The sequence below is a fragment of the Sycon ciliatum genome, chromosome 12 (assembly GCF_964019385.1).
Source record: "Sycon ciliatum chromosome 12, ocSycCili1.1, whole genome shotgun sequence".
In the NCBI taxonomy this organism is placed as follows: domain Eukaryota; kingdom Metazoa; phylum Porifera; class Calcarea; order Leucosolenida; family Sycettidae; genus Sycon; species Sycon ciliatum.
In genome coordinates, this window is record NC_088654.1 from 1176288 (window position 1) to 1244100 (window position 67813).

The window sequence follows — 67813 nt, forward strand, 5'->3', positions numbered from 1 at the left end:
CTTTGTCAAATATCGTACTGGTCTCGTCATCGTCCAGTAACAATCGACATTCTTTGTTCTGTTGGGACTGTAGCTTTTGCTCGTTTTCGTTGCGCATTGCCTTCCCCTCTTTGGTCTTTCCATAACCTTGAACCTTCCAAGTTGGAAGGCTGTCGGTTAGCGCTACGGAGATGTGTTGAAGCTAGGTGTCAGGAGGTCGAATGTCTCAGTACTCTGTCAGTTTTGTGCCTAGTTATTGCACTTTCTGACTGTATATAGTATCATGTTACAGTGATGGAGAGTTACTCTTAACTCGTATCCATATGTCCTTTTCTCTTCTACATTATTATTATTATTCAAACAGTAGTTTGGAGGCGGTGGAAAAACAGTTTCGTACACAATATTTGCATGCAACGACGCAAATCCACACAATTCAGTAGACACTTCCTTTCTATCAAACGTTTTCTTTCCCTTCTCTTCAGGATAGTACAGGGAATGTTGGAAATTTGGAAAAACACATAACTATATAGAAAAAATAGAGAAAAAGTCAACACTTCAACATAGGCGATAAAATGAGGATCCAGCTCTGCATAGAGTCTTGGTTGAGCGGAATCGGATCTTTGCGTCATAATACCGTACAAATCTGAGGGGAACCCGGGGAGTCGCGGGTACTCTTGGATCAAAAACAATGGTGCCCTGCCTCGAGACCGGCCTTGCACTGGTGTGGAGTGTACGCATGACATCAGAAGATCCGATTCCGCTCGACCAAGACCCTATGCAGAGCTGGATCGGCGTTGCACACTCTGGGGGGGGTTATGTACTCTTGACCCAATGAATAGAGTAAGCTGCGCACTCAGTACAAACACCATTAGTAAAACTTGTTTTCATGTTAATATAGTAGTATTTTGACAAGAAGGGAATGAAAACGTTCAATACTTTGAATTATGTCCTAATTGGCTGGTGGTGACTCTTGCGTAGATGCATGCGTAGATAACAACTTTTTTTGTATTATTTTTATTACTTATTTTTAATTTTTACAAGAGGTCGGAGGCGGATAATACTTTAAAAACGAAGGTACGTTTTGGGTCGTAAGTATCCACGCAACACCCATCCATCCTCATTATTAGTTTCCTTCGAGTTTTGTGTCGTGCTGAACTTGATAATTTTCCACCTTGGCACGAGTGTTGTTATCTCATTTTCTTTACGCTATATAAGTTTTAGTCTTTCCAACTTGAGCCATTCCCTGTATAATCCTTGATGAGAAGGGACCGAAAACGTTCGGATACTTTTGACAAGTGCTTTATTTTGACTTGATGTGTGTTGCGTGGATACTTGCGACCCAAAACTTACCTTCGTTTTTAAATTATTATTATTATTATTATTGAAGTGTGTGGGTACAGTTAGGGCTGCGTCCCACCCGCCTTTGTGGATTCACAGGAAGTGTGAGCTACGAGGTCTGAAGAAAATGTTGAACAGTCTCTGCTCGGATGACGACTACACCATAGCTCAGTGGTTAGAGCATCGCTAGCTACAAGCAAGGGTCTCTGGTTCGAGTCCTGGTGGTGACAGTCAATTTTTTCTTCAGACTTTTCCCGTTTGTCTCTTTCCCTCAAACTAGTGAAGATGTTATGACTTGGGGCTCCGCGTGCTAGAGTGTACGTGAAGTGTGCGGGTACAGTGAGGGCTGCGTCCCACCCGCCTGTGTGGATTCACAGGAAGTGTGAGCTACGAAGTACCAGCCTGCTATGTCGGATACCGCCAACCATGCATCGACCAGGCGCCAGGTGCAAACTGATGGTGGTGGTGGTGAGAAGGAGAGCTCTGTGCCAGAACTTTGCAGGTCAGAGAGCGTGGCGTGGGTTTACTGCCATATTGCCAGGTGTTTTTTACCACCATATTGATCAGCTTGGCAAATCATTTCATCTAATGTGGCCTGATATGAAAAAAGCCAAAATGTGTGATTCCATGAAAAGGACATCACGATACCAGAAACAATTTGCTGGTTAACTCATGTTTATCTCGCTAAACTCCTGCTTGGGTCAGAGAGTCAGAGGGTTAGAGAGTGGTCGAATAGCAGTCCAAATTGAAATCTTGATGAATGCGTAAATCTTTGAAAGACAATTTAAAACAAAAAAGAGTTTGTGGACACATTGTGCAGCATAAAAGTCAATCAGTCACCAAAACAAGATTTGAAGAGTTTTACTGGAGTCTCCGAAATAAGAATAATGCATGATGAACATCATTGTACGCGATCAGAAAACCAAAAGAGAATCAGCTTGAGGACCAATTCACGCCTCCATTGTTGTTTTCTCAGAAATTTCGAGTCCAAGCTTAGCAGTGTAGTTAAACCCTCATTCCATGTTAACATTTTTTTACTACGTTACCAGTTTATTGGGGTCTTTTTGCAATCCAGGAACGTTTTGGGTGGTATTCTTGCAAACTCTCCATTTTATATAACTTTTGTGCTGTGTTACCTTCCCATAGACCAATGCTTTGACCAATCTGCATTTGTTGACAGCTCTGAAGTTTGCCGGGATAATTTGCAAGTTGCAAAATACCAGCCAAAACGATCCTGGGGTCCAAAAGGACCCCAATATACTGGGAGCATAGGAAAAAAGGCCACATGGAATGAGGGATAATGCCTGTAGGAGAACATTTTCTTGCAGGGCCTCATACGTCAGTGGATGTCATTCATGTGTTCGGTGAACATGGAGATAATTACCAAAACTAACCTCTAACCCAAATTAATTATGGATCTCGGTTATGCCGTTTTCATTATGCAGAGCTCACGGACTTGTCAGTTTGAGCACTCCGGCAAGGTATGTTCGGGCCTGGTTTAAGTAGGGCTCTAAATAGGGCTTTGCAAAATATATTTTTCATTGCTATCAGGTTCGGCCTCATTTTAGCTGTTCTGCTCTGATAAATCCACAAAGGACGAAACAGGTCTGGAACAGGTCTGTCCGCAGATTGAGTATTTTGCTCCTGCTCTTGTAGCAGTTGAGCACTCTGGCAAGGTACGTTCTGGCCTGGATTAAATAGGGCCTTGACAATTTTATTTTTCATTGCCATCAGTTTTGGCCTCATTTCCTCTGTGCTACGCTGATGAGTCCACAACGGACGAAACAGGTCTTTCCGCAGATTGAGGATTTCGCTACTGCTCTTCTAGCAGTTGAGTACTCATGTGTGGGGTAGCGCTTTTGGCGCTTGTGATATGCAGAGCTCACTGACTTGTCAGTTTAAGCACTATGACAGGGTACGTTTGGCCTGGTTTACTTAAAATAGGGTTTTGGATTTTTTCATTGTCATCATGTTTGGCCTTATTTCCTCTGTGCTGCGCTCATGAGTCCACAAAAGACGAAAGAGGTCTGTCTGCAGACTGAGTACTTATCTAGGGTATTGTGTTGTTGAGGAATACATGAAATTTCAAGGAGATGTGATGCAGCAAAGTAAAAATATTTCAAAAATCATACCCCTGGGGACCCTTTGGACCCCACAACCCGGAATGACGGTTAACTTACAGTTGCTCAAGCTTTGGTAGGTTAGCAAATACATTTGTAGGAAGACTTGTAAGTTGATTCCTGTCCAGGCCTCTACAAAGGGAGAGGAGAAAAGGGTACTAAACATATTTGCGCATATTTGGGTTCAGTGATGGCCGCTGACATACCAGGCGGCAAACCTTTATAGGAGGAGTAGAACACAAGTCAAGGATCTGAAAACCATTGCATGAAAAAAAGAATGTGATGAAAAAAATTGGAACCCTACCCAAACACAGCAAAATTCAATGAAGCGAGAACTGTAATAGAATAAGCATGCCATACACTCTCAGTAGTATGACAGAAAAGAAACATGCTAAGAGAAATGACATAATGTACTTGTACCTAACAATATCACACTCCAGCACACCACAGGACGACGGGTCATTTGTTTGTGAGCCTGAGGCGGTGGCTGGTCTGGGTGAGGAAGAGGGTGGATAGTTGGTCGCGGGAGTTGCGGAAGCTGTCTCGGTTTGCCAAGACGGAAACACATGCTGCCTATGCAGCACTAACCTATGGTTTACGGTGTAGGTGGGTGTACCTTTTCCGCACTGTGCCCCTCCCGGATGAGTGCATCAAGAGCTTAGACAATATCATCGCTTTCGAGTTTTTCCCAGCACTGACGGGTCGTGCTGCCTTCACCGAGGAGGACTTACGCATGCTAAGACTGCCCACCCGGTTGGTTGGTCTGGAAATCCTGTCGTTCCAGAGGATGAGTCAGACGGAACGTGGCGCGTCAGTGAAAATGACAGAGGCTCAGGTTGCTGAGCTAGTCAGCCAGAGCAACACATCCTGGGAAAGACGCAAGACTGAATGCATAAGGGAGGCTGCTTTTAACGCAAAAAGATGCACCGGCAAGCAGCGAGCTGCATCAAGTGAAAATGACTTCAAACTGGTGGAGCAGGCTGCATCGCTTGATGGGGCTTGTCTACTTGGCCACCTGGCGTCCCGAGGGGTGTCCAGCTGGCTCAACTCGCTGCCACTGCGGGACCATGATTACCACCTCTCGAAAGGAGATTTCCGAGATGCTTTTGCGCTGCGGTACGACTGGGCACTGGCGGATGTCCCGTTAACCTGCTCCTGTGGCCGTCCATTTAGTGCAGCCCATGCCATGAGCTGCCTGACTGGAGGATTCCCGACAATACGGCATATCGAAGTGCGAGACATCCTGGCTGATTTGCTGACTGAAGTGTGTGTGGATGTTGCTGTGGATCCAGCGCTCGCGCCACTCTCTGGTGAGGTGTTTGTCGCCGCGTCTACGAATACAGCGGATGATGCCCGGGCAGACATTCGCGCGAGGGGGCTGTGGACCCGGGCCCAGAACGCCTACATGGACGTTCGAGTATTTCACCCTGATGCGCCTTCCTATGCTGCGTTTTGGCAGAGCACGAGCGCAGAAAGAAATCTGAGTTTGCTGAATGCATAATCAATGTGGATCGTGGTACATTCACTCCTCTCATTTCACCACGGCCGGTTGTTGTGCGGTTATCAAATGCGGTTATCAAATTGTTGTCTCCTCGCCGTTTGTTCAATTATTATTATTATTATTATTTGTAAGAAAGGTTTGCTCCCCACACCGGAGCTCGCCGGGCTCGCCGGGCTCACCTTTCTTACAAATCATCGCCGAAGTCGCAACCACTACTTCGTATTATTATTATTATTATTATTATTATTATTAAGAAGTAGTGGTTGCGACTTCGGCGATGATTTGTCAGAAAGATTTGCTCCCCACACCGGAGCTCGCGCTATTCCGCCGACTTTACTTGACACTTGACTGACTCACGATTGCCATCCAGAGCACACGAGAAGTCCATCGAACCTTCGACTCGGCAAACCTGTAAGAAAGCACCACTCCCTGCTCAATACACAGTGTTTCGGGGAATTCACCCCTCATCAGTTGAGCTTGAGTAGGCTGAGGAAGATTGTGCCTGAAGAGCACCACTTCCTCAGCCTACTCAAGCTCAACTGATGAGGGGTGAATTCCCCGAAACACTGTGTATTGAGCAGGGAGTGGTGCTTTCTTACAGGTTTGCCGAGTCGAAGGTTCGATGGACTTCTCGTGTGCTCTGGATGGCAATCGTGAGTCAGTCAAGTGTCAAGTAAAGTCGGCGGAATAGCGCGAGCTCCGGTGTGGGGAGCAAATCTTTCTGACAAATCATCGCCGAAGTCGCGACCACTACTTCGTACTGTTGTGCCCAGCGCGGGCTTGCGACTAGTTGGTTTGGAGGTGACAGCGTTGCGAATGACCGAGGGTCCTCAACGTCTGTCTCACCGTCCAGGAGCGACACTGACTCACGCTGCTATCTGGTGTTCACGAGGTGTTTGTCGCGCTGGAAGCGGAGCGTCTCTGTAAGTTTGTATCCCTGGTGATGTTTGTGCCTGGAGAGCACTATATAAGTGGTGCTCTTCAGGCACAATCTTCCTCAGCCTACTCAAGCTCAACTGATGAGGGGTGAATTCCCCGAAACACTGTGTATTGAGCAGGGAGTGGTGCTTTTTTACAGGTTTGCCGAGTCGAAGGTTCGATGGACTTCTCGTGTGCTCTGGATGGCAATCGTGAGTCAGTCAAGTGTCAAGTAAAGTCGGCGGAATAGCGCGAGCTCCGGTGTGGGGAGCAAATCTTTCTGATTATTATTATTATTATTATTAACTGAGGGAAAGAGACAAACAGGAAAAGTCTGAAGAAAAAATTGACTGTCACCACCAGGACTCGAACCAGGGACCCTCGCTTGTAGCCAGCGATGCTCTAACCACTGAGCTATGGTGTAGTTGTCATCCCAGCGGAGGCCGTTCAACGTTTTCTTCAGACTTCGTAACTCACACTTCCTGTGAATCCACACAGGCGGGTGGGACGCAGCCCTCACTGTAACCCACACACTTCACGTACAAACTAGCACGCGGGGAGCCCCAAGTCATAAAATATTAACTGGTTTGAGGGAAAGAGACAAACGGGAAAAGTCTGAAGAAAAAATTGACTGTCACCACCAGGACTCGAACCAGGGACCCTTGCTAGTATTATTATTATGGAGTTGGCTTTATTTCACTCACGTTGTCATGACATGAGGTAAGAACCCCATCACCGGGCCAAAAGAGACCAAGGGTAATGAGAGAAAAAAAATAGATAAATGGCCAACGCAATGAAGACCGAAGCAAAAAGGATTGTAAAAACCAAAGCAAAAATTAATATTGAAAGCCGGCGCAGAAACTGAGAGACAGACAGAAATAAGCAGAACGATGGAGGAGGCCAGGACCTATTCGAATACAAAAAGATCGAGGAGGACAGGACATATTCGAATACAAAAAGAGTAATCACAAAAATGGACTACCAGTACAGGAATAGACCTGTAGAAATAGAGGAAGAGATGAATGCCGGACAAACTCAAATGGCAAGAGAAAAATCAGGCTGTGAGGACCGTATTACTGCACATTCATGGATGTCAAAGCAAATGCGGTATTGGAGGTTTATACGGACTAGCTCTACCCGTAACATGAGGAGCCTAATGCCGAATGCCAAGAACCGACTTGACGATGTTCAGCGTGCCCAGGATAGCACATTGCTGAGCCCTTTCAATGTGCAGAGTGCCTGCCAATGCCAACACAAAGTGTGAGAGGGACACACCAGCCAGTCCACCAAGCGCCCCAACAACCAGGGGCACAACGCGCACATCATCCACATGCCAGATGCGCCGCAGCTCTTGGCAAAGGGGAGCGTACTTTGTTATTTTTTCGGCGATTTTTGTGGGCATATTCTGGTCCAATGGAACACTGACATCCATCAGCAGCACCTGTGTGCTGGACCGCAACACCAGGTCTGGACGGTTGTGGCGCACTTGCGTATCCGTTGGGATATTGAACTCCCACAGGAGCTTCATGTCAAGATTTTCCGTGACAGGCACAATATGGTGCTTCAGCGGGTTGCTTCCCGGCCGACCCAGACCATGCCGCTTGCATAATGCCCAATGCACCAACTTGACGAGCGTGTCATGCCGTTCGATATTCAGTGTTTTGGCTAGGGCTAGGCAACAGGCCACAATGTGATCAACTGTTTCTCCGCGAGTGCCGCAAACTCGACAAATGTCCACAACGTCTCCCCATGCAATGACCGTGACCTGATAGTGCCTGGTCGCAATGGCCTGATCCTGTACAGCCAGCAAGAGTCCCTCTGTCGCAGGCCTGATCGTTGGCGATTTCAGCCAGCAAAAACTCAAGCCCAGGTCCAAGCCAGCATCAGAAGCTCGTCTCCAGAACTGGTCATAGAGAGGCTTACCTTGGATAACGGCAAGGCACCGGAGAGCAACGGCCTTCTTGACAATGACTTTTGTGGCAGTCTCCAAGTCGGGTAGGTCAAGTTCACCCAGAAGTCTGGAGGCTTGACGTGTAACTGATTTTGACGGTGCCACATCATTGTCGTGATGGCGCTTAACAGCAGCCAACAGTGGCACGTTTGGGTGGGCTTGTAGGTACCGCGCCACCCGGACACGGGTTATATCCAGGAGATCCCGGAATGATAAAATTCCTCGACCACCCATGTCACGAGGCAGGTGGACCCTGGCGGCAGAGTCCTTTGGGTGGCGGGCGTGTGCTTTAAACAGTGCTTGGCGGGTCTGTCGGTCGAGTTCCTCTATCTCTGCCTTTGCCCACTCAACGATGCACAGAGAGTAGAGGATGACTGGAATGGCAAAGGTGTTGATGGCTTTGACCAAGTTCCTGGCGTTCAATTGAGACGAGCAGATCAATTGAAGACGGCGGCCGAACTCAGACTTTGCTGTCGTCTTCAATTCGGTGGCGTGAAAATGTGCTTGATTCCGGGATACCAAGGTACCTGTAGGACTCCTCCGCCTGCAGCTTAGCAATGGCGTGACCCTGGAGTGTCTGGAGAGCAGACTGCTCATCGCTCTGGGCTCTCTTCCGTTTCATAGTGAGCCAGCTAGACTTTGACGGGTCGAAACGCATACCAATGCAGTCGCCCATTGACTCCACAACATTGGTCATGGAGAGCAGATTATTGTCGTTTCGGGCGAAGAGCTTCATGTCGTCCATGTACCACAGGTGCGATACAGGGCACACCTGGGCCGGTGGGCCACAGCGGTAGCCAAGACCTGTCCTGGTCAACTCGCCACTGATCAGATTTAGAGACAGGCAAAATAGCAGAGGAGAAAGGGAATCGCCCTGGAAAGTGCCGAGGTGGATAGATTTTGGGCGACTGAATGCACGGGGTGTTTGACCAGGCAGTTCCATTTGCGTTCTCCAATGATCCATCATGCTTGAGATGCATGAGACAAGATTGTCTGCAAAGCGGTAGATCAACAGGCATCTCCGGATCCACTGGTGAGACAGGCTATCGAAGGCTTTGCGGAAGTCCACCCAGCACGTCGAAAGATTCCGACTACGGGATTCTGCATCCTCTAGAACCATCTTGTCGATCATTAGTTGGTCAAGGCATCCACCACGCCCTGGAGTACGGCCAACTTGCTCATCTGCAAAGATATCCTCTGAAGATAAATGGCGCCACATGGCAGCAGCGAGTAAGGATGTGAATATCTTTCTAATCGTTGGCAGGCATGCTATTGGGCGATAATTCTCAGGCCTAGAAAGGTCTCCTTTCTTAGGCAGTAGAGTGGTGATACCAAACAAGAACCAGGCCGGCGACTCTGTCTCTGCATCCAGGATTGATTGAAAGGAGACCACAAGACGCTCATGGATAGACGAAAACTTCTTCCACCAAAATGCATGGATCTTGTCCCGTTCTGGGGCTTTCCAGTTGTTTGATTTCTTCAAGATATCCCTGAGGTCCTCCAGTTGAAGAATGACATGGTCTTGTTGTTGAATCTCCTCACAGTCCCTCTCCAAATTATCAAGCCAAGCACCGCCACGCAGCTCCACGGGTTGTTCCAGTATAGATGACCAGAACTCAGTAACAGCCTCAGCCGATGGATGCGCAGCAGCCTGGTCAACAGGTGGCTGCCCAGGCATTTCCGTAGACTTGTTCATATTGCGGTAGAACTGACGCTCATTCGTGACGAAAACACGATTCTCCGACCTGCGTGTTGCCTCTAGCTTATAGCGCCGGATCCGTGCGGCTGTTGCTTCTAGCTGCATTTTCGTATGCTTCAGTAGCTGGCGGGCCTGATCCAAAGTCTGGACTTTATATTGCCGGTGGATCCTGTGCTGCTTGATGTTGGTGTCAAAGAGGGATCCATCACGCAGGAAGCTGGTCAGCCGGGAGACGTCAGCCCTCAGTTCACAAACACGTTTTTCAAGGCGTTGTCGCCAGGCAGGCAAGGAGCGTTCTCCTCTAGCTGTGTCAGGGGTACCATCTGTATTGATATCCAGCAGTGAGAGTACAAGCTTGGCCCCAGCATAGACCATGTCACTGATCTGGCCAAGCGAGATGGTGTCATTTCGCACCTCACGGTCACACTCCAGGAGTCTAGGGAGTATCTTGTTCACATGGGCAGTGGCAGAGGCCAGAGACTTCCTGGCCACGTGCCTAGGTACTGGTAGGCTCGGCCTGGACTCTGGAGTAGTTGCACCGTACTGTTCGTAGATTTCAACAAGTTTGGCGTAAAGTGGTGTACTATCTGGTTCGAGCGCAACCAGGGTGTCACTAGCGTTGGTGCCAGTTTGCATTGCTGCGCCAGTGCCATCACCCGAACCACCTGATGTAACTGAGGTGTCATGACTAGCTCCACGCAAACCATCAACAGAAGCGTCCAGCAACTCACTGTGGGTGGCCTCAGCAACGTCTGGGCTAGTCACCATGCCGTCACACGAACCAGGCACCAAGATTGACGCACCAGACTCACCCAAGGCATTCGCCTTATTATTATTACAGTCAGTATCGCCTATAGCGTTGGTGTTTGATTTTGAGCATTTTATCACTATAAGCGATATATCACTATGGCCGATACTGCATGCAATGTATGCGAGTGGGGTGTCAAACGACTCCGGGCGGCGTGCACATACGCACTGCATAGCTGGCTACAGCTCATGTCACACAACATGAGCATTTCCTCACGATGGAGGCATATTTGGCAACTTGTACAAGCAGAACTCACCAAACAACACTGGACAAGTTAGTTCTTCACGAAGAATTAACACCCTGGTCTCCTCTGACACCACTTGATTTTACATCAATCACTATAATCGATGCAAAAATAACGTAACAAAGGTCTTTTGAAAGAAGAATTTGATCACTATAGGCGATATATTACTATAGACGATTATTACTATACGCGATAACTGTGTATACTTAGTTATGGCAAATGAAAATGAATTTGTAAAATTGATCACTATATCCAGTATATTACTATAGCCGCCAACCTTATAGGCGATACGTACTGTATTATTATCATTATTAAGCTTCCGTGGAGATAAAAATGTAATCAACGCAATAAATAGAGTAAGCTGCGCACTCAGTGCAAACACCATAAGCAAAACTGGTTTTCATGTAAATAAAGAAGCTTGTTCCTAAACGTTTTCGTCGCCATCTCATCAGAGGATTACTGGCAAATCAACAATAGCTCTTAACTCAATATATATATATATATGCACAATGCAAGTAATAAATTAGACCCTAACTAGCGCGATAAAATGAGAGCTGAAAGAAACATTACACCATTCAACGATATCAGGTGACAAGAGATGCGATAAATTCACCACTAGAAAGTTACCATGCAACCACAAACGAGAACTACTGATCTATATTCACAAACAATTTCAACGTAAACAAATTCTTTTTCTGCCTACACAAAATCGGCTTGGTGGTAAAAATGTAGATAGACTCCAATACACGCAAATACCTTTGACTACGTGAACGAGACCAAACAGAAAAGCAATCATCAGCATAACTAGAACGACAATCAATATTCTGAACAAGATGGTTGGCAACAGAAGATTCATACACCCTAACAACGCTACTAGAACCAGTACATACTTTGGAATTACGTGACAATGAAACCGACCTGACATTCCTTGCCGCTTCTGCCAATCCAGACGAGGCCGATGTAGATGTCAGTACCAAAGGCACGTCCGTTACTGGCACTGCCTGCTGCGATGATGCTCCCTTTGACGTTCCAATGGCTTTTTGATGTTGATGAAGAGGAGGAGGGAGATGAGGAAGATGCTGACGACGACGATCACGACAACGACGGAGACGATAAAGACTCTGCTAACCTCGCCCTAGAGCGAGTCACTGGTCCCGCAGACACACCATCCGGTGGTTTCTTCGGTGGCCGGCCACGCTTTTTGCCACCGGAGGTGGACACACCGGATGACGGTACCAAGGAAGTCAAAGAAGCCGAAACCGCAGATACCAACGATGATGACGGGATAGAAGGAAGAGACGGTAAAGACGAAGGCAATGCCGAACAAGCCGATGCCGACGAAGAAGACAACGACACCCCAGTTGGTTCCAGAGTTTGTATCCCTGGTGATGTTTGTGCCCGGAGAGCACTATATAAGTGGTGCTCTTCAGGCACAATCTTCCTCAGCCTACTCAAGCTCAACTGATGAGGGGTGAATTCCCCGAAACACCGTGTATTGAGCAGGGAGTGGTGCTTTCTTGCAGGTTTGCCGAGTCGAAGGTTCGATGGACTTCTCGTGTGCTCTGGATGGCAGTCGTGAGTCAGTCAAGTGTCAAGTAAAGTCGGCGGAATAGCGCGAGCTCCGGTGTGGGGAGCAAACCCTTTCTTACAAATTATCGCCGAAGTCGCAACCACTACTTCGGATTATTATTATTATTACTTGGTCCTAGAATTGCGATCAACAGAACGAGCTGAACCGACATTTTCACAAAGGCTTTTATTGTATTCAAAAAAACGAGTGTATACGAAGGCAGTGAAGAACATGTAAGAAAGAAAAAATGTGATATGGAAGAAATGATGAACAAAAAATTGTACTTCGAACTAGTTTTCTAGTTTTAGTTTTTGGTTGGCCATGGTGTCATATCTTGTGTCACAGTATACTATTAGTCTTTACAAGTTCGTTAAGTGCTTTCGCAGTTTTTCCTGTTTTTACCTTAGTGCTAGGATTATCATTTTCATAGGTGTTGTTTCTTCTCACTCCATTTCTCTTTATTAGTATCTTTCTGGATTGTTTTTCATTAGTACAACGTAGCTTCCTGAGGAGTGTTGTGCGAAAACTAGTTCGAAGTACAATTTTTTGTTCATCATTTCTTCCATATCACATTTTTTTTTTCTTTCTTACATGTTCTTCACTGCCTTCGTATACACTCGTTTTTTGAATACAATAAAAGCCTTTGTGAAAATGTCGGTTCAGCTCGTTCTGTTGATCGCAATTCTAAAACTATTGTCGCCTCGACGCCTATTACTTGGTCCGCCCAGTTAAAATTGGCGCTTATCTTCACACTTGTCTCAGGAAAGAAATACGAATATTTGAAGCAAACCACGATCACAAAGCACTATATACATGATTATTTACATGTCAGTAAGCAACTCAGTCGAAAATTCAAGCAAGTTACACATCCTCCTCGCCACTATCGTCGCTGGAGGAAGAGCTCAAAATGTACGATCCGGACAGCTGCTGCACGAGTCGTTTCATAGCTTGTTCCACTTCTCCTCGTCTCGAATCACGCTCAAAGGCAGTGCGTGCCTGTCACCTTCCCATCAGAAGCAGAGTGAGACTGCCTGCATGTTGACTGTAAGTGTTATCCCCGTTCGTCGCAATAATGCGTCTTTGTTTGAGACAAAAAGGCAACGCCATATCAGTGTCCTTTTTTCAAATCGCCTCTTGCGCTTGTCGTACTTGCTGATCAGCACCCGTACCCACGCGAGCCGCTGGCGCTTGAAGATCTACATGCAGCGCAGTGATAGCTTCCGCTTGATGTAGCACCTGTGGCCTCTGCGTACTGCACCTACAACGCCGTGCACCAGGCTTTTCGGCTAGTTTCCTGAACGTCCTTTGCACGAGTGTTTCTCTCAGGACTTGGTGTTTTCTTTGATTAGCTCCTTTGGCCTGTCCTCTGTGAGTTTCAAAGTGTGTCCGCTGGATTGGTCTCACTTTCTGGAGATATCGACATGAGCTGCAGTTTCTTCGTCAGCGATTTGCTGGTGATAGCCCTTCACTAGGCGCTGTACTGTGCAAGCAATGAAATTCAAGCTCGCGAAGCGCTTTTTCAGCTTTTCTATACCTCCCCGGGGTTAACAATCCTTGCCATCAGACAGCTGGAAGTAGACAGAAACTGTATTGTCCATCGCTCTGAAATGCGAACATCCTGACCTATTTTACGGACTCGAGCGGAGGTTGCAGTGTTTTCTTGCGCTGACGGAAGTGTTCGTCGGCGGAAGCTCCGTCAAAAAGACTCAAACGAACCGATCGCAACTTCTGTGGTGGTTTGTGCTGCCATGTCGTCGGATGCAATGGTCAATGGTTATGTTCGGATGGTGAATCGGTGGTTCCATGCCGTGTGGCACAGGCAGAACACCAAAAAATCAAGTTAGACGATAAGCGCCTATTTAACTGGGCGGACCAAGTATTATTATTAGGAAATTTGAGGCCACATGCCACGTACTGCTCTTTTCTCTCCAAAACTCAACACTTGCAAGCCACGTGGCATGTGGCCTCAAATTTCCTAACACTTTGAAAATTCTCCGTGAAGTCCAAATTTGAAATTAATATTATTATTATTATTCTTCACTAGTTTGAGGGAAAGAGACAAACGGGAAAAGTCTGAAGAAAAAATTGACTGTCACCACCAGGACTCGAACCAGGGACCCTCGCTTGTAGCTAGCGATGCTCTAACCACTGAGCTATGGTGTAGTCGTCATTCCAGCAATTATTATTATTATTATTATTATTATTATTATTTGGAAAGAATTGGGAGAACTTTAAAGGATCAGTCGGGGAAGTGAACTGCCTGAAAAGAGAAAAAACGCCAGACCTACCAGGACTCGAACCTGGGACCCTGCTTGTCATGAGCAATCCTCCAACCACTGAGCTATGGGACCAAGCTGAACCCAGGAGGCGCTGACAAGTTTTTCACTCCAAAGGCAGCTCATAACACGTGCCACACATACTGATGGCACTTGGGTCTTTTTCCCTCCCCCAGGGGACCAACCACGGTCAGTTTCTGGAAACTACCAGAGGTGAAAGAAAGCGATTAAATTTGGAAAGGACTGGGAGAACTTCAAATTCAAAGGATCAGTCGGGGACGTGAACTGCCTGAAAAGAGAAAAAAACGCCAGACCCACCAGGACTCGAACCTGGGACCCTGCTTGTCATGAGCAATGCTCTAACCACTGAGCTATGGGACCAGGCTGAACCTAGAAGACGCTGACAAGTTTTTCACTCCAAAGGTAGCTCACAACAGTCCTGGTGGGTCTGGCGTTTTTTTCTTTTTTCAGGCAGTTCACTTCCCCGACTGATCCTTTGAATTTGAAGTTCTCCCAATCCTTTCCAAATTTAATCACTTTCTTTCACGTGCCACACATACTGATGGCACTTGGGTCTTTTTCCCTCCCCCAGGGGAACAACCACGGTCAGTTTCTGGAAACTACCAGAGGTGAAAGAAAGTGATTAAATTTGGAAAGGATTGGGAGAACTTCAAATTCAAAGGATCAGTCGAGGAAGTGAACTGCCTGAAAAGAGAAAAAAACCGCCAGACCCACCAGGACTCGAACCTGGGACCCTGCTTGTCATGAGCAATGCTCTAACCACTGAGCTATGGGACCAGGCTGAACCCAGAAGGCGCTGACAAGTTTTTCACTCCAAAGGCAGCTCACAACACGTGCCACAAATACTGATGGCACTTGGGTCTTTTTCCCTCCCCCAGGGAACCAACCACGGTCAGTTTCTGGAAACTACCAGAGGTGAAAGAAAGTGATTAAATTTGGAAAGGATTGGGAGAACTTCAAATTCAAAGGATCAGTCGGGGAAGTGAACTGCCTGAAAAGAGAAAAAACCGCCAGACCCACCAGGACTCGAACCTGGGACCCTGCTTGTCATGAGCAATGCTCTAACCACTGAGCTATGGGACCAGGCTGAACCCAGAAGGCGCTGACAAGTTTTTCACTCCAAAGGCAGCTCACAACACGTGCCACACATACTGATGGCACTTGGGTCTTTTTCCCTCCCCCAGGGAATCAACCACGGTCAGTTTCTGGAAACTACCAGAGGTGAAAGAAAGTGATTAAATTTGGAAAGGATTGGGAGAACTTCAAATTCAAAGGATCAGTCGGGGAAGTGAACTGCCTGAAAAGAGAAAAAAACAAATTGGGTGGGTCATAAATATCAAAGATAAGTAAAGAAAGGGAAGCTTTGCGAAAACGAATTGTACAAGCCCAAAGCCAAACTCCTACAGTACTCCTCATGCATGACATTGTGATGGACTAGTTGACTTTTTGCTCGTTTTCGTTGCGCTTGCCTTCCCCTCTTTAACAGGTCTATCACTCCCCCAGATTTGAATGAAACAGAGTTCGTGAAACTTATGCTCATGGTCACGTCTGGTGTAGAGTTTTCATCCGACAATATAATGTACAAACAGAATGATGGAGTCGCCATGGGATCGCCTTTGGGACCAGTCTTGGCGAACATATTTGTTGGCTTCTGCGAGTCGTCTATTGACCCTTCACTTTGGCCATCAATGTACTGTCGTTTTGTTGACGATGTGTATTGTCACGACGACGACAAGGAAACCTGTGATAGGTTTATGGAAACTCTCAACTCCTTACATCCAGCATTAAAATTCACATCAGATGGTGAAAACAATGGTACCCTTTCTTTCCTGGATGTTAGTATTTCTCGTAACATGGATACGCACAACATGGACACGACCATTTATGGAAAGCCCACTTTCACAGGCTTGTATATCCCATGGTCAAGTTTTACTCCAACTAAGTCCAAAACACGCCTCGTCAAGGCCCTTGTCTACCGTGCACATAGGATATGTTCCCTCATCTGCTGGACGAGGAACTAGAACGACTCTTAACCATAATGACAAAGAATGGCTATCCAAAGACACTTTTAATGAAACTCATCAACCAGAAACCGACCTTGGAAAAGACGATCACTTTTGGACCAGAAAGATGCCCTGTGGTACTACGTTTGCCATGGGTTGGTGCCGGTTCTTCGCGCGTCGAGAAGGAGGTGCAGAATATTGTTTGTTTCTCTTATCCGTGTGTCAAATTGTATGTCATCTTTGGGACGACCCGTGCGTTCAGCGTGAAGAAGGACGTTCTACCTACCCTAAGCAAAAATAATTTAATCTATTTCTTTCAGTGCCGAAATTGTGAAAATCGGTACGTAGGTAGAACCTTTCTGCACCTGGGTGCACGGACTCGTCAACATGTACCGTTGAATCTTGTCCCTGTAGCTGCACGTGGTTCTCGACCTCGGCGTAGCCGTCCACCGAAGTGTCCAGTGCAGTCTGTGTCTGAGGTGGACTTGTCCAAGTCTGCTGTGGATACGCTTGTCGACGCCTCCTCCTTTTCGTCGGGCGCAGGGCTGGAGCCAACCCAAACAACAGTCAACAAGAAGAAGTTACAGATACGGAAACCACCGAAACTGACATCTGGACAATCGAGCCCCTGACGAGTCACCAGAAGTCAATTGAGAAGACGAATTGATGACGAATCAAAAGAACCAATACTGAAAGTGACAACAACGGTTAATGTGAAGAAACGAGGTAGACCACGGAAGCAGGACAAACTGGACGTGGAGCAGCACACTGATCTCGACCGAGGCAATTCGAATTGCAGGGACGCAGGGCGTAATGGGAGAGATTCGCAAGCGGCAATATCGGAGGTGACAACGGCCAAGTCGTCGGGTCAGGGAAACGGTACCTCGGCAATCAAGTGTCACCTGTCGGTCAGTGCTAGTTGTCGTGAGTGGTATTCCGATGATGTATTCTCTGTTTTGTCGCGTGGTAGGTCTTTGTTACATCTTGCCGTGTTGGAAGCTTTGTACATACGTGAGTAAGACCCTGAGCTTTGTGTTCAGAAGGAGAATGTGTTGTCTTTGCAGTTGTTTGGCACTGTTCGTCGTGAAGGTGCGAAATAGATCTCTTGATATTTCTCTCTTTTTCTTGTCACCACTTTTTTGTCACTTATTGGATTTGCATGCTGTTTTCTTGATTCTTCACATCTATTTTTTCGTGTCACTTCTACACATAATTGGAGTGATATATTTCTGAACTTCTTTTCCTTATAGTTGTAGTCTTTTAGCTTATTTCCATCATTCCCTGTAGTATTTTGACAAGAAGGGAACGAAAACGTTCAATAATTTGACACATGTCCTAATTGGCTGGTGGTGACTCTTGCGTAGAAGCATGCGTAGATAATACATTTTTTGTAATATTTTCTGCCTCCGTCCTACTTTCAAATTATTATTATTTCTATTATTATTATTTGAAACTCGGATGTTGAGCCATAAATAAATGTAGAAGAGAAAAGGACATATGGATACGAGTTAAGAGTAACTCTCCATCACTGTAACATGATACTATATACAGTCAGAAAGTGCAATAACTAGGCACAAAACTGACAGAGTACTGAGACATTCGACGTCCTGACACCTAGCTTCAACACATCTCCGTAGCGCTAACCGACAGCCTTCCAATTTGGAAGGTTCAAGGTTATGGAAAGACCAAAGAGGGGAAGGCAAGCGCAACGAAAACGAGCAAAAGCTACAGTCCCAACGGAACAAAGAATGTCGATTGTTACTGGACGATGACGAGAGGAGTACTGTAGGCGTTTGACTTTCATCTTGTACAATTCGTTTTCGCAAAGCTTCCCTTTCTTTACTTATCTTTGATATTTATGACCCACCCAAGTTGGGTGGTGTGCTGCTTTGCTGCTTCGAATTGTAGTTAGACCACTTTGTCAAATATCGTACTGGTCTCGTCATCGTCCAGTAACAATCGACATTCTTTGTTCCGTTGGGACTGTAGCTTTTGCTCGTTTTCGTTGCACTTGCCTTCCCCTCTTTGGTCTTTCCATAACCTTGAACCTTCCAAGTTCGAAGGCTGTCGGTTAGCGCTACGGAGATGTGTTGAAGCTAGGTGTCAGGACGTCGAATGTCTCAGTACTCTGTCAGTTTTGTGCCTAGTTATTGCACTTTCTGACTGTATATAGTATCATGTTACAGTGATGGAGAGTTACTCTTAACTCGTATCCATATGTCCTTTTCTCTTCTACATTATTATTATTATTCAAACAGTAGTTTGGAGGCGGTGGAAAAACCGTTTCGTAATCAATATTCGCATGCAACGACGCAAATCCACACAATTCAGTAGACACTTCCTTTCTATCAACGTTTTCTTTCCCTTCTCTTCAGGATAGTACAGGGAATGTTGGAAATTTGGAAAAACACATAACTATATAGAAAAAAATAGAGAAAAAGTCAACACTTCAACATAGGCGATAAAATGACGATCCAGCTCTGCATAGGGTCTTGGTCGAGCGGAATCGGATCTTTGCGTGATAATACCGTACAAATCTGAGGGGAACCCGGGGAGTCGCGGGTACTCTTGGATCAAAAACAATGGTGCCCTGCGTCGAGACCGGCCTTGCACTGGTGTGGAGTGTACGCATGACATCAGAAGATCCGATTCCGCTCGACCAAGACCCTATGCAGAGCTGGATCGGCGTTGCACACTCTGGGGGGGGGGGGGGGGGTTATGTACTCTTGACCCAATGAATAGAGTAAGCTGCGCACTCAGTACAAACACCATTAGCAAAACTTGTTTTCATGTAAATATAGTAGTTTTTTGACAAGAAGGGAATGAAAACGTTCAATACTTTGAATTATGTCCTAATTGGCTGGTGGTGACTCTTGCGTAGATGCATGCGTAGATAACAACTTTTTTTGTATTATTATTTTTATTACTTATTTTTAATTTTTACAAGAGGTCGGAGGCGGATAATACTTTAAAAACGAAGGTACGTTTTGGGTCGTAAGTATCCACGCAACACCCATCCATCCTCATTATTATTTTCCTTCGAGTTTTGTGTCGTGCTGAACTTGATAATTTTCCACCTTGGCACGAGTGTTGTTATCTCATTTTCTTTACGCTATACAAGTTTTAGTCTTTCCAACTTGAGCCATTCCCTGTATAATCCTTGATGAGAAGGGACCGAAAACGTTCGGTTACTTTTGACAAGTGCTTTATTTTGACTGGATGTGTGTTGCGTGGATACTTGCGACCCAAAACTTACCTTCGTTTTTGAATTATTATTATTATTATTATTGAAGTGTGTTGGTACAGTTAGGGCTGCGTCCCACCCGCCTGTGTGGATTCACAGGAAGTGTGAGCTACGAGGTCTGAAGAAAATGTTGAACAGTCTCTGCTCGGATGACGACTACACCATAGCTCAGTGGTTAGAGCATCGCTAGCTACAAGCAAGGGTCTCTGGTTCGAGTCCTGGTGGTAACAGTCAATTTTTTCTTCAGACTTTTCCCGTTTGTCTCTTTCCCTCAAACTAGTGAAGATGTTATGACTTGGGGCTCCGCGTGCTAGAGTGTACGTGAAGTGTGCGGGTACAGTGAGGGCTGTGTCCTACCCGCCTGTGTGGATTCACAGGAAGTGTGAGCTACGAAGTACCAGCCTGCGATGTCGGATACCGCCAACCATGCATCGACCAGGCGCCAGGTGCAAACTGATGGTGGTGGTGGTGGTGAGAAGGAGAGCTCTGTGCCAGAACTTTGCAGCTTAGAGAGTGTGGCGTGGGTTTACCGCCATATTGCCAGGTGTTTTTTACCACCATATTTATCAGCTTGGCAAATCATTTCATCTAAATGTGGCCTGATATGAAAAAAGCCAAAATGTGTGATTCCATGAAAAGGACATCACGATACCAGAAACAATTTGCTGGTTAACTCATGTTTATCTCGCTAAACTCCTGCTTGGGTCAGACAGTCAGAGAGTCAGAGAGTGGTCGAATAGCAGTCCAAATTGAAATCTTGATGAATGCGTAATCTTTGAAAGACAATTTAAAACAAAAAAAGAGTTTGTGGACACATTGTGCAGCATAAAAGTCAATCAGTCACCAAGACAAGATTTGAAGAGTTTTACTGGAGTCTCCGAAATAAGAATAATGCACGAAGAAAAAACCAAAATAGAATCAGCTTGAAGACCAATTCACGCCTCCATTGTTGTTTTCTCAGAAATTTCGAGTCCAAGTGTAGTTAAACCCTCATTCCATGTTAACCCTTTACCGTTTTAGGTATTTGTACAGCATAAACCGACCGTCATTGTTCATGCCGTAACTTTTTTATTTTTCACTTTTATTATGTACAAAATGGGGTGATTCTGAAAGTAAAAACCCTCAGGAATGCGATGCAACAACTTTCAAGTCCAGAAAACGAACACAGATTTCACTATTTAGCACTAATAATTATTTGGATTTATTCCCGATCGGGCAAACTGTTGCAATTTGCAATAAATCAGATCCTTGCACTGGAGTGGCTCCCTCAGGTAAGTGGATACCAGGTTCGTTCTCTGGGTGGAATGCAGGAGTGTTACCAGTCACAGCGGTGTCAGCATTGTCCCAAGTATTGCAAATATCGACTAGTGCAGGTTGCACCGCTGGCTGTACATAGTACCTGTGCACCACGACCTCTACCGTGACGACGGCCTATTCCACGGCCGAATCCTCTCTCTCTGCCACGTCCCCTTCCACCATTAGTGGCACTCATCTCAGCGACACTGTCGTCGTCTGTGACATCCATGTCACTCTCACTGGCGCTGCTTTCACTCGCCATGTCATCGTCGCGGTCGTCGTCAGAATAAATATTTTCAACAGGATTGTCTGGCTCCACAAACTCATCTTCGCTGGATGAGGCAGCGACAGAGTCGTCAGGAAGGGTCTCCAGAAGCGAAAGAGCTTGCTCTGCGTCCATGGCTTGCACAGCAGGGCAGACAGTCGTGAGGCCAGCTCAAGCAAAAGTCGAAATAATCTGCAGGCAATACCAAAAGTCGCAGGGTACGCACTTTTCCCAAAGCGCATTTTTCAAGTCGCGATTTTCGCGATTTTTTATATTGCATCACACAAAAAATTTGTCGGCACCCTCTGCGCGTACATCTTGGCTACCAGTAGGGAAAATCCCAGCTCTCTGCGGTGAACCAGTCCAGCGCTGTGCGCATAGAAGTCATCGACCGCGAGCGGTCGAAATTTGTACGTACAAACGGTAAAGGGTTAACATTTTTTACTACGTTACCAGTTTATTGGGGTCTTTTTGCAATCCAGGAACGTTTTGGGTGGTATTCTTGCAAACTCTCCATTTTATATAACTATTGTGCTGTGTTACCTTCCCATAGACCAATGCTTTGACCAAACTGCATTTGTTGACAGCTCTGAAGTTTGCCGGGATAATTTGCAAGTTGCAAAATACCAGCCAAAACGATCCTGGGGTCCAAAAGGACCCCAATATACTGGGAGCATAGGAAAAAAGGCCACATGGAATGAGGGATAATGCCTGTAGGAGAACATTTTCTTGTAGGGCCTCATACGTCAGTGGATGTCATTCATGTGTTCGGTGAACATGGAGATAATTACCAAAACTAACCTCCAACCCAAATTAATTATGGATCTCGGTTATGCCGTTTTCATTATGCAGAGCTCACGGACTTGTCAGTTTGAGCACTCCGGCAAGGTATGTTCGGGCCTGGTTTAAGTAGGGCTCTAAATAGGGCTTTGCAAAATATATTTTTCATTGCTATCAGGTTCGGCCTCATTTTAGCTGTTCTGCTCTGATAAATCCACAAAGGACGAAACAGGTCTGGAACAGGTCTGTCCGCAGATTGAGTATTTTGCTCCTGCTCTTGTAGCAGTTGAGCACTCTGGCAAGGTACGTTCTGGCCTGGATTAAATAGGGCCTTGACAATTTTATTTTTCATTGCCATCAGTTTTGGCCTCATTTCCTTTGTGCTACGCTGATGAGTCCACAACGGACGAAACAGGTCTTTCCGCAGATTGAGGATTTCGCTACTGCTCTTCTAGCAGTTGAGTACTCTTGTGTGGGGTAGCGCTTTTGGCGTTTGTGTTATGCAGAGCTCACTGACTTGTCAGTTTAAGCACTATGACAGGGTACGTTTGGCCTGGTTTAATTAAAATAGGGTTTTGGATTTTTTCATTGTCATCATGTTTGGCCTTATTTCCTCTGTGCTGCGCTCATGAGTCCACAAAAGATGAAACAGGTCTGTCTGCAGGTTGAGTACTTATCCAGCAGGCGCGTACGCAGGGGGGGTTTCCCGTTGCCCGGAAACCCCCCAAATGTTCAAAACGAGCAACGTTTTTGGGCATTTTTTGGTAGGGCGCATGATCGATCTGGCAAGAATAGCAAAACTTCAAAAGATCATAACTCATTCAAATCTCGCTCAAATCCAACGATCCAAATATCCAGGTCGAATAGAAAACTCTCAGCTGTCGGTTGAAACAATTTGCGAAGCGCTGCGAGCAATGTATCGTGAGATAAATCATTCGTAAGTCGAGCCGCGATCTCGGCAATTTCAAAAGCGCACAGCGCGACTTGAGTATTGAGAATTTCGTCGCGCTAATTTGCTCAAATTTGCAGGGGCTTCACTTGTGATATTTTCAAGAGTACACAGCAAAAAAATCGAAACTCTGCGATCGAGAAAAACGAAAACGTTGGAGCAGGACGCGTTTGGGCCTGTTTGGGGCATTTTTCGCACCGTCGCTGCACTCTACCGCTATAGCCTATAGCGCTGGATATGTACATGACTGTACTGTGTCCTGGCTATCATGGTCGACCTCATTCTCTCCCGGGTACCTTTCCACTTCCAGGAAGCCCAAGACAATGAAGATTGAGTGAGTAGAATTGAAGGTATGATCCAAACAACACGAAAAAATGCATAATTTTTTGAAAATGTCCTAGGGCTCTTTAGAAAGGTAAAACTTAAAACTCATTGTTTGGATTCGCTTGGAAACCCCCCTAGAGGTGACCCTGCGTACGCGCCTGTCCAGGGTATTGTGTTGTTGAGGAATACATGAAATTTCAAGGAGATGTGATGCAGCAAAGTAAAAATATTTCAAAAATCATACCCCTGGGGACCCTTTGGACCCCACAACCCGGAATGACGGTTAACTTACAGTTGCTCAAGCTTTGGTAGGTTAGCAAATACATTTGTAGGAAGGCTTGTAAGTTGATTGAAGTTCAGGAATCTGCAAAGGGAGAGGAGAAAAGGGGACTAAACATATTTGTGAATATTTGGGTTCAGTGATGGCGGCTAACATACCAGGCGGTAAACCGTAATAGGAGGAATAGAACACAAGTCATGGACTGAAAACAATTGCATGAAAAAAAGAATGTTATAAAAAAAATTGGAACCCTACTCAAACGCAGCAAAATTCAATGAAGCGAGAACTGTAATAGAATAAGTATGCCATACACTCTCAGTAGTATGACAGAAAAGAAACATGCTAAGAGAAATGACATAATGTACTTGTACCTAACAATATCACACTCCAGCACACCACAGGATGACGGGTCATTTGTTGGTGAGCCTGAAGCGGTTGCTGGTCTGGGTGAGGAAGAGGGTGGATAGTTGGTCGCGCGAATTGCGGAAGCTGTCTCGGTTTGCCAAGACGGAGCCACATGCTGCCTATGCAGCACTGACCTATGGTTTACGGTGTAGGTGGGTGTACCTTTTCCGCACTGTGCCCCTCCCGGGTGAGTGCGTCAAGAGCTTAGACAATATCATCGCTTTCGAGTTTTTCCCAGCACTGACGGGTCGTGGTGCCTTCACCGAGGAGGACTTACGCATGCTGAGACTGCCCACCCGGTTGGTTGGTCTGGAAATCCTGTCGTTCCAGAGGATGAGTCAGACGGAACGTGGCGCGTCAGTGAAAATGACAGAGGCTCAGGTTGCTGAGCTAGTCAGCCAGAACAACACATCCTGGGAAAGACGCCGGACTGAATGCATAAGGGAGGCTGCTTTTAACGCAAAAAGATGCACCGGCAAGCAGCGAGCTGCATCAAGTGAAAATGACTTCAAACTGGTGGAGCAGGCTGCATCGCTTGATGGGGCTTGTCTACTTGGCCACCTGGCGTCCCGAGGGGTGTCCAGCTGGCTCAACTCACTGCCACTGCGGGACCATGATTACCACCTCTCGAAAGGAGATTTCCGTGATGCTTTTGCGCTGCGGTACGACTGGGCACTGGCGGATGTCCCGTTAACCTGCTCCTGTGGCCGTCCATTTAGTGCAGCCCATGCCATGAGCTGCCTGACTGGAGGATTCTCGACAATACGGCATATCGAAGTGCGAGACATCCTGGCTGATTTGCTGACTGAAGTGTGCGTGGATGTTGCTGTGGAGCCAGTGCTCGCGCCACTCTCTGGTGAGGTGTTTGTCGCCGCGTCTACGAATACAGCGGATGATGCCCGGGCAGACATTCGCGCGAGGGGGCTGTGGACCCGGGCCCAGAACGCCTACATGGACGTTCGAGTATTTCATCCTGATGCGCCTTCCTATGCTGCGTTTTGGCAGAGCACGAGCGCAGAAAGAAATCTGAGTTTGCTGAACGCATAATCAATGTGGATCGTGGTACATTCACTCCTCTCACCGTCCAGGAGCGACACTGACTCACGCTGCTATCTGGTGTTCACAAAGTGTTTGTCGCGCTGGAAATGGAGCGTCTCTGCAAGTTTGTATCCCTGGTGATGTTTGTGCCTGGAGAGCACTATATAAGTGGTGCTCTTCAGGCACAATCTTCCTTAGCCTACTCAAGCTCAACTGATGAGGGGTGAATTCCCCGAAACACTGTGTATTGAGCAGGGAGTGGTGCTTTCTTGCAGGTTTGCCGAGTCGAAGGTTCGATGGACTTCTCGTGTGCTCTGGATGGCAGTCGTGAGTCAGTCAATTGTCAAGTAAAGTCGGCGGAATAGCGCGAGCTCCAGTGTGGGGAGCAAACCTTTCTTACAAATAATATTATTATTATTTGTAAGAAAGGTTTGCTCCCCACACCGGAGGTCGCCGGGCTCGCCGGGCTCACCTTTCTTACAAATCATCGCCGAAGTCGCAACCACTACTTCGTAATATTATTATTATTATTATTATTATTATTATTATTATTATTATTCAAAGGATCAGTCGGGGAAGTGAACTGCCTGAAAAGAGAAAAAAACGCCAGACCCACCAGGACTGGTGGGTCTGGCGTTTTTTTCTCTTTTCAGGCAGTTCACTTCCCCGACTGATCCTTTGAATTTGAAGTTCTCCCAATCCTTTCCAAATTATTATTATTATTATTATTATTATTATTATTAACTGAGGGAAAGAGACAAACAGGAAAAGTCTGAAGAAAAAAATTGACTGTCACCACCAGGACTCGAACTAGGGACCCTCGCTTGTAGCCAGCGATGCTCTAACCACAGAGCTATGGTGTAGTCGTCATCCCAGCGGAGGCAGTTCAACATTTTCTTCAGACTTCGTAACTCACACTTCCTGTGAATCCGCACAGGCGGGTGGGACGCAGCCCTCACTGTAACCCACACACTTTACGTACAAACTAGCACCCGGGGAGCCCCAAGTCATAACATATTAAGGTGCCTGGGGCGGTACAACTTTTTTGGGAAAATTTGACTTCATTTTTGAGTTTATCGGCAAGGCAGAGATGAAATTTGAAGATGTTTTCGGGTGAATCTCTGGAGAAGAGCCTTCTCTAGCCTACTATAGTTTTATTTTTACTTTTGGACTAAATTTGAAAACGTTTTATGAAAGGTTCGTGTTATTTTTTCACGGACCTTTCATAAAACTTTTTCAAATTTTGTCCAAAAGTAAAAATAAAACTATATGAGGCTAGAGAAGGCTCTTCTCCAGAGATTCAACAGAAAACATTTTCAAATTTCATCTCCACCTTGCCGATAAACTCAAAAATGAAGTCTAAATGTGATCAAAATAATCCCTAAAAAGTTGTACCGCCCCAGCCACCTTAACTGGTTTGAGGAAAAGAGACAAACGGGAAAAGTCTGAAGAAAAAATTGACTGTCACCACCAGGACTTGAACAAGAGACCCTCGCTTGTAGCCAGCGATGCTCTAACCATTGAGCTATGGTGTAGTCGTCATCTCAGCAGAGGCCGTTCAACATTTTCTTCAGACTTCGTAACTCACACTTCCTGTGAATCCACACAGGCGGGTGGGACGCAGCCCTCACTGTAACCCACACACTTCACGTACAAACTAGCACGCGGGGAGCCCCAAGTCATAAAATATTAACTGGTTTGAGGGAAAGAGACAAACGGAAAAAGTCTGAAGAAAAAATTGACTGTCACCACCAGGACTCGAACCAGGGACCCTTGCTAGTAATATTATTATGGAGTTGGCTTTATTTCACTCACGTTGTCATGACATGAGGTAAGAACCCCATCACCGGGCCAAAAGAGACCAAGGGTAATGAGAGAAAAAAATAGATAAATGGCCAACGCAATGAAGACCGAAGCAAAAAGGATTGTAAAAACCAAAGCAAAAATTAATATTGAAAGCCGGCGCAGAAACTGAGAGACAGACAGAAAAAAGCAGAACGATGGAGGAGGCCAGGACCTATTCGAATACAAAAAGATCGAGGACGACAGGATATATTCGAATACAAAAAGAGTAATCACAAAAATGGACTACCAGTACAGGAATAGACCTGTAGAAATAGAGGAAGAGATGAACGCCGGACATACTCAAATGGCAAGAGAAAAATCAGGCTGTGAGGACCGTCATACTGCACATTCATGGATATTATTATTATTAAAAGCATGTCCGCGTAGGTGGCGGGGGTGCCACTTTCGCTTATGCCATTCAGGATTGATGTCTGAAGAGTAATACGATACAATGAAATGACAGAAGTGACGCCAACAAAAGCCGTTAGCAACAACACAAATATGACTAATGGAAAACTTCATCCAAAGTATAAAATAAAAATATGCATACAACATGTCTGATCAGTCCTGTTAGGTGGGGCGGGCTCCACGCCATGCCTGTCGGTCCGCTGCCATTGTGCGGACTGCGTCAACATCTAGCGGCTGGTGGAGGGTAAGTCCATGCCATGATAACAGTTCCGTCTGTAAGACCGTTACCAAAGTCGTCCGAGGTCGACCCCTGAAGCGTTCAGTGCCCTCGTCGTTGGCCAGGCGAAGATACATATCCACTGCCAACTGTGGAGGAGCAGTTGGGGCCAAACGAAAGATATGGCCAGCGAGACTGTAGCGCTGCCTTGTGATCATGTCGCTGATGGGGACAGCTCCGCAGCGCTTATACAGAGTGTCATTGCTAATTCGTTTAGGGTACCGCATGTCGATGATGCTCCTTAGCTGGGTCCTGTGGAACGAATCCATTCATGGATGTCAAAGCAAATGCGGTATTGGAGGTTTATACGGACTAGCTCTACCCGTAACATGAGGAGCCTAATGCCGAATGCCAAGAACCGACTTGACGATGTTCAGCGTGCCCAGGATAGCACATTGCTGAGCCCTTTCAATGTGCAGAGTGCCTGCCAATGCCAACACAAAGTGTGAGAGGGACACACCAGTCAGTCCACCAAGCGCCCCAACAACCAGGGGCACAACGCGGACATCATCCACATGCCAGATGCGCCGCAGCTCTTGGCAAAGGGGAGCGTACTTTGTTATTTTTTCGGCGATTTTTGTGGGCACATTCTGGTCCAATGGAACACTGACATCCATCAGCAGCACCTGTGTGCTGGACCGCAACACCAGGTCTGGACGGTTGTGGCGCACTTGCGTATCCGTTGGGATATTGAACTCCCACAGGAGCTTCATGTCAAGATTTTCCGTGACAGGCACAATATGATGCTTCAGCGGGTTGCTTCCCGGCCGACCCAGACCATGCCGCTTGCATAATGCCCAATGCACCAACTTGACGAGCGTGTCATGCCGTTCGATATACAGTGTTTTGGCTAGGGCTAGGCAACAGGCCACAATGTGATCAACTGTTTCTCCGCGAGTGCCGCAAACTCGACAAATGTCCACAACGTCTCCCCGTGCAATGACCGTGACCTGATAGTGCCTGGTCGCAATGGCCTGATCCTGTACAGCCAGCAAGAGTCCCTCTGTCGCAGGCCTGATCGTTGGCGATTTCAGCCAGCGAAAACTCAAGCCCAGGTCCAAGCCAGCATCAGAAGCTCGTCTCCAGAACTGGTCATAGAGAGGCTTACCTTGGATAACGGCAAGGCACCGGAGAGCAACGGCCTTCTTGACAATGACTTTTGTGGCAGTCTCCAAGTCGGGTAGGTCAAGTTCACCCAGAAGTCTGGAGGCTTGACGTGTAACTGATTTTGACGGTGCCACATCATTGTCGTGATGGCGCTTAACAGCAGCCAACAGTGGCACGTTTGGGTGGGCTTGTAGGTACCGCGCCACCCGGACACGGGTTATATCCAGGAGATCCCGGAATGATAAAATTCCTCGACCACCCATGTCACGAGGCAGGTGGACCCTGGCGGCAGAGTCCTTTGGGTGGCGGGCGTGTGCTTTAAACAGTGCTTGGCGGGTCTGTCGGTCGAGTTCCTCTATCTCTGCCTTTGCCCACTCAACGATGCACAGAGAGTAGAGGATGACTGGAATGGCAAAGGTGTTGATGGCTTTGACCAAGTTCCTGGCGTTCAATTGAGACGAGCAGATCAATTGAAGACGGCGGCCGAACTCAGACTTTGCTGTCGTCTTCAATTCGGTGGCGTGAAAATGTGCTGATTCCGGGACACCAAGGTACCTGTAGGACTCCTCCGCCTGCAGCTTAGCAATGGCGTGACCCTGGAGTGTCTGGAGAGCAGACTGCTGATCGCTCTGGGCTCTCCCCCGTTTCATAGTGAGCCAGCTAGACTTTGACGGGTCGAAACGCATACCAATGCAGTCGCCCATTGACTCCACAACATTGGTCATGGAGAGCAGATTATTGTCGTTTCGGGCGAAGAGCTTCATGTCGTCCATGTACCACAGGTGCGATACAGGGCACACCTGGGCCGGTGGGCCACAGCGGTAGCCAAGACCCGTCCTGGTCAACTCGCCACTGATCAGATTTAGAGACAGGCAAAGTAGCAGTGGAGAAAGGGAATCGCCCTGGAAAATGCCACGGTGGATAGATATTGGGCGACTGAATGCACGGGGTATTTGACCAGGCAGTACCATTTGCGTTTTCCAATGATCCATCATGCTTGAGATGCATGAGACAGGATTGTCTGCAAAGCGGGTAGATCAACAGGCATCTCCGGATCCACTGGTGAGACAGGCTATCGAAGGCTTTGCGGAAGTCCACCCAGCACGTCGAAAGATTCCGACTACGGGATGCTGCATCAAACAACACACACCACGTCACATACTTCCACCTTGCGCACAACAACAAAGACCAAAGCGAGGGCGACCTAGAAAACAACCATTAACCACACAGCCGTTGCCTACACAACCCGCGGATCCTGGCTCTCAGACTGTGCTTGCTCCGCCGTCGTTGGTGGCGGTGGTGGAGGAGAATGGGCGTGGTGGCTCATCGGGTCGGCTTGTGTCGCATGGGAGGTCCGGTCGAGGTTCCATCCTCAAGCCGCATCACAGCCCTGCTCAAGGGCTTAGAGAGGGAGAGAGCGTCGCCTCCAAGGCATCCATCGGCACGAAACCAGCACCAAGCGATCACCGTTCACCAGCTGAAGGCTCTCCACCAGTTCTTGGATCTGTCCTTGTACTCAGCAGACAGACTACAGCTATGGGCTGCCCTGACGATAGCCTTCCATTGCCTGCTATGTGTGAGTGAGTACATGTCGCTGTCACCGCACGGTGCCGGCGGCCTCAAGACTTAGAGTTGTGAACACCTTCGAATAGCCAAGCAGGAGGCCTCTCTGCAGCTCCAGAGGACGAAGACGTCTCAATTAACAACAGGCGAGGAGGTAGCGCTGCATCGCTACCCTGACCCCGTATTATGCCCGTCCGAGCACTGCAGGCTTACGCTTGGTCCAGCAAATGTAGCAATGACAAGCGACTCCTCTTCAAGTTTCAGGATGGTCGCCATCTCACGGCGAACGACATCAATGCTGTCCTATACAAAGTGCTAGGTCCAAGCATCAGCAGCCATTCCTTATGCGTCGGGGGAGCCACACACAAGGCAGATCGAGGCGCCCCAAAGTATGCCCTGATGGCGGTAGGCCGCTGGTCTAGCAGGGCATATCGCACGTACATTCGCAGGCCCTCAGGCATGCCACAGCACTACTAGAGCCTGTGTGTCGCAAGCCATTCGGTACCTTTATTGGAGGCACGGGTGCTGCCGATGCGCGCCGCAGAGTGCACGCACATCGACACCATTGAACTATTCATATGTACTAAGATTTAGTGTTCCGCTGCCATAGCAACCTAGTAGTACACGTAGCCGTTCCGACGGCGCACGACCCCGCGGGTCGCTTCTGTTGTCCTTGCCTCTCTGATGCGTGATATGAGTACATCATAATAGTCATGACCTCATACTGAGTACATGTACGTCATACTTGATTACCGATCGCAGGCTCATGATTATTCATGCTGGAATAAACGCTTGCGCCACCCCATGGGCTCATCTGTCTTGTGTCGCACGAGGGTTAATTTATTTTTCATTGCTATCAGGTTCGGCTTCATTTTCTATGTTCTGCGCTGATGAGTCCACAAAGGAAGAAACAGGTTTGGAACAGCTCTGTCCACAGATTGAGTATCTCGCTCCTGCTATCAGTTTCGGCCTCATTTCCTCTGTGCTGCGCTGATGAGTCCACAAAGGACGAAACAGGTATGTTCACAGATTGAGGAGTTCGCTTCTGCTCTTGTAGCAGTCGAGCACTCTTGTGTGGCGTTTGCGTTATGCAGAGCTCACTGACTTGTCAGTTTGAGCACTCTGACAGGGTACGTTCAGGCCTGGTTTAATTAAAAAGGGCTTTGGACAATATATTTTCATTGCCACCATGTTTAGTCTCATTTCCTCTGTGCTGCGCTCATGAGTCCACAAAGGACGAAACAGGTTTATCCGCAGATTGAGTATTTACGTCGGGTATTGTGCCTGTGAGAAATACATGAAGTTTCAGGAAGATGTGATGCAGCAAAGTAAAAAAAAACCAAAAATCATACCCCTGGGGTCCGTTGGGATCCAACAACCCGGAATAAGGGTTAACTTACATGACTTGAAGGGCTGTTAGGTTGGCAAATACATTTGTAGGAAGGCTTGCAAGTTGATTATTGCCCAGGTTTCTACAAAGGGAGAGGAGAACAGTTCATTCAGAATATTTGCGAATATTTGGGTTTAGTGATGGCCGCTAACATACCAGGCGGTAAACCGTAATAGGAGGAATAGAACACAAGTCAAGTACTGAAAAGAATTGCATGAAAGCAAAAATGTGATAAGAAAATTGGAAAACTACTTAAACCCAGCAAAATTCAATGAAGCGAGCACTGTCACAGAAAAAGTCCATCGCCAAGGGCGCAAGGCATTGATAGGGCAATGTTTCGCGGTGCTAGCTTTTCATACGGCACATGATGGCTGCGCGAAGTACGGCAAAGGATAGCTGACATCGCATGTATGACACCACGTGCCCATAGGGTTTGCTGTCATGCTGCGCCAACATGCCACGCATGCGCTTTAGAAACATTCTGGGGATGTTCTTTCAGCCGTGGACAAGACAAGCGGAGTAAATTCCCCACGGTGAACATGAATTTTTTCTGCCTCTAGTGTTGCAGAAAAAGCGCTGAAATATTCTGACTAGCATGTGGAGCTGCATCTGGATGGAACACTCATGCATTGATAGAATTTAATGTGTTTTGCGCACGAGTCCAAAACCCTCGTACTCGAAGTACACGAATATCCAACCTTGCATCATTTGCTGTGAGATTACTGGCTACAGTGAATACCTCACTCTGAAAGAGAGCTAACAAAGGTTCAATCACTACCTCTGGGAAAACTTTAGTTAGCAAATCAGCAAAGATGTCACACACTTCGTAATATTGTAGCATTGTTCCTGACGGTGGGTAAGACCCCCCCCCCCCCCCCCCCGTCGAACTAGACATGGCATGTGCTGGAGTGAAATCCTTTCGCCATACACACGTTAATGGTACATCTTTCAGAGTCCATCCATACGTCAATGCAATGGCATCGCGGAAGTCACAACTCGACAGGCTGACACCATGCTCCTTCAATGCCAGAGTGTTCAGCTAGCCAGAGACACCCTTGGCGGAAAGGTGCTCAAGGTGGCGAACAGTTGATGTATCTAGCATCCTATGAACGTCAGCACACCGCAAATCATCGATTTCTACGCGACGATTTGCAGCAGCAGCTTTGGCACGCTTGGCGGAATCACAGGCCAGTTCAATAGCAACCGATGGAGAATACACTTCTTTACAGTCGGTTTGTGATTGGAGGAACTTGAACAAGATTATAAGATCACAAATTAGAACAAGGCATACTTCCATATTTGCATGGTGGTGGTTTGTTCTTAGCTCCATCGTGTACGTTTTAGCAGCGCTCGTTTTTCGACCCAATATTCAGTCGAATTTTGGGCCCATTTCGAGGTGGTCGCCAGTTCCAAGGTGTCCGTAAGTTATGCAACGAGCCCTCTCCCATGGTTGTACTCGTAGACCGAAAGGAAACCTACTTGCAAAAATTGGAGAGAGGGCCCAGCCTTGCTTTTCGGGTTTTCTCAGGCATGAGGTTCGTCGAATCATGTGGCATTTTGCAGCCTACCAAGAGTGGTCAGCCTAGGTATGGTTTGGCTCCATCTCTCACAATACAAGATAAACCTTGGAATTACATATCAATGAATTTCATTTTTGGGTTGCCTGAGACCCTTAGGGGAGAGCAGGTCTGAGAATACAAAAGTATGTGTGCAAGTAGATCTCTCCAATTTTGGTCGACATTTTGGAGGTATGTTCTCTTTGGGGTGCAATTCCTGAGGGAGTCGCCGGAGAAGTGACCACTCACGGAGCTCCGCAGACCAGGAGAGCTACCCATTGAGTTGAAAAGGAAGGTGTTGATGGCGTTCGCAACCCGACTAGTGGGTGGCCCGCAAGATTATGTGGGGGAGAGAGTCAGACTTGACAAAGCAGCAAGTCAGGACCCCAGCTCCCACATCTCCGCAACCTTCCACGGACGTGTGTAACAGTTCTCACCTCATGCCTAGCACCTGAGGTGCACACTGCGCTTATTACCAGCTTTCACACTTATTTGTCATAATATAACGTGTTGGGTAGATGAGTTGATTATTCGTTTGAAACGGTTATTCAGTTACACTGGTTGCTTTGAGGATGGTTGTCCTCGACCCGTGCGATTTTTTGGTCAATGTCGTCCTAAAAGTCATCGTTACCCTGATAAAGTATACCAGCTACGTGCAAAGCGCTGTAGGACATCCGCGACTGCAACTCTAGCTGTTCAGTCTTCCCGCTAACGCATCTCCAGTGCAGCCTTCGTCCGCTCCCCCTCTACCGGACCGGGATGGAGACTGCCGCTAGTTCTCTGAGATGACCTCAGAGCCGCCATTTTCTCGCAAATTCAGGCTCAGAAACGTCAAGGAACCTCCAGTCTTGACCTGTGCAGTCGAAGGTTTCAGGCAGTGGGTATTTGCAATGGAGCTGGCAATGGGAGCGCTGCTGCGCCAAAGTGCGAAAGACAAGGTGGCCTATGCAGAGAGTTATCTGGCAGAAAATGCACAGATTTGGCTAATGTCATGAATCGATGCTGGCCAGTTGGTCCCAGATTGGTATACAATGAAGGAAGCCATTGGAAGCGCGTACGGACCTATTCTTGACCAAGAACAGGCTCAACTGCGGTTGTTGAGCATTTGCCAGTCGGGTCCCTGGACGACTACATCACCGACTTCACTAAGTCTTGCAAAAGTATAATGGTGGAGGACTTGGACGAGCATATGCGAGCGGTGTTGTTTTCAAGGGATTATCAGATACGCACCGTTTCATTGCGGTCAGAGAACCCCTCGAATACAGTGACGGAATCTATCCGAGCACCGAGGCTGAGTGCTCTACCATGCCAAAGACACACGCTCCACGAAACAGTGTCGCTCGTGGCAGAAACTGGTGGAGGGAAGGCGCTAGCCCGGAGAGCAGGAAGCGCCGTGAAGGCGTTTCTCGGCATGGACAATTCGTATGGGAACGAAATCTATTATAAACAACGAGACAAGAGACCAAGACAAATGAAACAACTACATTGAAGAGTGAGAAAGAGATTATTTGAAGAGAAAGTGAGTAGGACGTAGTACGGGTGCATGCAGGCCGGCCAGCTTAGGAAAGGTTGTAGGTAAGATTGTACGGGAAGGGGTACCTAACATACCGCCCCTGAGCAAAAAAATGAACCGCGGCCTCGCGGGAGATATTTAGACGATGAGAAAAAAACACACACACACACAACGCACGGATCTGACAAAAATGCTATACAGTACTACATGTTACAACACTACAGTTTGTTCTGCTTCGCATGGCTAAACAGCTTAGTTATGCACTTTTTGCAACCAGAATGATAGAGCATGGCTCACCAACAGGTCCCTAATATTGATGGCTGGCAACACGCGCGCACACACACTAATAAACCGAAATAAATTTGACGAAGTAGGACGCATGAAAAATATACACGACTCCCTGCTCCGAACCCATGACCCTCGTCCTCTACCGCCCTGCATTCGTCTCGTCGTCAGTCTCGTCTCGTCTTCAACCTTGTCTCGTCTACCTCGTCTCGCCCAAGTCATGCAGGTCAGCTATTTTACTTTATTCCTCTCTCTCTCTTTTCCCCAGTCTCTCTTTGTCGTGAGTCCTACTTCGTCAAATTTATTTTCGGTTTATTAATTTCTTGATTTTTTTTCTCAGTCGGTAGAGCATGAGACTCTTATTCTTAATCTCAGGGTCATGGGTTCGAGCCCCACGTTGGGCGCCAATGTTGAGTATGAATTAGACCCAATATTCTCCAGACACAATTCACAACAGGACAGGTAGGTGGAACGACATTTATTAGGCTAGACAAAGAGACAGAGACAAAGACAAACTACTAGGACTACATTATGATTATTGACGAGAGCAAAGCAATATAACGGACCTGGGTGGCTATGGCAAACATGGGCGCGCAAGTAGCTACCCAGGCCAACGGATCGAAGGGTGAGTATGACGTAGTACGGGTGCATGCAGGCCGGCCAGCTTTTGGATTTGGATTGGATTGGTTTATTTAATGTCGAATAACAAACAGGCAGTGTTGCCTTATTACATGAGATCGACTAAAGTTACAGGCACACAAATGTAAGGAAAATATTAAAAGAAAAAAAATAGAAAAATAGAGTAGGATTTAAGACAGCAGCTAGCTAGCAGAGGAAAGATTGCATAATTATTTGATCAGTGAGCAACGTAAGTCAGTGAATTTTTCAGGTGGGATAAGAGAGCAGTCCGGAATTGACCTGGTTTCTTCAGCGATCGTATAGATGCAGGCAACTTATTCTAGAGAGGACATTGATATGAAGGGCTGCGTGTGGCAGCGGTAGATATGATCCTCGGGAAAAGAAGCAGGGGAACATCTGTGCTCCTCGTTCGACGGGTGTTGACAGAGGTGTAACGAGGTCATGAAGAAGCACACTACAGTTATTATGAATTACACGAAAAGTTAGCAGGAGGAGTTTGCGGCAATACATTGATTGCAGGGGTTGAATGCTGAGGCGTTCAAAAAGAGGGGCAGTTGCGGACAGGAAGGGAGCAGAGCAGACAACACGCACAGCTCGCTTGAGACGTTTTTCAAGACGATCACGTTGTGCAGAGGAAAGGGAAGAGGAAAAGCTGTTGCATGCGTATTGGAATGTGGGTAAAATTATACATCTCAAGTAGGTTGAGCGGCATGGCATTGGGAGGCACTGCCTGCGGCGGAAGAGAATGGCAATCTTTGAGGACACTGTCTTGGCTATATGGTCAACCATTGTGTTCCATTTCAGGTCGTCATCGATGTGCAAGCCCAGGTACTTGGCGCTTGTCACTTGCTGGAGGAGTGTAGCTGCACAGTGCACATTCAATGTCTTGTCGTCATGACGATTGGCAGGAATAAACAATATTTGTGTTTTTCGACTATTCAGGATTAGGTTGCGCTTGCCAAGCCAGTTGCTAAGTTGGGTGATGGCTGAAGACAGGTTGTTTGACAGCACTACCTTGTCCTTCTTGCTATCATGTAGCATGATGTCGTCTGCGAATTGGGTTAACTGGACGGCAAACTGATCCACTTCACTGGCAACATCCCTGACGTATATGACAAACCGTATTTTCCGGAGTATAGTGCGCACTTTAGATGCGCTATTTTAGGCCCTTAAATCACAGGTGCGCACTATGCTCCAAATATGAAATGCATGTACTTCAATGAAGATTGAAGTGCGCACCCCCAATGAAGATTCGGGGTGCGCGTTATACAACGGTGCGCACTATACTCCGAAAAATACGGTAGTGGTCCCAGTACAGACCCTTGGGGAACCCCACTTGAGCATGTGAAAGATGAGCTGCTATCGCCGCTGATGACGACTTGTTGTTGACGATTTGAGAGGTAGTCGCTTAACCAGTTCAGGGCTGTGCCGGAGATTCCAAGCTGGAATAGGTCTTCGACAAGTGTCTGATGCTGGACCTTGTCAAAGGCCTTTGACATGTCCAGGAAAGCAGCGCCAGTTGACAGCCCGTCATCTCGGGCTCTTAGGAATTTGTCTGTAACCATTGTGAGAGCATCCTCTGTAGAGTGCTGGCGTCTGAAGCCAAATTGACAGGAAGGGTAAAGATTATGTTCAGCCAGGTATTGACAATGTCCAGAGGACAAAAGTGTTGTATATTTCTGCACAACCACCATCTGCACCGTTGACGTTTCCGAACTGCACCCAGGCCCTGGAAGTTGTAACATCTCACAGGCACCTGGGAATCGTTCTTGACTCGAAGCTATCATGGTCCAAACATGCTGACCATATTTGCCTTAAAGCATCCAGAATGTTAGGAACTCTGAAGCCTCACTGCCGTTATCTGCCTCACGACTGTAGATCTCTGTTTTTCTCTTTGTATATTTGTCCGAACTTCGACTACTGTGACGTAGCGTGGTGCGGGTTATCAACCAAGATATCAGACAAACTCGAAGTTTGCCAACGAAAATTATTAAAAATGCTATTTTGCTTGCCCCGTGATTTCTCCTCTGCACAACTCTATGTTCTCGCTCGTGTTTGCCCCCTTTCTATTCGACGCAGTCTCCACAGCAACATGCTAATTCAAAAGATAAAACTCGAGAAAGTACCAATGCATCTCTTTCCCTATGACTGGTTTGTGCAGAGCCGTTCAACAACGGCACAAGTCTCGCTACCTGCAGCTCGCACTGCCCAGTTTACAAAATCCCCTTTGTTTCATTCCTGTTCTGACTGGCTTAAGCTATCAAGCCTCGCCCACCACTGCCACAGCATGCCTCAGTTTCGCCAAGTTGTTTGTACTGAGTTGCGTTTTCCTGCAGCACACACGCGTGCTTAGCTAAACAATGTAATTTCCGGCTGTCTCGCTTAATTGGCTGAGCTTTGTTTTCCCCCTGTTCCTTTCTTTCCACTGTTTCTTTGTTTTCTTTTGTACTTTCACCATGGCTGGTTATCGCCCTCATCTCTGGGGTTGCTCCCCACATTAGCAATGAGTGCACATGCTATGAGATTGAGTTTAAAAATAATAAAATTTTAACGTTTGATGCGCTCCCCAAAATATCAAGCGAAAGGCCGAGGGCCCTCTTGATTGGTGTGTCGGTTGGCGCTTCACCAACCGACACATGCCCACAACCCGATCCAATACACAGTCATTCTGGCGATTTTCATGCTCGGTGGCAGCTGGCCTTCGGACAATGATTTGTTGAAAATGAGCATCAGTGAGGGTGCAAGAAGGTCTGCGCATGATTTAAGAATCGTTCTGGGCAAGCCATCACTGCCAGTAGCTTTTGTCGTGGCTATTGACAATAGGAGCTTTTGCACATGGGCAATGGTAACAGGCTTAAAGATTGAAAGGCTGTTCGGAGACATGGGGCCTTGAGGTAGAGTCAAGGCTGAGGGACGTTGAGGATTTTTGACAATGCCTGCAAACACATTACCAATGTAATCCGGGGAGCATTTTGGAAGAGTGTGGACTGGCTGCCGTCCGCTCAGCTGATTCAATACACGCCAAGTCTGCTTCGGGTTCCCCGTAGCGTTCACAAATGCTTTATTGACTCCCCCATCTATGCTTCTCTTGATCTCTTTAATAGCATTCCACTCAGCCTCCGGCATATCAACTCCAGACGAAATTTCAAAGCAAACATCCTACCACTTGTCATCTCTTCCGTATGTACTTGCTCAAATCGCTCAGCACATCTATAGCTCCATTGCGCCCAGCCTACGTGATTAACTCCCAAATAGTATTGCCATCGTTACTGCCTCAGCAAGCAGCTAAACTTTGATCTCTCTGTATCTGATCCCCGTGCCTGTAATTATTTTTCTCTTATTGGCCACAGGCCATCGTGAGAATAAAATATTTCAACAACACCACCACCACCACCAACAACAACAACAACAACACAAACTGCTTGTGGCACCCCAGCGACACCACTGATGCCTTAGGTGAGGACCTGCATTGGCTGTGCGTGACTCGTGGCCTCACACAACACGTTTCCTTTGCCACCCACCTACGCCAACACACACCTACATCGTGCATGGACCTGGCCATCTCTAGCCTCAGCCGCAATAATATCACCATCACAAGCCTGCTCCCTATGGGTGCCTCTGATCCTGTTGTTATACAAGACAACCTACGAACCCAGCAGCACACCACCCACAGAAACAATAATACCAATAAAAATAAAAATAAAAATAAAAATGAGAGCAGTACTACACAGCAAAGCACCTCCAGTACATACTGGTTGTGGAGCGAGGAACGCATTGCGTCCCTGCGTGAAGCTCTTGCTACCTGCAATCTGCAGTAAGATCCACATCCCACTGACCCTCACGGGGACAAGTGTCGAACTTGCTTCAAGTTCCCTTTCTTCGTGGGCCTGCGGGACGATCGACCATGATGTTTTGGGGAAGCATTCTCTGGAACGCTCTCCCCTCTGATTTCAGAGTGATAGGTGTCCCTGGTCCCTTCCGAAAAGCTCTTTCTGCCATTGATATACTTACCTTGTGAATATCCTCGTTATACCTTTGTTATCTGCGATGAATTCCAACCTTCTCATCTATCAATCATTTGTGCATGCATGTCTATAAAATCCACCACGTATTCCTGACTCCATGAAATTGTCATTCTATTCTTTGACTCCATGAAATTATTGTCTTTCTATTTCTGACTCCATGAAATTTTCTTCTTATAATTTTTTTCCTTTTCTTCTTTTGGTCCTTTCTGTCTTATATTATTATCATTTCTTGTTTTCCCTTGCATATCATCCCTTCATCATTCTGTGAGAACCTGTCCTATGGGCAGGTGAGAAGGCATCTCTGCCTGTTCATTTGGTGAAGTAAAATAAACAACAACAACAACAACAACAACAACAACAACGCATCAAATGGCCAACAATATTTTCACTCTTTAAAGTTACTCTTCGCGCATTCTCTGCGCCATAATTATGCCCCACCACATATACTCTCGCTGTATACTGCTAGCAACGTGCAACCTTCGTATAATTTACGTCGCTCTCGTACTTGGCACTTGCCAACTCCGTGGACTGACGGCTGTCTCCATTCTCCCCTGTACAAGGCCCTTCATTACTTTAATTGCTTGCCCGCCCAGCTTCGCGAAAACCCTTTTCGTACTCCCTTCAAATCCGAGATATCCCTGCTGTTGCACAACTCTGTATGCTCGTGTAGCGACCACCCCTGCCCGTACACTTAAGTACACAACTATGTATGCTCGTGTGGCGACCACCCCTGCCCGTACACTTAAGTAGTCATTAACCCCTACGCCCTGCCCACCCAATTCTTGCTCACACTTTCTCCTTTCTTACACTATTATCTCTTATTGACCACTGGCTATCGTGAGAATAAAGAGCTGAAACAACAACCCTCAGCCAGTAACCTCATTCTGGAACTTCTGAAGAGACCAGATACTGAAACTAGGCGTGCACCACTGCCAAGTGACCAGAAGCAAATCCCGCAAAAATACTACGCCCACTCGTCCCCGGATGACGAAGGATCTCCTCAGCCAGATCAAAACAAAGCACAAACAGTTCCGCATCTACAAGGTGACCCAACTAGACTCAGATTGGAAACTGTACACAGCCCAGCGTAACCGAGTAACCGCTCTTTTGCGACAGGCTAAGTCCGATTTCGTCCACCAAACAACGTCAACGGGTACAAACCTCCACCGTCTACTGAAACACCTGAAGAAACCGCCTAAGCAAACAATTCCCACACTATCGACAGCCAACTCCACTGCAGCCACGGCTATGGAGAAGGCAACACCTCTCAACAAGTTATTTATCTCCCAAAGCCAACAGTCCATTGACAAGACCGCCTGTACTACACCAGAAATCAACACTACCCTGACATCAGTCATACTCTAAATACAATTGCAGCAACAAGGAAGAGGTCAAGAAGCTTCTAAGCAGTCTAGACATATACTATGAAGAGAATTTCCAAAAGTATGTTTCGCGGAGCGATCGATCAACCTACGTCATTCAAACTTTGCAGGATGGTTCAGACGTACATGCTAGGCATGGAACCACAGGCGATGATCCAATAGCTGACACACAGAGTAACACACACAGCAGATTCGTGTGCACAGATACTAAATTAGTGGACGTCGTCATCTTCTTCCCGCTGATCTCGAATGTACTACGACGTGCTATTTCGCCTGACGGAGGAGTGAAGAGGGGGAGACGGAGGCAAATTCTGGCCGCCTTGCGCTGGATTCGCTCAAGACGGTCAAGGGCTGCGATTGAGAGCGGGGTGACAGCAGTGCATGCATATTCAATTATAGGCAGGATATACGTTTTGTAAATGAGAGAGAGTGATTTAGTGTGTAGAGTTGATTTGAGCCTAAAGAGAATATTAAAAGATTTTACAGCTTTCTTCAGCACAAAGTCAAGGTGGGCTGACGATCTTAGGTCGTGCTGAAAGATGATGCCGAGGTGACGATGTTGTGTTACTGTTTCTAGTATTGTTTGGCCAAGTTTTATTTCGGGTAGTCGTGGTGGGGGTCGGTTAGCATGGTAGAACGGGAGGATGACGGTTTTCGTTTTATTGATTAGCAGGTGCCAGCGCTCTAGCCATTCTGCTGCGGCATCGACGCTTCTTTGTAGCGCAGCCTCACACTCAATGTAGCTGCCTGCAATGGCAATCAGTGCGGTGTCGTCCGCGAACTGGCTACACGAGGTCGTAGCATTTTCACAGGCAGTGGGCAGGTCAATGGTGTACGCCAGGAACAGAAGTGGTCCTAGGACCGAGCCCTGGGGCACTCCCGCTGGTATTGGTGTGAAGGCGGATGTTGTGCCTTCAACCTGCACCCGCTGTCTGCGTCCTGTCAAGTAGGCTTCGAGCCACTTGTGAGCCTTGCCGTCGAGCCCGTAGTGGCTCAGCTTTTGCAGCAAGCCTTGATGCCATACACGATCAAAGGCTTTACTAAGATCGAAGAAACACGTAAAAACATGCTTCCCCGCATCCCTAGCTGTGTATCTGGTGGACGATCCGTGCGAGTTGCAGTTCAGTCCCGTCTTGTTTCCTGAAGCCGGATTGGTTGGAGGGTAAGTGCGGTGCTATGTGATTGTACAGACGAGAGTGGACTATAAAAATTTTCTTGTGTTTTTGATATTATACTGAGCAGGGAGATGGGTAGGTAGTTGGAAGGGTGGGAGGGGTTGCCCGACTTGGGGATGGGTGTAATAGTTGCGTCTTTCCAATCCTGTGGTATTTCTCCGGTTTTGAAGAACAGATTGTAGAGACTAGTGAGAGATGGGGAGATTTCCTTTGCAGTTTCTTTCAGGAGCCGAGTTGGGATGTTGTCGTAGATCACAAACAATTTGATACCGCGCAAATTGATCTCATCATCGTGCGTACGGTATTATATATTCAGAAAATCCCAAAGTGTCTCTGTGTGGCCGTCCTATGCCACGAGAAACTCCAATCAGGCTCCTATGTCCTCTGCCTTCATGATTGAATGTCCACTTCGTTTGAACAACGAACACAACAATCGAGGACGGCTTTGCAATGAAAAATACAGTTATACTGGAGCTGAAATAAAGAAGAAAAAACGAGCTCAGGATGAGACTCGAGTGCACGCATACTCTCCCAGCAGGTGAAACGCAAATTTTTGTGAAAAATGCGTGTTGCCGACTGACCAGTAATTTCGCCTGACGTGAATCATTCAACCTTGCTCCATGGGCTCAAATGGCCGACAATGTTCTCTCACCCTTCTTGCTCACTCCATAAAATACCAATATGCCCCACAACAAATACGCTTGCTCAACACCCCCGCTCAAGTTACGGCCCAGTACAGCCTTCGACACGCACGCACTTGGCACCTTCCACCCTCCAGAACGGATCGCTGTAAAGACTCCCCACTGTACAAGTCCCTAGAATACTACAATGCCCTCCCTGCTAGCATTCGTGACGTCTCCTCCCGACTTGCTTTCAAACAAGAAATCTGCTCACTGCTGATTAACTCAATCTGCTATTGCAGCGCTCACCCTCTTCCATACTTGTAAAGTTCAAAGTGATGTAAATCACTTTCCAACTGTTTAACCCACAACCTCGCCTTCTCATAAATTTATCTCTTATTGGCGATGGTGCCATCGTGAGAATAAAGAATTCAAACAACAACAACAACAACAACAACAACAACAACAACAACAACAACAACAACAACAACAACAACAACAACAACAACAACAACAACAACAACAAAATCTAAGGAACTATAGCTACAGGGCAGTTAGCTTTTTTCGAGCTCCGTAGTTTTTCGCAGGTTTTGTAGGAGCCAGCCGGCAGCCGGCCGGTCTGGAGCAGGGTAGGGACTGGATAGTTTAAAATTAGGTAGTAGATAGTTTGAGCGTTCCAAAATGCCCACGTCCGGTGAAAATCGCAGTTGGAATTCGGTCTCTCCGAAAGTTCTAAAGAGGAACACGGGTACTTTCCACGCTCCACTGCACACGAAAACCCTCGAAGTTGCTGAGGCCCTGATTGAACATGGCTACACCGACTTGATGTCCGTGCAGGTGACTAGTAACTTGAGCTGCAAGGCCACGTTTCATTCCCGAGACACTCTGACACGACTTTGCCGAAACGGTTTCCATCTCAAGTCAGTGGAAGTGCGCGTCACTCAACTGGTGCCTGATTCCGTGGAAATCCAAATCCACGATGTGCCCATCTGGGTCCAAGACGACGTTATTATCGAAAGCCTGGGTGTCTTTGGATCGGCCGTTGGGCCTCTTCGCCATGGATTTGTCAAGACGAAGTCAGGGCTCGCCATTGCCACTGGTATCCGCTTCGCCACATTCTCTCTTCGCCCCAACATGCAGATTCCGTCGTATGTGAAAACATCTACGAACAACTTGTTTCGTGTACGCTACGATGGCCAGCCTGCAACCTGTCGTAAATGCTCCCAACCGGGACACATCGCTGCAGATTGCAAACTCGCCACAGGAACGACATACGCCAAGCGAACCGCGCACACCAGAACAAGCGCAACTGCAACTGTCGGAGTGCAACCTGGTGAACTTACCGTACAGACCGGAGTCCAAAACGAGTCGCCAGACTCGGCACGCTCCAGCAGCAGCACTGCCAGCAGGCCCAGCACCAGCCCGAGTACTCTCTCGAGTACTGGATGTAGTACGAGTGCAACTCCTGTGGGGCCAAATGTTGGAGAACCCACAGTCAGCACTGAAGTGTTTGAAACGGATTTGAATTAGAAAACTACGAACGTCGATGAGGGGACTACTGAGGATACTTCAGCGTTGAAAAACCTGACAGATACGGAGCCAGACATGTTGTCCGCACAAGGATCGCTGTCAAGCATGACAGCACACCCCAGATCTCCCCTCGCGGACGTCGAAGTAGACATTGCTGCAGAGCGAGATCTAGAACGGACAGAGCGACTCCTATCAGAAGTGGCATCAAACATCAACACCGAAGCGATCCACACTTGGTTCACGCCTGAACACGAGGCATTCACGTTCTCACTATAGCCGAGACATGGTTTCGCGCCGAACAACTCCTGCAGAAGCTCAATGCAGCCGAGGAAGAATGGAAACTCTGCACCGGACGTCGCAGACGCAGAGAGCAACAACATCAACCCAGGCCAAAGCCAACCCCTTGCCCCAGCACAGGGCTCACGCTTGAGCCCACTGGCGCTGGTGTCACAGGATACGCAATCCTAGCGCTGTCCTCCACACAATATCAGTGAGAACAATACTTTCAATTGCAGAAATACCAAAAAACGAAACAAATTACAAAAATAAAAAAATAAAAAATGGAAGTCGAGAATTTCATAAGCTCGAACGTCAGGTGTCTGTTCAACAAGATGGACGAGCTTAGCCACGTGGCAGAGTTGCAACAACCGTCAATAATCGCCATCCAGGAAACCTGGGCGGATCCATCGGTCAGCGACGGGATGTACGCCATCAACGGCTACAAACTCATAAGAGCGGACCGGGACACCTTTGGTGGAGGAGTCGCCACATACATACCACACAGCTGCCAACACGAGACAATTACCATTCCCATGACTCAAGCGGAATATATTTGGATTAGAATAACAATCGGCCAAGCCTCCCTTGTGGTAGGGAACATCTACCGTCCCCCGCGGTCCGACCCGGCAGAGTTCGTGATGGAACTGGAGAGAGCCATTAAGCTAGTTGAAAGACCCCAGGATGAGATACTTCTCCTTGGCGACTTCAACGCCAAGAACTGCTTGTGGCACCCCAGCGACACCACTGATGCCTTAGGTGAGGACCTGCATTGGCTGTGCGAGACTCGTGGCCTCACACAACACGTCTCCTTTGCCACCCACCTACGCCAACACACACCTACATCGTGCCTGGACCTGGCCATCTCTAGCCTCAGCCGCCATAACATCACCATCACAAGCCTGCCCCCTATTGGTGCCTCTGATCATGTTGTCATACAATGCAACCTACAACCCCAGCAGCACACCACCCACAGAAACAATAATACCGATAATAATAAAAATGAGAGCAGTACTACACAGCAAAGCACCTCCAGCACATACTGGTTGTGGAGCGAGGAACGCATTGCGTCCCTGCGTGAAGCTCTTGCTACCTGCAATCTGCAGTACGATCCACATCCCACTGACCTTCAGCCAGTAACCTCATTCTGGAACTTCTGGAGAGACCAGATACTGAAACTAGCCGTGCACCACTGCCAAGTGACCAGAAGCAAATCCCGCAAAAATACTACGCCCACTCGTCCCTGGATGACGAAGGATCTCCTCAGCCAGATCAAAACAAAGCAAAAACAGTTCCGCATCTACAAGGCGACCCAACTAGACTCAGATTGGAAACTGTACACAGCCCAGCGTAACCGAGTAGCCGCTCTTTTGCGACAGGCTAAGTCAGATTTTGTCCAGCAAACAGCCTCAACGGGTACAAACCTCCACCGTCAACTGAAGCACCTGAAGAAACCGCCTAAGCAAACAATTACCACACTATCGACAGCCAACTCCACTGCAGCCACGGCTATGGAGAAGGCAACACCTCTCAACAAGTTATTTATCTCCCAAAGCCAACAGTCCATCGACAAGACCACCTGTACTACACCAGACATCAACACTACCCCTGACATCAGTCATACTCTAAATACAATCGCAGCAACAGTGGAACAGGTCGAGAAGCTTCTAAGCAGTCTAGACACTGGCAAGAGCCAAGGCTTTGACAACATCCCAACTCGGCTTGTGAAAGAAACTGCAAAGGAAATCTCCCCATCTCTCACTAGTCTCTACAATCTGTCCTTCAGAACCGGAGAAATACCACAGGATTGGAAAGATGCAACTATTACACCCATCCCTGAGTCGGGCAACCCCTCCCATCCTTCCAACAACCGACCCATCTCCCTGCTCCGGGTAATATCAAAAACACAATAAAAAATAGTCCATTCTCGTCTGTACAATCACATAGCACCGTACTTAACCTCCAACCTATCCAGCTTCAGGAAACAAGACAGGACCGAACTGCAACTCTCCTGAATCGTTCACCAGATATCCACAGCTGGGGATGCGGGGAAGCATGTTGTAACGTGTTTCTTCGATCTCAGTAAAGCCTTTGATCGTGTATGGCATCAAGGCTTGCTGAAAAAGCTGAGCCACTACGGTGTCGACGGCAAGGCTCACAAGTGGCTCGAAGCCTACTTGACAGGACGCAGACAGCGGGTGCAGGTTGAAGGCACAACATCCGCCTTCATACCAATACCAGCGGGAGTGCCCCAGGGCTCGGTCCTGGGACCACTTCTGTTCCTGGCGTACACCATTGTCCTGCCCACTGCCTGTGAAAATGCTACAACCTCGTGTAGCCAGTTCGCGGACGACACCGCACTGATTGCCATTGCAGGCAGCTACATTGAGTGTGAGGCTGCGCTACAAAGAAGCGTCGATGCCGCAGCAGAATGGCTAGAGCGCTGGCACCTGCTAGTCAATAAAACGAAAACCGTCATCCTCCCGTTCTACCATGCTAATCGACCCCCACTACGACTACCCGAAATAAAACTTGGCCAAACCCTACTAGAAACAGTGACACAACATCGTCACCTCGGCATCATCTTTAAGCACGACCTAAGATGGTCAGCAGACCTTTACTTTGTGCTAAAGAAAGCTGTAAAATCTTTTAATATTCTCTTTAGGCTCAAATCAACTCTACACATCAAAATCACTCTCTCTCATTTACAAAACGTATATCCTGCCTATAATTGATTATGCATGCATTGCTGTCACCCCGCTCTCAATCGCAGCCCTTGACCGTCTTGAGCGAATCCAGCGCAAGGCGGCCAGAATCTGCCTCCGTCTCCCCCTCTACACTCCTCTGGATCATTCAACACTGCTCCATCGGCTCAAATGGCCGACAGTGTTCTCTCGCCGCAAAGTGAAGCTCACCCTTCTTGCTCACTCCATAAAATACCAATATGCCCCACAACACATACGCTTGCTCAACACCCCCGCTCAAGTTACGGCCCAGTACAGCCTTCGACACGCACGCACTTGGCACCTCCCACCCTCCAGAACCGATCGCTGTAAAGACTCCCCACTGTACAAGTCCCTAGAATACTACAATGCCCTTCCTGCTAGCATTCGTGACGTCTCCTCCCGACCTGCTTTCAAACAAGAAATCTGCTCACTGCTGATTAACTCAATCTGCTCCTGCAGCGCTCACCCTCTCCCATACTTGTAAAGTTCAAAGTGATGTAAATCACTTTCCAACTGTTTAACCCACAATCTCACCTTCTCATAAATTTATCTCTTATTGGCGATGGTGCCATCGTGAGAATAAAGAATTCAAACAATCCCAGGCTACAAGCTGACCAGAGCTGACAGACAGGACTTTGCTGGTGGTGTTGCCTTGTACACAGCAGAACGTTTCAACACAAGGGTACTGACAATACCAATGACAGCAGAATGCGTATGGTCGAGAATTTCCACCAATAACCTTTCCCTCGTTGTTGCAAACATTTACAGACCACCCCGTAGCGATGGCACCCTCTTCTGCGCGGAACTGGAAAGAAGCATTAAAACCGCTAGAGCCGAAGGTGACGACCTCCTACTACTTGGAGACTTCAATGCCAAGAACAGTGCGTGGCTCACCACAGACAGAACAGATCGCCTTGGGGACGACATACAAACTCTTCTACACACATACGGCCTCACACAACATGTCAGATTCCCTACTTACATCCACCGACAAACACCTCTCTCATGTCTAGACCTTGTTATCTCCTCACTCCACAGCAATGATGTTCATATCCAATCACTTCCACCGTTTAGCGCATCCGATCACACTACTATCAGTGGCCTCATCAGTAATCAACTGTCCCCCATAATTAACAACTCCCCTCCACGATCCAGAAGCACCACATTCTGGTCATGGACAGACAGCACTATCTATCCACCTTCTTCGAAAAGCCCTTTCACGCACAAATCTCAACCACCATCCAAACGAACACGACCCATGCCCAGTTGACACCTTCTGGCGATCCTGGCGCGACAAAGTCCTGAGCATCGCCCAAGAACACTGCCAAGTTACTCGCACTCACCCCCCCCCCCCCCCCCCTTGGGACAGGAAGAACGTGCCTGCATGACCATGGATATCAAAGGGCCTCTTGAAAGAGATCAAGGATAAGCACAGAAAACACAGAATATACCTCCACTCACGCTCGCCCGAAGACTGGAACACGTTCACTGCCCAAAGAAACCGTGTCACCACCCTCCTGCGTCGTGCAAAATCGGATTTCGTAAACAACTCAACAGCCTCCTCTACTTCCCTACACCGCCTCATGAAGCACCTAACTACAGCTACAAAACAACGCATACCCGAACTCGTCAGCCAAGCAACTCCTGCAACGACACCAGCACAAAAAGCCGCTGCCCTCAACGAATTCTTCATTTCACAGAGCAAGCTGTCCGTGGACAATGCGGATGAGCAAACTCCAGCCATCAACACCACCCCTGACATCCTCAGTCCCTTCAAGAAATCTCGACTTCCCAGGCTGAGGTCGAAAAACTCCTCCGCGGAGTTGATACCAATAAAAGCCCCGGGTTCGACTCTATTCCAAACCGCCTACTCAAAGAAGCGGCTAAGGAACTTGCACCGTCGTTATCATCCCTCTTTAATCTATCGTTCCAAACCGGAGAAATCCCACAGGACTGGAAAGATGCCACCATTACTCCAGTACCGAAGCCCGGTGACCCAACACAACCAACAAATTACCGACCCATCTCTCTCTTGAGCACTACATCAAAAATCAAAGAAAACATTGCACATCAACTCCTCTACAAGCACATCACACCCCACCTACCCAACCAGCAGTCCGGATTCCGTGAGAAAGACGGCACTGAGCAGCAACTCGCCTGTCTCGTCCATACCCTCTCCACTGCGAGAGACGACGGGAAACACGTCAATGCCTGCTTTTTCGATCTAAGCAAGGCCTTCGATCGTGTGTGGCATGCAGGCCTTCTAGCAAAACTCTCCCACTATGGTGTCCAGGGCAACGCCCTGGAGTGGTTCCGACGGTACCTGTTGGGGCGTCGGCAAAGGGTCCAGGTGGATGGCGACCTATCGCCTTTCCTAGAGATCCCTGCCGGCGTCCCTCAGGGATCTGTTCTTGGACCGCTTCTATTCCTCGTCTACACCATAGACCTTCCACACGCATGTGAGAATCCCGGCACCACCTGTAGCCAATTTGCAGATGACACCGCTCTAATTTCCATAGCGAGAACGCTTCAAGACTGCACCCGAAACCTACAACAGAGTGTCACAGCAGCTGGAGACTGGCTTCAAAGATGGCACCTGCTGGTTAACACAAAGAAAACAGTCATCCTCCCGTTCTACCACAATAACCGCCCCCCTGAACAGCTACCCCAGATCACCCTCAGGAATAGTCCGCTAACCGTAGCACAACAACACAAACACCTCGGAATAATCTTGCAGCATGGCCTTCGTTGGATGGAGCATGTTGAATACATAGTTAAAAAATCACTCAAGTCTTTCAATATTCTTTTTAGACTAAGGTCTACACTCACCAGTGATTCTTTATCTCACATCTATCAGACATACATACTACCTATATTCTCATATGCGAGCAATGCTCTCACACCGTTGTCCCACACTTCCCTTGACAGGCTAGAACGACTCCAGCGGAAAGCCGCCAGAATATGTCTCCACCTTCCCCTTTACACACACTTAGAACACTCCCACCTTTTGCATCGCATCAAATGGCCAACACTATTTTCACGCTTTAACGTTAAACATATACTCTTCGCGCATTCTCTGCGCCACAATTATGCCCCACCACATATACTCTCGCTGCATACTGCTAGCAACGTGCAACCTTCGTATAATTTACGTCGCTCTCGTATTTGGCACTTGCCAACTCCGCGGACTGACAGCTGTCTCCATTCTCCCCTATACAAGGCCCTTCATTACTTTAATTGCCTGCCCACCCAGCTTCGCGAAATCCCTTCTCGTACTCCCTTCAAATCCGAGATATCCCTACTGTTGCACAACTCTGTATGCTCGTGTAGCGACCACCCCTGCCCGTACACTTAAGAGATCATGTCTGAGAAAACCAGAACATATGTGCAAGTCGATCTCTCAGATTTCGCTCAAATTTTGCAGGTAGGTTTGCTTTGGGGTGTAGATCGATATTCCAAAGCCCGCGCAAAATCTTTTGAAGGGAACCATGAAATTGGTATACCCCTTTATATTGGCCCAATATTGGCACAATTTATGGGTCTACAAACGAGCCACGGCACAGCGTCCAAGAACAAGCTACGAACAAAACTCCATCAAGCCAACATTACCTCACCTTAGAAGAGTTCTTGGGGCAGCACCACTTAGCCACGCCAGCATCCCAGAAGACGATGGCAATCATCCCTTGACGCCACAAATGATCGTCTTGAAAATAGCCAAATTACAAGCACTGATAAAACAGCGAGCTACGTCCTCAATTAGCAAACACTATACACCGGCAGATAGTAGAACACCTCTTCTAGCACTGGGGACATGTCCCCCATCATGAGGCATGAGGCACGTGATTTCATCATTCCTCTTGCAGTAAAATCCAAAAACTACACTCAAAAATTCAGTCACTTTTGCATCAACTGTTGCACCGAAAAATGTTGCTGGCGCAAGGAGAAGCTTGTCGTTTGGAGTGACAAGTAATCACCGCTGCTTTTCCTTGTCAGAGTCAACAATACACTTTGTTCTGCAGCGTTGCGAGTGGTGTTGGAGTAGAAATTGCTGACTAGACGTCGCGGAGGGGCGAGCTTTCCTGCGCAGGTATGAGTTTGGACGTATTTCAGAATGGTCGAGTGGAAAAATTCAAAATTGTTTATTTCAAGAAAACCCAAAAAGGATGATGGGGGACATGTCCTCAGTGCTAGAAGAGGTGTTCTACTATCTGCCGGTGTATAGTGTTTGCTAATTGAGGACATAGCTCGCTGTTTTATCAGCGCTTGTAATTTAGCTATTTTCAGGGACGATCATTTGTGGCGTCAAGGGATGATTGCCCTCGTCTTCTGGGATGCTGGCGTGGCTAAGTGATGCTGCCCCAAAAACTATTCTAAGGTGAGGTAATGTTGGCTTAATGGAGTTTTGTTCATAGCTTGTTCTTTTACGCTGTGCGGTGGCTCGTTTGTAGACCCATAAATCGTGTCAATATTGGGCCAATATTGAGGAGTATGCCAATTTCATGGTTCCCTTCAAAAGATTTTGCGCGGGCTTTGGAATGTCAATCTACAACCCAAAGCAAACCTACCTGCAAAATTTGAGCAAAATCTGAGAGATGGACTTGCACATATGTTCTGGTTTTCTCAGACATGCTCTCTTAAGTACACAACTTTGTATGCTCGTGTGGCGACCACCCCTGCCCGTACACTTAAGTAGTCATTAACCCCTAGGCCCTGCCCACCCAATTCTTCCTCACTCTTTCTCCTTTCTTACACTATTATTGGCCACTGGGTATCGTGAGAATACAAATTTGAAACAACAACAACAACAACAAAAAACCAAACTTGTGCAACTAGGAGGTGGATGCAGATTTCGGAGCTCTGTGTATGCAAGCTTTTGTTAGTCTTTAAACGATACTGTCTACTCACGGAGGACACCCAGTGCAGTCCTTGAACTGGCGAGAGCCTTCTGAAGTTTTTTTAGCCAGTATGGCCCACTCATCACGCTCTGCTAAAACAAGCAGCTCAACCACGCCGCCATCCTGGTTAGTGATCTCGCCGGACAATCTCAAACGAAACACTTGCGTCTTCACTGCACCACGCGGCACCAAGAACCTGGCTGTTGCGGAGGCCCCCGCCAACTGCGGCACTTAGTGTGTTACATTGAATTCGCTTCTCGTATCAGCAACAAATTATAGTGAACTCATTTCTTATACTAGTGCTTTAGGTGTTCCTCATCTAATGGTGGAGGGATATGATATCCTTACTAGTGAGCTGCCTCACGTGATAGATCATTATCTTTCTACTCCTCTACTCTAAGTTTGTATCAGGTGCGCATGCTTTTCCGTTGGCCTGCTGAGTTTCCCTGCCATTCTAGTTCAGCGTTCTAGCTTTGATCTTGAAGTCAACTGTTCCCCTTTTGTCTTGTCCTGAACTGCTCTGGTGTGATCGTAATAGGCGGAGATTCCAGCGGTGAGTTGAGTGAGGGAGAGATCGTGGGTATGGGACAGTGGGAAAGTGAGTGTGGACGTGTGTTTCGACCTCGTAAGTCTTCTGTGTCTAATCATTTGGTACCTCGTCCTGAACGTTGCCAAGTGTATGATATGCTCTCCAGGCACAAACATCACCAGGAAAATCATCGCCAAAGTCGCAACCACTATTTCGTACTGTTGTGCCCAGCGCGGGCATTTGAGTAGCTGGTTTGGAGGTTACAGCGTTGTGAATGACCCAGGGTCCTCTACTTGTGTTCTCACCATCCAGGAGCAACACAAAATTACGCTGCTATCTGGTGCTCACCAGGTGTTTGTCGCGCTGGAAACGGAGCATCACTGTAATTTTGAATCCCTGGTGATGTTTGTGCTTGGAGAGCACTAATAATAATAAAAATAATTCGCGGGATTCGCCTTGGCATCGCTTGAATGTTCAGAAACACACAAACTAGCCTTCGCTTCCGCAGGCCACCACTATGCCTATGCCTTGCACACCTTAGTGGCGAATGCAGACCTCACAAGTGAGTCAGGGGAGAGTAGGTGAGTCTCTCAACCAATCGGGCGTGTAACGGCCCATAACCCTGTAAACTGCATCCTTATTACCCTCACTCCGAGCTGTGAGTATCCAGTTGACCGTGGGTGTCGGCGCAGTTCACCACGCATAAAAAGTCTTTACTCACGTAAAAAGTCTTTACACGCTCCCTGCTACCAGCGCGGGTCTCGAACTCGGGACCTCATGATTCGCAGGCAGGCCTGCAAACCAATCGGCCATATGCATGAATAAATGGTGCTCTTCAGGCACAATCTTCCTCAACCTGCTCGAGCTCAACTGATGCGGACCACGGCGCATGACAGTGAAAGAAGAGTCTAAATACGAATTGCAACAATCAGGACTAGCTAGCAGATGAGTGCATTTGAGAATGTTAGTGTTGTTCGTAGGTGAGAGGTGCTTTCTTGCAGGTTTGCCGAGTCGAAGGTTTGATGGACTTCTCGTGTGCTCTGGATGGCAGTCGTGAGTAAGTCCAGTGTCAAGTCAAGTCAGTGGAATAGCGCGAGCTCCAATGTTGGAGCAAACCCATTCTTACAGTAAGTAACCAAAATTACTTACATTTTTGTGAAGCCTGTAGAACCCTGAAAAGCAGACTCTCTGAGCGCTGCCAGATTAAAAATGCTCAATGTCCTGAAAACATAATTATACATGTAACAACAAAAATACAGAAATATCAGAGCAGGTCTGATGATAACTATTTACACACAGTGGTGAACGAGGTGGGAACAGTTTTCCACTTATGTTTTATTGCGACAATTATCGCTTGGATACACTGCAATTTTTTAATTAAAACACCAGACTATGTGCACCCGCCTGTGTGGATTCACAGGAAGTGTGAGTTACGAAGTCTGAAGAAAATGCCGAACGGTCTCTGCTGGAATGACGGCTACACCATAGCTCAGTGGTTAGAGCATCGCTGGCTACAAGCGAGGGTCCCTGGTTCTAGTCCTGGTGGACATTCATTTTTTCTTCAGACTTTTTCCGTTTGTGTCTTTCCCTCAAACCAGTGAATATCAAGAACAAAACAGTGAGAATTAGCACTAAAATGTAGCATGCGGACAAAATTTAAAAAAAAATAAAACACCAGACTATGTGCAGGAAGGTGAACAATATCAAATACACCAGACTATGTGCAGGAAGGTGAACAATATCAAATACACCAGACTATGTGCAGGAAGGTGAACAATATCAAATCCACCAGACTATGTGCAGGAAGGTGAACAATATCAAATCCACCAGACTATGTGCAGGAAGATGAACAATATCAAATACACCAGACTATGTGCAGGAAGGTGAACAATATCAAATACACCAGCCTATGTGCAGGAAGGTGAACAATATCAAATACAAACACGGGCTACAGTGAGGGCTGCTTCCCACCCGCCTGTGTGGATTCACAGGAAGTGTGAGTTACGAAGTCTGAAGAAAATGTTGAATGGTCTCTGCTGGGATGACAGCTACACCATAGCTCAGTGGTTAGAGCATCGCTAGCTACAAGCGAGGGTACCTGGTTCGAGTCCTGGTGGACAGTCATTTTTTCTTCAGACTTTTCCCGTTTGTGTCTTTCCCTCAAACCAGTGAATATCAAATATAAAACAGTGAGAATAAGCACTCAAATGTAGCATGCGGACAGCATTAAAAAAAGCAGAGAGAACACATAAGGGGAAAAAGTGAAACATTCACAACAAACAGATGAAATGAGGGTGACAATATCCGAGAGAGTGTAAGTGTAAGTGCACTTTCGATGGTGGCAAGGGCATAGGTGGTGACAATGGCCCAGGTAATTTGGAAAATCCTTCCTGTCCTTCAACACAAAGCAGTTGGTGGTGACTAAGGATGAACAAGTAGCATCAGGGCCATACTTTTAGCTTGGTCTGCCACCAATCACCGTTTGCTCTGGTCTACCACCATTCACCATTTGTCTTCAAATGTTTGAATACTAATGCTGCACATATGCATTAAGGGGGCACATCACCCAAAAATTCGCTGAAAAATCGAATTGACTTGGGTCTGTGGGAGTCCGTGAAAGAACGCCCACTCGTTCCGTTGTGACAGATTCCAGGGCCACGTAGAGGGGCCCTACCCCACCACCCATGGCTGCTTCTGGACTTGTTTTAGGTTTGGGTCCCGCGCACGGACAGAATGGGCACGAAAATGTGAAAAAAATGTAAATGCATTTGTTTGGCTCCTGGGTGGCTCGCACACCGTGGCACTATGCCGGGAATTTGAGTTTTTCCGGCCTGGAAAGCCTGTCAGTGAGGCGCAAGAACTTGTAAATTCATATTGAGTGCTACGTCAGTTGAAAGAGCATGAATAGCTGCAAATTCTCTGAAACTGTGTCCCTATCTGACCAGCCGTTCAAGAGTTATGGCCGAAAATGTGCCCTTGCAAGGAAAGATTTTTTTGTTGCATGCTGTCATTTGTTGGCAGCACTGTATTTGAATGTGAGCAGACCGTGCGCAACTTGTCGTATTATGGAAACACGCGAAAGTGTGCAGAACTTTGCCCCAAGTCCAAAAAAGTCCAAAAAATCACGTTAAAAAACCACGTATTGGGATGCACGGCGGCGGGCAAAGCCCGCCACCGTGCAGCAGGACTTTTGCCAGCACCCTCGTGACGTTGCAGATATGTGGCTTGATTATTGTAGTTGACGTTGATTTAGTGACATTGGCAAGTTTGAGTCGTGTCAAGAAGTCAGGTAGGATTCAGTACTAGGCAGTAGTGAAACGTGAGTGGCAGTCTTTGCCGGTTTCTGAGGGCATCCTGGATTTGGTGTGCAGCGCTATGGAAATGGCTTGCTGTGGAGGTCCCAGCACTGGATGTTGTATCAAAGGTACGACCTCGTAGCACGTGCTAAACCTAAAAAAATTCAAAAATTGACTTGGGTCTGTGGGCGTCCGTGAAAGAACGCCCACTCGTTCCGTTGTGACAGATTCCAGGGCCACGTAGAGGGGCCCTACCCCACCACCCATGGCTGCTTCTGGACTTGTCTTAGGTTTGGGTCCCGCGCACGGACAGAATGGGCACGAAAATGTGAAAAAAATGTAAATGCATTTGTTTGGCTCCTGGGTGGCTCGCACACCGTGGCACTATGCCGGAAATTTGAGTTTTTCCGGCCTGGAAAGCCTGTCAGTGAGGCGCAAGAACTTGTAAATCATGTCCTGAGGGCCAGCATAGTGGCAGGAGTGTGTGGTCAAAATTTAACTCAAATCCACTGAGAAACACCAAAGTTACGGTCAATTGAATGCCATATGAAATTTTTGGGTGATGTGCCCCCTTAAGATCCTCTCACCAGAGAACCAGAGAATAAACTTTCCAGTTAATTATTATTTCATAAGGCGGAATCACTGAGTATTGCGGACCGAACCGAATGTCGCTCAAAGTTGCTTTGAACATTTAGTGCTCAGAGCATATCAAAGTGGGTGGCGTGCCTCAAAAGGGAACGTTACCTGGGACTCATCGATTTGATCAGCTTGCAAAGTGGACAAGAACATAATCGCTTGAGTTCCTAGATTCTGCAGAACTTTGAATAAGAACTTGATTACTGATGACGTTTGTGGAAGTGAATACAGAATCCTGCTCAGGACAAGGAATCGCAAAAGAAGTGAATACAGAATCCTGCTCAGGACAAGGAATCGCAAAAGGGCAGCTCTCAAATTGCTCAAAGGCAACTTTGTTTTTGAAGGCTTTGAACTGTTCACCATTGACAGCATCGCAAGTACTGCCAGCACCAGACAGCGACGTGGTGGTTTCAATGACCAGAAACCGAGAAACGCAGAATCGTCCGGAAGAGTCTTCCTAGCAGAGAAGAAGAGCGAGAGCTGTGCCGCTTGCAGCAAGCAACACCCGTCTGGAAATGTCCGTCTTTCAAGGCAAAGACCGTTGATAAACGATGGGACCTGGCAAAAGAGAAAAAGGCTATGCTATCGATGCCTTGGGTCAGGTCACTGTGGAGCGCAGTGTTCCAGAACCAGACAATGCGGTGTGGAGTGCATCGAAGTGCATCGACACACAGAATTGGTTGCAGCATCGTAAACCGAAGTTCGAAAAAGTACACAGCGAACCGGAGCTCAGCACTGAAGGGGAGCGACAACGTTATGTCAGCGAGTAATGTCCGCGCAGCACCAGAGTCACTGCGCACTGTGTCAGTGTTCTTGAGCAACAACGAGCGGACCATACAGGTCAATGTGTTCCTGGATGACGGCGCGACGCAGACGCTGATCAGCGCAAGTGCCGCAGGTGCACTTGGTCTCCGCGGAGAGACGAAGAAGATTACGATGTCTACTCTGAATGGGCACCAAGAAACGTTTCAGAGTATGCCAGTCACTGTCACACTGTTTGACTTGACCAAAAAGACAAGCGTGGACATCTGTGCTAACACTGTTCCAGCAGTAACTCGGTCGCTAACACCAGTAGACTGGGAGATTGTCAAGAAGAGCTGGCCACACTTGGAGAATGTCCAGTTCCCGAAGCTCAGTGATTGGTCGACAGCTGACCTTCTGATTGGCATTGACAACAGCAGCCTGTGTGTATCGCTAGAAGAAGTCATCGGTGGTCCAGGTGAGCCAAGTGCCCGGAGAACGCCACTCGGCTGGACATGTGTAGGTCCCATCAGTCAAACGGCACTCAGGTAGAATAAGGACACTTTTCTGGTGCCGCTGTGCTTCAACATCAGCGCTGCAACTCGCCATGGTGATAATGTGGCTGACGTCATGTTACCAAGGTAAACATGGCGTTTGGCCGTGTTCGCCGCACTCGAGCGCTCAGCTTTTTTCACAATTAAATCTTGTTTTGAAAAAATACTTCAAGTCTTTTGCAGCACTTTTGGAGGCCAGTCACATCGCGATCTGTACGAGTATCTTTATCATGGCCATTGTCTTGTGTCGTTTTGAGCTCGAATAGCTTTCTCTGATGAAGGATTCAAAATATATCATGACGTTCTCTTTTATAGTGGGCATGAAGCTCCCCACTCGCAGCGGGGATGACATCGGACGGAATAAATGTGTCGAGTCCCGAGCAGGAGTTCTGCTGACAAAAGTGATTAGCTCCTCGCGACCTGGGGCATGTGAGGACTACAGTTCTAGTTGGGCAATACCCCACGGACACATCTAGCTGGAAGCGCAGAGTCAATTGAGAAAAATGACCAAGATCATAAAGAAGGCTTGTTTGCTTCCACAAAATGTTTTAGTAGCCGAATCCACGCACTGAAAACTGCACTTGCATTGTTCCTGTCCAGTCATACAGTACATCAGTGCAGTACAGAGTGCACTTGCAAGTCACAACGACACGAACACAGTCGCGTGTACAGACTCAGTTATGACCAGCGATCGCGCGTGGGAGTCAAGTACCCTACTCAAGTGCGCATGCTCGGCTCGCTGCATGCACTGTCTGTAGATCTACAGCAGATTGCTGGTGTGATGCACTACATGTACAGCGCAGTCATTTATGTGTAAGAGACAATGTCGGCTATTTTGAAACGGCAATGACAGCTTCATCCATAAACGCGGAGCGTGGGGAATGTCTTTGGCGAATGAGAGCTGTTGCATTGGCTAGCTGTACATCCCAGCAAGCGGGAATGTGCTGGATATCGATACTAAACACCCGTTCATCGCGGTGGTGAATCTGAACAGACCCCGAGGTACGACAGCTTCGTATACTAAATGTGTACAGTGCGTATGGTGAAACAAGTCGATACTGGTTTCCAGTGAAATGTTGTTATCTATGTACAATATCCACCAATATCCTTTATCTAGGGCCCAAAGGCTATCCAGTTCACCGGGATTGTGGCCTTGCTATTTTTCGTTTTCTCCGCGTTTTGGGTTGAAATCTGAACATAAAAAGAAGCACTGATGACGTCATTCAGCTCATAATTTAAGTTTGATATTGGAAATCGATGACAACTAACCCAATGTATCAACACAGAAAATTTGGTTGAAAAATAATAATGTATGCCAAAGTTATTATCAATACAAGTTTTGTACACACATGATCACCTTATTATACCTGAGCAGGAGACTCCTGGGTATCGGCCAGCGTGCACCATTGTCTGATGACTCAGTCAGACGCCGACCTCACTCAGCTGGTGAGGAAGTTCTTGGAAGTGGAAAGTCAGCCCGGGCCGATGGAGCGGCACTTCTAACCCCAGATGAGCGACATGCACAGGAGACGGTCGCAAAGTCGATGAAGCACATTGGAAGCCAATACAGTGTTGGCATTCCATGGAAGGATCACCCGCCCGGAGCTATAGTCTGTTTCAAAAAGATTTACAATCAGGTTCGGGTCTTAAAAAGTGTGAAGATAAGGGAAATTTGGACAACAAAGTACATAGAATGGCTTGTTAGGACACGGCAAATTGTTCTGTGAAGGTTTCGGAACAATTGGATCAGTCGTTAAGGAGTTAGAATTTCGGCCAGGTTTCCATGGTTTACAATTTGCCCAGGAAGCCAGTATCAATTTTTTATCAAAACCCAAAATATATCCTTTCCTTTTTGGCCTTGTGGTTATGAATGCTGCCTGCTGACCATGAAGTTGTGAGTTCAAATCCCAACCTATCCTCAAGTCAAACTTTTTTCTTCATTTTTTTGGTGATCAAGCTGGTACAAGACAAAGAAGATGGCTGCACAAAACGACTTGTTGTTGTTGTTGGAGCTCGCGCTTCCTGCCGAACTGACTGACACTTGACTGGCTCACGCCATGTGAACACACCCACAACACTGCAATGGTGTGAGTGAATATGGAAGCTGTAGGTTTTTGAGATTTATTCTAGTATTTCAAGATCGCCAATTTATTTGAATTTAGCAGTCAACGCCGTCTTCTATCAGCGTTCACAAGCGTCTGCTTTTCTCAAAATGTCGTCGAAGTCACAGTGACACGGATAGCTTTGCCAAGTCATGGCCTTGGGAATGAGTCCGTGTCAATGTCGTTTTCGTCACACGGTGAGTACTGCAATTGCATTGCAGCTCAAAGAAACTATTTTGGTCACAAAACGAATTGGGACCCATGCCGCTCGTCAACATTTACAACACTTTCGTTTCGACATTTACATGTCCTCTCTGACTCCATTATCGATACGAGGAAGAACTCGTTTGTTGTAAACCAGACGACAGACGTACATGACTGTATCAACGTGAGTGAGTTGCCATTTTTCCTGCTTTCGCGCGGAATATTTCTTCGAGTTCACAGTGAGTTTTCCAGGCAACGCTCGAGTGCTCATACGGTAAGACGCCAAACTCCGCGGGCGATCGCCAGGATTGCATATCTTTATGAAACGGACTGTAATGCTAGCTACCACACTGCTCTGAAGCGTTTAGCCAACACCGAGCAGCGGCTGAGGCGAGACGCTGCATTCGGAGAAGTTTACGCGGCTACGATAGTGGAACACATCAGCCAGGGCTATGTGCGCCGGGTTGACCCCGCAGACGTCAACGACGGAAACTCGTGGTACTTGCCCCACTTCCCGATAGTCAAGCTGGACAAGGCCACAACAAAAGTATGCATTGTGTTCGACGCCGCAGCGAAGTCGAACGGCAAGTCATTGAACAACTTCATCTTGCCCGGCCCCAAATTACAGCAAGACCTGGTGAATGTACTGGTTAGGTTCCGTCGTGAGCCGATAGCGCTGGTCTGCGATATTGCCCAGATGTACCTCCGTATCAGCCTAAATTCAGACGACCGGCGCTACCATCAATTTCTGTGGCGCACAGACACAAGTAAGCCACCAGAAGTGTACGGATTCTGCAGCGTGGTGTTCGGAGTCAATGCTTCGCCATTCCTAGCGCAGTACGTGTCGCAGCAGCATGCCAGATCGCTCAGCTGAGAGATGCCGCAAGCTGCTAGTGTCGTGCTGGACTCCACATACATGGAGAATAGCATGACGTCAGCACCTGGTGTTGCAGCAGCCAAGTCCTTATACGCGGATTTGTCGGCTCTCTGGGGCCAAGCTAACATGCACGCGTGGAAGTGGCTCTCTAACTCGGCGGAGGTTCTGGCTGAGATCCCACAAGCGGATCGGGCAAGTCAACTCGAGCTCACGGACGAACAGCTGCCGAACATTAAGACACTCGGCGTCCTCTGGCAGGCCGAGATTGACATGTTTACATTTCAGTACAAGGTGCCAGATTGCTGCCGAACATTAAGACGCTCGGCGTCCTCTGGCAGGCCGAGATCGACATGTTTACATTTCAGTACAAGGTGCCAGATTTTACACGTCTGACGAAGCGGCAGTTTCTGCGTATTCTGGCAATCATATTTGATCCGCTCGGCTTTCTAGCTCCGTACATCGTCCGAGCCAAAGTCCTGTTCCAATCCATGTAGATCGAAGGCTTCGATTGGGACGCCGACTTGCCAGATGATCTCGTCAGTGCAGCTGAAGCGTGGTGCGCCGAGCTATCAGATTTAAAAGGAGTTCAAATTCCGAGGTGCCTGCGACAATCAGCAGCGACAACATCAAGTAGCAGCGTGGAAGTGTTTGTGGATGCCTCCGAAAAGGCGCAGTCGTCTACATCCGGCAGCAGTTCAGCAATGGCAGCGACTCAATGCGTCTCGTCGCGTCGAAGATGAAAGTCGCCCCGCTTGCTGTCCACAGTATTCTTAGGTTGGAATTGATGGCCGCAGTTCTGGGTTTGCAGCTAGTGAAGTCTCTTCTACCTCCGCTTGATCTCACGATGAGTACTGTCACGTTCTGGTCTGACAGTGCTGATGTCCTCTGCTGGATTCGTGGACAGAGCCGAAAGTACAAGCCGTTCGATGCCCACAGAGTCGGCACGATTCAGACAGCGAGTGATCCCGAGCAATGGAAGCATGTAGCCACTAGCCGCAACCCAGCCGACCTGTTGATGCGTGGTATGTCTGCAAGTCAGCTCCCAGATTCCCAGTTCTGGTGGTGTGGTCCAGACATGTCCAGGTTACACACGCCGTCCCCAGGAAAGGCATTGTCTGCAACAGCGGCGGCAGAGCTGAAGAAGCCTGCAGTTGAGATAGCTCAATTCAGTTATCTTGCGGTCGCCGCCTTGCCGGCATTGGATCCAGAGCGCTACAGCAGCCTCCTCAAGCTGGCCCGGGTCATTGCCTGGATCAATCGCTTCTCAAGCAACGCAAGACACCTGAACACTGAGCGAGTGTCAGGCCCCCTGTCCGTAGATGAAATCCGCAGCGCCGAGTATGTCATAATACGTCAGTGCCAGCAGTCAGCTTTCCCAGAGGAAATCAGTGCTCTACAGCGGGGAAAGCCTATCTCCCCTAAGAGTGTGCGCAGCAGCTTACAGCCGCAGCTCAACGGAGATGGTATTCTGAGGTGTGGTGGTCGGTTGCGCTATTATTACTTCCTCCGCGTCATCGAAATTGTCGCAGTTCGACTAGTGACTTGTCACTTGTTACTGACAACTCCATAAGCTAAACCATTCAAAACTTATTACACAGTATGATAGTCTGAAGACTAGAGTAACGTTCCAGGACAGTTGGACTGAGAGTTTTCATGCAGAGATAAAGTCCTCGTCGTCGCTGATGTCAATGGACGCAAAAATATCGTTCCGAAATATTTCAAAGAAGGTTGAAAGTTGGTCGCGCCTCATCTCAAACGCTTTGACTTTCTCCACAGGACAAGAGCTGCTATGATTGTCGTCTGCTAGCTCTGGATGATTCCTACTACACCGCCAGCGAAGCCTAGTAAGAATACAAGATCGTTGCGAGGTCGGTTGATTACCGTCGGCGGAATCACCTCGATCTTGAAATGAACTTTTTTTAGCCGTGGCATGCCCATTTATTTTAGCTGCGTGGTCACAGCTCATGCAGGTAAGTGTACTATCAAGTCCAGCGCGCCCTCTTTTTCAGCATCACTGGTACGGCACCTGCGCGTGCATCACTAGCATGCTAGCACCACGTGTAGAGTCTACATAGCTCTTGCAGGTACAATCATGTACTGAGTGTCTCAGCTAGCCAGAGCGACAACATTTAATTTTATCGCTGTTACGTGCATTTAGTTTGCTGACCCCTCGATGTTTCTCCAAGCGCTGCTACTTGTTCCACGAAGTCATTCTCACCCCAGCTAAGGTAAAACAGTGATGAAGCTTGATTGAATGGCCATAAGCACGAGAAATGTGCAGGCTGCAACGCCTGACTGATCTCAGCGAGTCGAAATTACCATCGCAGCGACATCAGCGAAGAAATTGCGTCTAGTTCAAAAATTTCAGCTTCGAATAACAGAAAATAGAACTTTGCCGTCACCCTATAGTGATGAGTATCGACTATGTCCAATTCCTTGCCTCTGGTACGAGTGCTGGTGAGTAAATATCCCGTTTTATATCAAAAGTCAAACTGCGACAATTTCGATGACGCGGAGGAAGTATTATTATTATTATTATCCAACGCAATAAATAGAGTAAGCTGCGCACTCAGTACAAACACCATTAGCAAAACTTTTAATTATTATTATTATTATTATTATACGCACTCCCGCGTTGAAGTGTAGCAGCAGTATGCTGCGTCCACAGCTTCGCTTATGCAGACTGGCTTGGGTGAGAGGAGAGGGGAGAGAAAGCAACAAGGCAACCAACATCTATGAAACTGGTCACAATAACATGAAGAGAACCAACCTACATATGCATGATTGCACAAGAATGGAGACGACAAAATATAATGGCTATAGTCATTGTGCCACAAAGCCGGTACACAGGAGATACTCAATACAGGTTCCACTAAATTGCAAGAGAACAACGCTGCAACGTTAGAATTTCCGCTAAATTATCGCAATTGTAGAGAACGAGTCCAATACAAATGAAAACCATGAACAGACTGTCCCGAATTTATTTTGGGAACAAATTGTACTACATGTACATGTACTTGCTGATACTGACGCTGACGCTGACGGAACACGAATTTGAGTTGAATACGCACAAAGTCTTGTACATGCACATCAGTATGCGCCGGTGTTGTGGAGTAAGCAGGTACAACTGAGCCACAGTATGCCTCTTATCCACAGTGATGGTAAATCTATCTTTCTTCGATCAATCTACATCTGGCTTGCATCATACTGGCAACTCACACCAATCAAGAGGGCCCTCGGCGATTCGCTTCATATCATAGAGTCATACTGTGGCTCAGTTCGTTAGAGCATTGCTCGCGAAAAGCAATGTCCCTGGCTCGAGTCCCGGTGGTGTGACTGATGATTTTTCTTTCTTTCATATCTGGCTTGCAAGTGTTGAGTTCCGGAGAGAAAAGAGCAGTACGTGGCATGTGGCCTCTAATTTCCTAAAAAAAGTAGAATTGTTGACACACTGATTATTGGTTGCAATGTACATGTACTTACTAGTACTTGGATCGTTGCATTATCGCCATCCGCGGCAACTCCGCTACGATCTACTTGGCGAACCTTACTCTCGATCTCGCTGACAGGGTGTGCTGTCACCCTGTCGTTGGGTGCAAGCACCGCTTGACAGACACTGTTTTCACCTCCGTTATCAACAATTCTTTATTCTTTCACTTCAGCAGATTGCGAGTTTCTGTTTATTCTGCATTCAAATTATTGCTTTTCTTTTTGTTGCACCTGCACCCCGCGCTGCACTCAGACTCACCATATTTAGTATCTCTATGGCTACGATGATTCATGCATTTTCTGTACGCTGCATTTTCTCTCTATGCCACGTCGTTGGGTGCATGCATGCGGCGCAAGCCACGTGCACGCACGCTGCACGTTTTGCTCAGGACAGCGATTTGGCGATCGTTGTTCGAGTGTTCTTTGGGGTGTTCTTGTTGGAACGAGTGGTAATGTCGAAGTAAAGGAGTTTCTGGTTTTTGTGGTCTGCACGACGATGGTTAGTTGCGGGACCAAGTCGCACCACAACATTTTGTTATGCAGTGTTGTGAGTGGTGTTGGAGTAGAAATAATTGCTGACTAGACGTCGCGGAGGGGCGAGCTTTCCTGCGCAGGTATGAGTTTGGACGTATTTCTGAATGCTCGTGTGGAAAAATTTTAAATCCATTATTTCAAGAAAACCCAAAATGGATGATGGGGGACATGTCCTCAGTGCTAAAAGAGGTGTTCTACTATCTGCCGGTGTACAGTGGTTGCTAATTGAGGACGCAGTTCGCTGTTTTATCAGCGCTTGCAATTTGGCTATTTTCAAGACAATCATTTGTAGCGTCAAGGGATGATTGCCCTTGTCTTCTGTGATGCTTGCATCGCTAAGCGGTGCTGCCCGAAGAACTCTTCTAAGGTGAGGTAATGTTGGCTTGGTGGAGTGTTGTTCGTAGCTTGTTCTTGTACGCTGTGCCGTGGCTCGTTTGTAGACCTATAAATCGTGGCAATATCGGGCCAATATTGTGGGGTATGCCAATTCCATGGCTCCCTTCAAAAGATTGCTCACGGGCTTTGGAATGTCGATCTACACCCCAAAGCAAACCTAGCTGAAAATTTTGAGCAAAATCTGAGAGCACGACTTGCACAAATGTTCTGGTTTTCTCAGACATGCTCTCTTGCGGTAGCTGATGCTGAAATACTTTTTCCGAAATTTAACCAACGCCTTTTTTTGCAATGCTATGGGTGTCCAGAATGAGAAAATCAATATATTAGGGTATGTAATTGGGCACGTTGGAGGGGTTATGGCCCCCCAAAGTAGCCCAAACAAGGCGTTCTCTACGAAAGAGGCAGGTTTACATTGAGAGCAATGAAATGCTTCCAACCTTCATCTGTTGCTTCTTGCAATCATGTTCGTAATTCCCATAGTGTCAGAACATGTCAGGGAAGATTTATCAGCAAAATACAATGGTTGAAAGGGCTTTTTGTGCAACCACTACTTCGAACTGTTGTGCCCAGTGCGGGCTTGCGACTAGTTGGTTTGGAGGTGACAGCGTTGCGAATGACCGAGGGTCCTCGACGTCTGTCTCACCGTCCAGGAGCAACACGGACTCACGCTGCTATCTGGTGTTCACGAGGTGTTTGTTACGCTGGAAACGGAGCGTCTCTGTAAGTTTGTATCCCTGGTGATGTTTGTGCCTGGAGAGCACTATATAAGTGGTGCTCTTCAGGCACAATCTTCCTCAGCCTACTCAAGCTCAACTGATGAGGGGTGAATTCCCCGAAACACTGTGTATTGAGCAGGGAGTGGTGCTTTCTTGCAGGTTTGCCGAGTCGAAGATTCGATGGACTTCTCGTGTGCTCTGGATGGCAGTCGTGAGTCAGTCAAGTGTCAAGTAAAGTCAGCGGAATAGCGCGAGCTCCGGCGTGGGGAGCAAACCCTATCTTACAAATCATCGCCGAAGTCCCAACCACTACTTCGTACTGTTGTGCCCAGCGCGGGCTTGCGACTAGTTGGTTTGGAGGTGACAGCGTTGCGAATGACCGAGGGTCCTCGGTGTTTGTCTCACCGTCCAGGAGCAACAATGACCCACGCTGCTATCTGGTGTTCACGAGGTGTTTGTTACGCTGGAAACGGAGCGTCTCTGTAAGTTTGTATCCCTGGTGATGTTTGTGCCTGGAGAGCACTATATAAGTGGTGCTCTTCAGGCACAATCTTCCTCAGCCTACTCAAACTCAACTGATGAGGGGTGAATTCCCCGAAACACTGTGTATTGAGCAGGGAGTGGTGCTTTCTTGCAGGTTTGCCGAGTCGAAGATTCGATGGACTTCTCGTGTGCTCTGGATGGCAGTCGTGAGTCAGTCAAGTGTCAAGTAAAGTCAGCGGAATAGCGCGAGCTCCGGCGTGGGGAGCAAACCCTATCTTACAAATCATCGCCGAAGTCCCAACCACTACTTCGTACTGTTGTGCCCAGCGCGGGCTTGCGACTAGTTGGTTTGGAGGTGACAGCGTTGCGAATGACCGAGGGTCCTCGATGTTTGTCTCACCGTCCAGGAGCAACAATGACCCACGCTGCTATCTGGTGTTCACGAGGTGTTTGTTACGCTGGAAACGGAGCGTCTCTGTAAGTTTGTATCCCTGGTGATGTGCCTGGAGAGCACTATACAAGCTCAACTGATGAGGGGTGAATTCCCCGAAACCCTGTGTATTGAGCAGGGAGTGGTGCTTTCTTGCAGGTTTGCCGAGTCGAAGGTTCGATGGACTTCTCGTGTGCTCTGGATGGCAGTCGTGAGTCAATCAAGTGTCAAGTAAAGTCGGCGGAATAGCGCGAGCTCCGGTGTGGGGAGCAAACCCTTTATTATTACTATTTATATTATTATTATTATTCACTAGTTTGAAGGAAAAAGGCGTTTGAAGATTATTATTATTATTATTATTATTATTATTTTCACTAGTTTGAGAAAAAGAGACAAACGGGAAAAGTCTGAAGAAAAATTGACTGTCACCACCAGGACTCGAACCAGGGACCCTCGCTTGTAGCTAGCGATGCTCTAACCACTGAGCTATGGTGTAGTCGTCATCCCAGCAGAGACTGTTCAGCATTTTCTTCAGACTTCGTAACTCATACTTCCTGTGAATCCACACAGGCGGGTGGGACGCAGCCCTCACTGTACCCACAGAC

General features: G+C 47.5%; 2 long non-coding RNA genes across 2 annotated transcripts in view; both read right to left on the bottom strand.

Annotated features, from left to right (window-relative positions):
• Positions 1–3523: 3523 nt before the first annotated feature.
• LOC135828895 (uncharacterized) lies at positions 3524–31681 on the bottom strand. Its single transcript, XR_010555771.1, has 3 exons — positions 31610–31681; positions 23579–23650; positions 3524–3569 (listed from the first exon to the last, which is right to left on the bottom strand). It is a non-coding gene; the product is annotated as an uncharacterized LOC135828895 (long non-coding RNA).
• Positions 31682–53899: 22218 nt separating this feature from the next.
• Positions 53900–67813, bottom strand: part of LOC135828894 (uncharacterized) — a 33261-nt gene continuing 19347 nt past the window's right edge. The window contains exon 4 of the long non-coding RNA XR_010555770.1: positions 53900–53971. This is a non-coding gene — a long non-coding RNA (uncharacterized LOC135828894). The remainder of the gene's footprint in view (positions 53972–67813) is intronic.